The sequence below is a fragment of the Chenopodium quinoa genome, unplaced genomic scaffold (genome assembly GCF_001683475.1).
Source record: "Chenopodium quinoa cultivar QQ74 unplaced genomic scaffold, ASM168347v1, whole genome shotgun sequence".
Lineage (NCBI taxonomy): Eukaryota > Viridiplantae > Streptophyta > Magnoliopsida > Caryophyllales > Amaranthaceae > Chenopodium > Chenopodium quinoa.
This window is the reverse complement of record NW_018742204.1, coordinates 13876212-13948300: the sequence shown is the minus strand read 5'-3', so window position 1 is coordinate 13948300 and position 72089 is coordinate 13876212. Positions and strand designations below refer to the sequence as shown.

Below are 72089 nucleotides of genomic sequence, written 5' to 3'. Positions count from 1 at the left end.
TGCTTCGTTTTTGCAAACGGGGAACAATGCCTCTCCATGTGAAATTGAGCAGTAATTTGTGAAGAGGAGTGAGTATGTTATGATGTGAAGTCTTGCTTTTTAGGTTTCCACCTATAAATTTGATTATTATATTCTCATCATAATGCCCAATTTGCACAATTTGTTTGTGTTTTAGGTACGAACTATAGCCAGAGGTGGGGACTTGAAACAAGTTCCCTAAATATGCAACATCAAAATGAATGTAAGTATCTTTGACTGTAGCAGTGCATACACCATTGTTGTGTTTGAAGGTATTTTTAAATTCAAACAGAAGCTTAGGTAAATTGGATAGTGAGAACAATTTTGGAACAAATGCACCCATTCTTGATAATCAATTAAGGAGGTGAATTCGGAGAACTTACTTGCCGTACACCAGTCATAATTGATGTGATAGCCGTGAGTGTAGTTCCAAGATGGAAACTTTTGAGAGCTGCGCCTCTTCTTGTCGCCTCCTTTCACGGTTGTAGCCTTTCTCTTTGGTGGAGCTTGTGGGTGAACGACGACAATTGGGACTGGTTCAGGGGAGCCGTCAGCAGAGGAAGGTTTGGGAGGAGGTATTCGGGTTTTTGGTGGTTTCGGTGTTGAGTTTAGGTTGGTTTTCATGGTTATGAAGGTGAGTGGAAAGGAAGGAGAAGATGAATAGTGTGAATAGGAAGGAAAGAGAGTGAGGCCGGTTTTTATGAGGGTGTATGGAGAAGTTAATTTGATGTGATTGGTGAGGGTGGAGTGTTAAAGAAAAAGAGTTTAATTGGGAAGGGTGAGAAAAAGTGACGGTTTATGGTGAGGTAGTAGAGTAGTTTTAGAGGTAGTAGGAATTTAATAGGGTGGATTAATTGCAATTTTCAAACTTAACACAATAAAAGATAAACTTTTAAAAGATAAGAAATATACGGAAAGTAAGGAGTAGTGAATATACTAGCTCCTTATCTTCTGAAAAAAATCTTTTTGTATTTTTGAATTATATGAGGAATAGAAAAAGAATTGAACATAGAAAAAAAAAATAAGGAAGGAAAAAGATAAGAAAAAAATAAGGAAGGAAAAAAAAGATAATAACAAGAAGGAAAACAGATAAAAAAAATTTAAAAAGATAGATAAGTGCAAATTGATCGTAAATTATGATGATAATTTATGTGATCATAATACAGAGAATAAAGAATGATGAAAAGGGAACTTGGAACAACATGGCTCAATATTTTTAACATATTAAAAGTATGTATAAGTGACTTTTCAATACTTCACAAATCTTTCCCCTGGGTAATTTCAGCTGTGTTGTGCACACAAGATTGAGCATAGCATTGTTAGTTACATCCGATTTTACCTTAGGGGTTCCAAACAAAAATCACTTTAGCCGTAGCATCCCCAATTCCACACGCATCTTTTCAAACTTGTCTCTGCTTAAAGGCTTAGTTAATATATCAGCAATTTGACATTCAGTAGAAATAAAATCTAGCTTAATTAAGCCCTTTTCAACATTATCTTTCAAAAAGTGATGCCTTACATGTATATGCTTAACTTTAGAGTGTTGTACTGGATCTTTAGAGATGCAAATGGCACTTGTGTTATCACAATGAATAGGAAAGCACTCTAAAATAATGCCATAGTCACGCAACTGTTGTTTTATCCATAGCAATTGAGAGCAACATGCAGCAGCAGCCACATATTCTGCTTCGACAGTGGATAGAGCAACAGTGTTTTGTTTCTTGGAACTCCAAGAAACCATGCAAGAGCCTAAGAATTGGACCATACCTGACGTGCTTTTACGATTTACTAAATCTCCTGCATAGTCAGCATCAGCATATCCTCTTAGGTCAAACGAGTCACTTTTTGGATAGAACAGACACAAGTCTTCCGTCCCTTTTAAGTATCGTAGAATCCTTTTGACGGCTGTTAGATGCGATTCCTTTGGATCCGATTGAAATCTTGCACAAAGACCTACACTAAACGAAATGTCAGGTCTGCTAGCAGTTAAATATGACAAGGAACCAATCATACCTCTGTATTTTTTTTGGTCCACACGAGTTCCCTTGGGGTCTTGGTCCAACCTTGTGGTTGTTCCCATGGGAGTGTGGTTTATCTTTGTGCTTTCCATACTGTATTTTTTCAATAACTCCTTCACATATTTCTGCTGATGGATCATTATTCCTTCGTTAGTTTGCTTAATTTGGAGCCCAAGGAAGAAGTTGAGTTCCCCCATCATGCTCATCTCAAACTCACTGCTCATTAAATCGGCAAAGTACTTGCACAAGGATTCATTAGTTGCACCGAAAATAATATCATCAACATAAATTTGTACAACTAATAAATGAGTTCCTTTTGATTTTAAGAACAAAGTTTTATCAACTTTTCCTCTTTTGAAATCATTTTGTAAAAGGAATTTAGAAAGTCTTTCATACCATGCTCTTGGAGCTTGTTTTAATCCATACAGTGCTTTATCAAGCTTAAAAACATGGTTAGGAAAGTTTGAATCCTCAAATCCAGGTGGTTGTTCAACATAGACGTCTTCCTTTAAAAAACCATTTAAAAAAGCACATTTGACGTCCATTTGATAAAGTTTAAAACCCATAAATGCAGCAAATGCAATTAAAATACGAATTGCTTCTAATCTAGCTACAGGAGCGAAAGTCTCCTCAAAATCGATACCTTCCTGCTGATTGTAGCCTTTAACAACCAATCTTGCCTTGTTCCTTAAAATTGTGCCATGTTCATCTAGCTTATTCCTGTATACCCATTTGAGACCAATAACCTTTTGATTCTTTGGTTTAGGTTCAAGGTGCCACACTTTGTTTCTTTCGAATTCATTTAGTTCCTCTTGCATGGAAACAATCCAATCAGCATCTTCCAAGGCTTCTTTGTGATTTCGAGGTTCCAGTGTTGATAGGAAGGCGTTGAATGCACAAAAGTTTCTCAGTTGGGATCTCGTCTGAGTTCCCTTGCTTAGGTCACTTATAATTTTATCCAGGGGGTGTGACCTTTGATGTTTCCATGGCTTTGGTTGGAATGATTGAGCTGGTATAAAGGTGTTATTTTGAGTTGCTCTTTCTTCCATTTCTTCATGGTGTTCTGCTTCTGCATTTGCTTCGCCTTCTGTGTTTTCTGTTTCTTCTGTATTTTGAACAGAGGCTTCAGTATTATTTGGAACTTCAGTAGGTTCCTTATCAGTATTTTCAGTAATTCGAACAGGCTGCTTTCTAGGAATTAATTCTTCATCTTGGTCTGTTGAACGAGTGAGACCAATTTCAAAATCTCCATCTTTATATTCCTGTATACAATCATAATTATTAGTTTCATCAAAAATCACATGTATACTTTCTTCTACACACATAGTCCTCTTATTGTAAACTCTATAAGCTTTACTATTAGATGCATATCCTAAAAAGACTGCTTCATCACTCCTTTCATCAAATTTTCCAAGATTTCTTTTATCATTATTGTGAACAAAGCATTTGCATCCAAAGGCTCTTAAATGAGCAATATTAGGTTTTCTCCCTTTTAACAGTTCATAAGGTGTCTTGTCCAACATTGGTCTGAGCATGGCTCGGTTGATGATATAGCATGCTGTGTTGACGGCTTCTGCCCAAAAATTCCTTGGAAGCCCACTTGCTATTAGCATTGTTCTTTCCATGTCTTCCAATGTTCGGTTCTTCCTCTCAACCACACCATTTTGTTGTGGTGTTCTTCGCGCTGAGAAATTGTAACTTATTCCCTGTTCCCTGCAAAATTCATCAAACTTGGAATTTTCGAATTCCGTACCATGGTTAGTTCTCATATGAATAAGTTGATTACCTATTGATTTTTGTGTCTTTTTCAAGAAAGTCATAAACATATCAAAAGTTTCATCTTTACTATGTAAGAATATGACCCATGTAAATCTAGAATAATCATCCACAAGAACTAAGACATATCTTTTTCCACTTCTACTTTGAATTCTAACGGGGCCACACAGATCCATATGAATGAGCTCCAATGGTTTTGTGGTGCTTACCATTTTCTTTGATTTAAACGATGATCGAACATGCTTTCCTTTGATGCAGGCTTCACAAATTTTGTCATTTAAGAACTTGATAGAAGGTAGTCCGATTACCAAGTCCTTTGACCTTAATTTTTCAAGCAATGAAAGACTAGCATGTCCAAAACGTTTATGCCATAGAAGTGGATCATCCTCAATAACACTTAAACAAGATAGATTGTATTTTGGAACTTTGTTAAGGTCCACGGTATACGTGTTCCCTTTACGAGTTCCTTCCAAAACGATCTTTCCAGTGTTATTGTTGATGATTTTGCATTTTTCAGAAGAAAAGCTTACAGAGTTTCCTTTATCACAAAACTGAGAAATACTGAGTAGATTATGCTTCAAACCCTCGACTAAAAATACATTGTCAATTGCATGGGAACTTGACCTTCCTACTTTGCCAACAACAACAATGTTGCCTTTCTTATTGTCTCCAAAGGTCACTGTTCCCCCTGTATAGGCCGTCAGTGAGAGAAATCTAGATTCATCTCCTGTCATGTGCTTAGAACAACCGCTATCGAGGTACCACTGGTTGTTCCCCCTCACTGCGACCTGCAAAAGAAATTAAGGGTTAGTAGCAGGAACCCTTTCATTCATGGGTTCCTGTGTTGACACATTTGAATCAGATTTCTTCTGCCAAACATAGTTCACATTCTTATTGTACTGTTTTGCTTTCTTAGTACATTCTTCACTGCGATGTTCTTGTTTACCACAAAATGAACAAACAGTCTCACTAGGAAAATCCACATACTTCTTTTTCTTTCCAGTAGACTTCTTCTTATGAACATAGCCTAGACCTTCTGTTCTTTTTGTCTGAGCTTCCTTTACCCACTTAGAAACACCCGTGCTTGCTGTATTTTTACTTTTTCTTGCAATTTCTAGGTCCTTTTCTAGTTTCTCATTTTTATCATTAGTATCCTTTATGTCTTTCTTAACATGCTCTAGTTCATTATTAAACATGATTAAAGGAACTTCAGTAGACCTGCAAGAATCAATGTTAGTACACAACATTTTATATTGAGTCAATTCAATATTCAGCATGATATTCTCACTCTTGACTCTTTCAAGGGATTCTTTTAGCATAATATTTTTATCTAACAATTCAAAGAATCTGCCTTGAACATCATTTCTTAAGCTATTCAGATACTTAACATGATCTCTACAAATTCCAGTTGCCTTTTCGGCTTGCCTTAGTTTTGCACATAATTCTTTATATTCATCTAAGGTTTCTAACAATAAAGAGATTAACTTATCCTTTGAGAGAGATTTCAAATAACTAGGTTGAATGACTACCTCATCATCATGCTTTGCCATTAGACAGAGATTGGCTACTTCATCGTCTGTGTGTTCCTGTTCCTCTTCTTCGGAACTTGATTCTCCCCACGTGGAAATCATTGCTTTCCTGAAATTTGTTTTAGAAAAGTTAGGCTTGGAGTTTCTGTTTTGATCAGCTTCTTTTGCCTTGCCTTTCTCAGATTCCCATAATGGACACTCTTTGATGAAGTGGTTGGTGCTTCCACATTTGTGACAAGAAGACTTGGCTTTGGATTCCTGATTTCTTTTACTGTATCCTTTCTTCTTGTCTAAAAACTTGTTGTTACGGTAGAATTTTTTCAGCCTTCTCACCAACATTGCAGCTTCTTCTTCATCAATGTCAGACTTCTCTTCGGATTCTTCATTAGCTCTTAGTGCTAGCCCTTGACTTTTGACAGTCTCCTGAGTCCGATTGTTCGACTGGATCTCGTGGGTAATGAGGGAACCCGCAAGCTGTTCCAGATTGAACTTGGTGAAGTCTTTTGATTCCTGCACAGCTGCAACCTTTGCTCTCCATCTGTCATTGTCTGGAAGACTTCTTAAGACCTTTCTGACCTGCTCATCTATAGGAATTATCTTACTAAGACACGTTAGTTCGTTAGTAATACTTTTAAATCGAGTAAACATGTCTTTAATGGATTCTTTGTTTCCCATTTCAAAGCGCTCATACTGAGACAAAAGAATGTCTATTTTGGAACGTTTAACATCTGACGTTCCTTCATGTGTAACTTCCAGAAGATCCCAAATTTCCTTTGCGGATTTGCACCCTTTGACACGAGTATGTTCATCGGGTCCAAGTCCCTAAATTAGAAACTTTTTGGCAGTAGCATTCATTTCTAGTTTTTCGAAATCAGTTTTTTCATATTCATCCATAGGTTTAGGGATTACCTCATTGTTAGCATTCGTTTTCGTAATTTCGTAATCTCCTACTTGTATAATCCGCCATACCTGATAGTTCTCTGCTTGGATAAAGATTTCCATCTTATCCTTCCAATAAGGATAATATTTGCCGTTGAAGTATGGAGGCCTTTGAATGGATGTACTCCCGAATTCCTTTTCCTCTGCGTAAGCCATTTTCCCAGGAACTTACTCAACAGGGTTGCCTGCGTGCTCTGAGTTCCTGCTCTGATACCAACTGAAAGTCTAACTGGCTAATACAAGAGGGGGGGTGAGTTGTATTTGAGATGAAATCTAAAAACTTTTGCGGAATTTAACTAAATGAAATAATGACGAGAGAAGATATAGGCTTTTCTAAATTTCCACTATGTAATCAAACTCTTTACAAGTGAAGATTCAAACCCGTTAACAAGTTCCACAAATTAGGAACTTGTTCCCAACTCTCACAGAAGCCTTCAGCAGCGAAGCTTCCTTGACCTCACCTTACACAAACTCACAATCCCAAACCCCAAAGTGCTTCAATACAATCTGTAATTACAAATACCTGTTACACTCAAGAATATATGAAGGAAAATAACTCTCTTTATGTTATTAGGTTGCTACTGGAATTTTTATGCTCAAGAGTTGTGTTTTGCTGAGATAGTTTGCATGAGTATTTATAGAGAAGGCTTAGTCATTAACCTCCACTATAATCACGTCCACATGCCAACATCCCACTAACAACTTGTGGAGGTATCTTGACAAATGGTGATCATGAAGGAGGTTTCCTAGCCTTATCTCACTAATACACTATCTCAACAACTTGATAAACATTAGCTTTGATAAAACCGTATAATCAGAGATTTTCACAACAAAGAAACTGCTTGTTAACTTTATCAAAAGTTTGTTTAAAAAGATTTTATTTTAAAAAGGATTTTATTTGAAAAGATAAATTAATTATTTATATTAAAACAACTAGATAATTATCTTAGATAATTATCTTTATTCGAAAATAGATGACTAGATAAAACTTTTATAAATTATCTTTTTCCTTAAGAAATTATCTTTTAAAACTAACTTTTATTCCAGTAGTCTTTTTAATAACATAAGTCATTGAGTTCCTTTCCGACTTTATATTATTGAGTGCTCACAATTAAAACTAGAACTTGAGATTTGCACGAGGCTTTTTAGAGAATGCTACTCCGCATCCAAGTTCCTACTCCGGAACGAACTTTGCTTGAACCCTTTATTCACCAAAAACTCAAAACATTCGTTAGTCGAGTTTGTCAATTTGTCCATCAAAACCAAAAGGCTCAACAAACTTTACATGTTATCATGCATTTTCACAATACATTATCTTTTGATTACTCAAATAAAATGTTAAGTTGATGGTTAGAGTAGTCCAATACTAACTTCCTATTATATCATTATTATTAACATACAAAATTCTCCTACTATCCGCGCATCTCCAATTATTTCACATCATGAATATCCTCCAATATAATCCTTCCCGCTCCATTGACACATCTTTTTCTTACATGGAACCCCACTCTCTCAAATGCACAAAAAGTACTTGTTTGAGTGGTATTCAGAGCTTTAAGCTGAAGTTTTTATGTTTTTCATTAACAAGTGTTACATTTCATGAATCAGAAGTGGGTTTGGATTGTTGCATGACAATGATGTTGAAAATGGCGATTTTTATGTAAAAAATACTTTGATGTTAGTCTTAAGTATAGGACGATATATAGATGAAGGTGAGGGTACACTATCACACCTGCATGTGTGCGTAATAAATTCTGAAAGCATGCGCAACCAACCATATATTATCACAAAAATCACTTACATATAAAATTAACGTATGAAATGTTTTTATATTTGCAGGGTTGAACAATTCATTGGTTTAAACAATAGTAGCCTGTTTAGGAAAGTAGGGTACATGTTATGTTTCTTTGGCACTTTTCCTTTTAGACTTATACTTGTTTCATCCACTTTTATTTCCCCTGAACTTATTCATAATCGAGGGGGGAAGAAACTTCCATTCATAATACATCATTTTTTTGAATGCATGGTTAGTTGTTGATGCTAGCTCTATGTGTTTTTTGCTCAATTTTCGAGGTTTATGTATGTATGACTTATGTATTAGGTGGTCCATGCAATTTTATTTGGTAGTGTTCCTTAACGATGTTGAAGATCAAATAAAGTTCAAATTACAGTCATTAATGATTAGGGTGGTGTGGTTACTCTTACACGTATATACGCCTTTGAACATCAAAATATTGAATTATGATAGTGAATTCTACTTTGTATTCTCAAATATTCTACTCAAGTACTCATAGATATCGAATATATTTTAATTTACTTAATTAGTACAACTATTATCTTATTTTGATAGATTTTTTAACACGGTAAGTTCTATTGTATAGTGTAATTCGTATAAATAATACTCCGCATTAATCAATGGAAAACATTATGATAAAGGAGTTTTACACAAAATACATTAAATATAATAGCTACGTAGTTTTAAGAATATGATTATAGAACAGAGGATCTAGTGACTAATTAAGAAGCCTCGTTTGTGCTCTTTTGGATTGATATATGTATACAAATGCACAAAGTTTCATATGTGGCTGGCCACACCGTGTGGCCAGCCACAATTTTTTTTAATTCTTTTTCTCTCTCCTCTTTTCTTCTTCTCCAAGCTTAGAAAAAAAGGCATCTTGATTTTCTCTCTCCTCAAACAATTTTCACACTCCTATCATCTTCTCTCTCAAAACCATCAATTTTTCTCTAAAATCCATTGTAACTGCTCCAAAATTCAAGCAATTTTGTTCTACTTTTTCTCAAATTCAACAAATTTTAGTCAAACTTACATATAAACAAGTTGAAGTGACCAATTTGATTAGATTTTTTGCAACTACGAACCCTATTATGACAAAAGAACAAATTGAAGAAATTTTGAATGGAATGAGGTAAAGAACAAAAACTCGTACAGAAATTTGTTCTCAAATGCAAAGGTAAGTTATACTCCAAAAATTTTGAAGAATTTGATGATTTTTTTGTGCGATTTTTGATTAATTTTTTTTTAACAATTTTAATGGTTGTTGGTGGTACGGGAGTTGGTGGTGGTGTGGTGGAGTTTAAGGTTTTGAGGACGGCGGTTGAGAAAGGTTGGTGTTGGTGGTGGTTACGGTGGGTTTGGGTGTGGCTTAATGGTTACTAGGTCGGGGGCTACTAGGGGTTACTAGGTTGGTCAGGGGTTACTAGGTCGGTTAGGTGTTACTAGGTAGGGGGGTACTAAGGGTTACTAAGTCGGTTAGGGGTTACTTGGGGTTACTAGGTTAGGGGTTAATAGGTCGGTTAGGGGTTACTAGGTAGGGGGGTACTAAGGGTTACTCAGTCGGTTAGGGGTTACTAGGTTAGGGGTACTAGGTCGGTTAGGGGTTACTTGTGGTTGGGGTTACTAGGTCGGTTAGGGGTTACTTGTTGTTACTAAGGGTTACTAGGTCAGTTAGGGGTTATTAGGTTAGGGGTTACTAGGTCAGTTAGGGGTTATTAGGTTAGGGGTTACTAGGTCGGTCAGGGGTTACTAGGTCGGTCAGCGGTTACTAGGTCAGTCGGGGGTTACTTGGTCAATGGTTACTAGGGGTTACTAGGTTAGGGGTTACCAGGTCAGTTAGGGGTTACTTGGTCAGGGGTTATTTAAGTGGGGTTATTTGAGGGGTTACTAAAAGGGTTACTGATATGACACCTTGCCACACCGTGCGACCAACTGCACCAGAAACGCGCTGATACAAATGATGCAAAATTTAGAAATTTAATTATAAAATTTATTCTTTGTTTTCACTTATAAATATTTTATTTTTACGAGAGTTATAAATATCTTAGTATGTACTTGTAATTCATTAGTATGAGGGTTTGTAATAATTAATTACCGCCTATTTTTAAATAAATAAAATGTTTTTCTTGTGCATGTAATCAATGCAATTCTTTTTTTTTTTTTGATAATATTTTAATTATCAATAAGTAAAAACTATAACATTTGAATGTTAATAAACTATTAATTTGGGACAATTCTAACAAGTACTTACACCACTATATTTATTCTTAGATCTAAATGAAAAACATTAGTCAAAGTAAATTAGATAAATAGTGCAAAAAGTAAAAAATATTTCATTTATTTAATTATTTAAATGCGGAGAAAGTATTAAAATTAAGAAAATATCAGATATTCAGATTACATGGAAGCCAAAAAAAAATAGTATATAAATCCTAAGGCCTCTCCTCAAAAAAAAAAATAAAAAAAAAAAATAAAAATAAAAATCCTAAGGCCTAAATTATCGACTTATCGTTGCTTGGTTTTGTAATAAAATGTATAATTTTATAGTGTAAGGTTTTGTCACTTTCACAATTATCTGGCCCAAATATATACATTTGTTGACTGATTCAAAAAGAGAACTATTCAAGTGGAGTTTAGTAGGTGTTTTCGTATTCATTTCTATTGATGAAAGATGTGATCACTTTCCCACCAAGTCATTGCTTAGGACCATATCTTACTAATATAAAGGTTATTTTACCTGAATTTTCCTTATTCTCTTAATCTCTTATCCTATTGGATCTATGTTATATGGACTTATCCTAAACTTATTACATTTGAATATATTTATCATAATTTTTTGAATCTAAATTTTTGAAGATTAGTGGGAGAGAATAGAGCCTTGAAATAATATGAATTTTATTATTAGCAATGAGTAACCTTCCTGACAAAAAATTATTTTAACTTATGCTCCCTAATTATCTTAACCATCTATCTTATCTAACCTATCTAAACTTAGTAGAGTTAAACTAACTAATTTAGAACATAAGCATGCTTGTAAGGTACAAAAAGTTCCCTCAAAAAGTTTAAAAAACTAGTTTAAGTCGATACAAACTCTGAGTTTACATGAAGGACTTAAAGTTTTTGGTAAGGACCTCTTATTTTTTTTCACCTTTAATGACCTCATCATTGGTCAAAAGTTAACTACACTAGTTAGATTAGTGAGTTCTTTAGTTTAAAAAATAATTATAAGAAAGAACAAAAGGTAAACTTCTATAATTTTTAGTTATAAGGAGTTAACCATTTAAGTTTTATAGTACATCGATTTCTTGGATGAATAAACTAAAGGGGTCGGTATTTTTTGAATTAAAAAAGATACGAAATAATTGTCGAGAGTTCTTTTGTTATTATGGGCGTTGTTCGAAGTACGCTTACGTTAAATCATGTTGTGAATATGCTTGACACTCATAGGAAGTGAAAATTGACATTACGATTAGGGACAACGATTAGGGACAAAGCAAAGTAGGGAGCCGCCAACAAGTTTTTAAGGAACTTGTAAACCGTTCACGGATCATAAAAAGGAAACCACGATAAGGGACAACGATAGGCAACAACGATTGACCCGTGAAGGTTACACCCCATTCATAATCCATGAGATTACTAACTCCATATGGTTCGGAACCACGAAAGGAGGATCGGGGATGATGGTACGAAGTGAGTCATGGAGTCACATTCGCCCGTATTGACCTCTACTCGATTCTTATTGTGAAAAGTGATTCCTGCGATCTCAAAGACATACAAACAAAATATTCAATTTGCTCCAAACTATTATTAAGTTAAATTGGTTTAATATTAATGCAACATATAATTCTAAATATTGTGATCACTTGAATTAATAACAAAATTAAAAAGGATCTGTCGTCCAAATTATCTTATTAGGCGTGATTTTCAATTACATATTCCCTTTAAACATGCAATATAGTGATCATAATAACAATAGAATACACATTAATATTGGAAGCAATTTAACAATAATAGTTTTAGTCAAATAAAATACTACCTCCGTTACATATTATTTGCAATGATTTGACATAAAGTAGAGAGGAAAAATGTCTAATCGTTGCAAATAATATGTAACGGAGGTAGTAATAAACCTAATCATGATACTAGCAACAAGAATAAAATAAGTAATTAAATTAATTAATTACTCACATTCCTCGCGTTCACATCATGAATAAATTGTTAGTAACTTCAATAAAAATATAAATCAAATGAAAATTAAATTATATAAAAAGTAGATTTGATTTGGTCCAAACCCTCAGTTATTTATACCTTTCACGCCTTGGTTTAAGTATAAAAATTTTGGGTATTGTATGGACTCCTTGTAGTGCTTAGGGGAAGTATTATGGAAGAATAGGGAGGCTAGTGTTTAGGCTAAAGAGGGAGAAGAGAACTATTTGATGATCAAGCTTGTTGATGATTGAAAAAGGGAAGATATGACCTCTATTTATAAGGAAAAAGAGGATTGAAGAATCAAGAAAAGATAAGAATTCGAATCGGATAAAACTCTTGCGATAGACAACAGTTTTTGCGGTTTTTGTTTTTATCATATCTTTTGATTCAGAAATTGGAATAAAATGAATAAGATATCGTTGGAGATTTATTGAAGTCTACTTTCTAACCCAATTAAAATCAGATTAAAATATTTTGTACAATAAAAAATATGGCCGAAATAGTGAGACGGTGTCAGTTTTGGATAGAGTTTGACATTTTATTCATATCTTTTCCGTTATAGCTCGGAATTGATATTATAATATATCATTGGAAATATAATTTCAAGGGCTATCCAAACATATAAAATTTGGATAAAAACTATGAGGCACGAAAATAATATCTGTCTATCTTTGAACGTCTTTCAATTCGGATAGAAATAGGACTTTCAAAAAGAAAAGTTTTATTCAATTTCAAACTCTTTAATCTTATCTTTTCAAAAAGGATAATTAGGATCTTTTAGAAACTTATAGAAGTATCTATTTAATTCTAATTGGTTTAGGAATGGGATTAAATAATTTGGACCCTCCACATGATCATTGGGTCGTAGGCAATGTGGGCTTAGGTTCGGTTTGGGCTCAAATTAATATTTTGGTCATAACTTATTCGTTATAACTCGGATTTGGGCTTATAATATGTCGTTGGAAAGCTCTTTTAAATCCCCATCCAACTATTCAATCATTGAACCCAGGTAATGGACCAAAATAAACTAGACTAAACTTTTTTATAAAAAGGATACGAAATGAATTATTTTGGGTTTAAAGGCACGAAAAGAGGAAAATAAGTTATGGTTTGAGGAAATGGGCTAGAAGTTGGGTTGGTTTATGAAATGGAAATATGGATTTAAGCACCCCAAGATTAAATACTCAACCCGACCAATAATGGTGGTGAAAGGTTGTTCATCATCGGGTTTGGTTTTGGGGAGACATTTTTAGGTGTCTACAGTTATTACTTCATACACTTTGGATAAAAGCAAAAAAATTTCATGGAGATATATAACTTGCTATTAATTAAGGGACTGTTCTCATAGGCTGAATTAGCTTAATAGAACTGAACTGAGCTGAATTGAACTGAACTAAACTGAACTGAAATGAACTAAAATGAATATTTTATAAGAGAAGGAAATTAGGAGCTAAAACTGAAAATAAACGTATGAGAACAGGCCCTAAGTGTTGAGTATTCGTACAAATGTTGATTTTTAATTTATAAGACTCCATTTTAACATTGATACAAGTGTTAGGTTGGTTTTAAAATTCTATGCTAAAATATATTTTTATCATTCTAAAAAAAAAAACCCTTCCTCTAACTTTCTTTATTGAAATAGTGAGTTTAAATTAATTACTACCTCCGTTAACCAACTATTATGTGCAACAAAGAGATATTATTTGTGAGACATAAAATATTCCTTTGTTGCACATAATAATTAACAGAGGTAGTATTAATCGACGTAATTATATAATTACAGAAGTTTTAAAATTTTATTATATATCCTTCAATAAATAAGTCAAATTATTTAACTAGAAATATATTTAATTACCAATAAATCAAGAGGGGCTCCTTATCAGAATAAGATAATAGTTTGTCAAAAAAAAAATTGCAAGAGATGGAGTACATTTGTAGGTAATTTATATATATTTTTTTTCTATTAAGTAAAATAGCTAAATTATTAATATTATAATAGCTTAAAATTATACTTCAATGCAATATTTACTTTTGACTAATGTGTTTTTTTCCTTTTCTTAATAAAAAAAATATACAAAAAATATTTCTATACATTGACATTTGAAAAGTCAACCCATGGTTAAAGGTGAGTTAAGTGACCAAAAACCTTAACTCGGGTCCTTAAAGGTGAAAAAAAAAAGACATAAGGTCCTTAAAGGTGAAAAATGCAAAAGTTTAGGTCCTTTTTATTAGCTTAACTCTACAAACTCTCACAGTTTCACTTTCATGAAATTTTGAGCTTTAAATCCAATTCTAAATTGCTTAATGTTCATACACTCCGTACTTTACTAACGGCTAACGCTATGTTTGGTTCATTTAATTTTATCTAAATTATAACTTAGGGCTTGTTCACATTTACTGAACTGAGCTGAACTGAACTGAACTGATTAGAGCTGAACTGAACTGAACTGATTGGAGCTTAACTGAACTGAGCTGAAATGAATATTTTATGAGAGAGGGAAATTAAGAGCTGAACTGAACTGAACTGAAATTAAGTAAATGTGAACAGACCCTTAGTGTTTGTTCTCTTCAATTTAATTTCAGTTCAGTTCATCTCCAATCAATTTAATTAAGTTCGGTTCCTAATTTTCTTAACTCATAAAATATTCAATTTAGTTCAGTTCAGCTCCTATCAGTTCAGTTCAGCTTAGTAAATCAGAACATGCCCTAATTTTTATATTAGCTTAATTGTATTTTGTCAAAACATAGTTTATTTGAATTTTTAGAACTTATTATGTTTGTATTAATTTTTTAACTTATTTGTAAATTGAATATCATATGAATTTAACATGATTTGAGATGGGGAAGGTAAGGGTAATCCCATAAACCCCAAGCAAAAGTAGATAGTAGAACTCAAACTTACGACCTCAAAGTTAAAAAGTGAGTTCTCCACCAAGCTTGTTTGTTATGTAAAATTTAAGGAAGCTTATTTAAAGAATGAAATACATATGATCTTCTCTACATTGTCCTGCACTGAAGAAGCAAGCTCGCTGATACTAAACTATGAGAACTTTCAATTACAACTACAATTAACTGCACAACAAATTTATCCTGTAAATCCAAGAAGTCAATATTCATGAACTAGAGATTTGCAACTAAATACATAAGCCTTGAGCAACCATGCAAAAGAGAATAAATCAGACAGCAACCTTCACACCAGAAAAGACAGACCATTCACATGTGCAGCTCTAGAGAGTGGCTCACTAGTTGCAACAAGACACAAAAATACAATAGAGCTCGATATAAATATATACACTCATTCAAGATTTCCCTTCTTCTACCCTCAATGCTCCAAAATTAACATTCACCAATTGTGCAGCTGCTCTGGCTGCAGCTGAAGCACGATCTGCTGAGGTAATGGCCACTCTGGCTTTCTCAAAGATGTCAGAAGAATTTAATCCTGTATCCTTATTACTGTCACTAACAGAACTTTCCCCTGTGCTATTTTGGTTTGATGCTTTTGTCCCGTTGGAGTTCAATACAACCCGGTTGCCATTATGACTAGACATTTGGGGAGCTCGTATACTTGGTTTGTCAGTTGAAACTGGAGGCGTAACAGGCTGTGCTACATTAGAAGGCGAAGAATTACGATGCAGCGCCTGGATAGGAGGTGCAGAAAGTGAAGGATCTACAGGTATTGTCCTCCGACCATCCTGTACAAGTTGAAGAAAACTGTGTAGTTAGATAGAAATAAAAAACATAACAGAGTTTACTTTAAAAGGTAATGAGTGCATTCATTTTTAGACAACCGATAGAAAATAAGTGTGCAAGATAATACAGGACAAAAAGATTGTCATATAGTACTTATTAGTGTTCACACAACTAGCATATCATGTTGGTTGCTGGTTCAGTGATTACAAGAGCATACACAAAGGAGAGAACTTGACAATCCAAACTTACCCCCCCCCCCCCACCCCCACCCCCACAAAAAAAAAAAAAAAAAAAAAAAAAAAAAAAAAAAAAAAAAAATTATTTGGGGAAGAGGGTGGCCGACAAACAGAAGAAAAGGGTCAGAGGGAAAAGGATACTCCACCTACAGGTATTACTGCTCTAATCACCAACTCACCTCCCTAAGCACCTCATTAACAAATATTATTTGTACGAAAGTATCAGATTATAAAAGAGACCATACTTTTTCCTTTATAGTAAGAGAAGCATATAATTGATGGATGGGTCTTTCATAGCACCATCAAGGCATTAATGCTTCTGTACCATCAATATGACAATATCCACAAATTCAAAACAGTTGACAAGAAAAATAATAAAGGAGGCTGTTCTTTTTCTTGTTTGCATTGACAATGGCCAAAACAAGTTCATTGCCTTAAAAAACCCAGGGAGTATATTCCAAAAGAGCTGAATGCTATAAGTAGAAGATGAAATATTCGAGTCATTCCATAATAACTTGATTTCCTTGCATTTAAATGTTCAGTATTGTTGATTCTTACAACAAACTGAACAAAGTAACCGAAGCAATAAAGAGCTCATGGATTTGACTCTCTTCTCTTAAGGTCTCATCACCTTCATGCTCTGAAATTTTGCAGTTTCCTTGGGAGTTTGATGATGGCAAGAAGGGAGCATTTCTCCAGAAGATGAAGTAAGAATGGAAGTAAATGGAGCTTTCTTAAACCATGTTTGTGTTTATATATTTTCAAGGAGATCCTAGATGAAGAATAAGATGCAGGTCATTAGCACCCCAACTACTGGTTATAAAGCTTGACTTTATTTTGTATTGAAACAGATGGATTAATTGTGTAACGGCAGAAGACCAATCTTTAAACAGCAGCCGCACTTCAGAGCTTGAAGAATAACAGACAACAATAGCCAACGTTAGCCTGTTAGGAACCGCTGTACAAGAGGTTCAGTTTCCAGGTTGCAACAAGTTCCAGAGCACCCTATATAAAAGTATCACTTAAACCTATATCTTTCATCAATTTAAGCCCAATTTTTAAAACTAGAAAATAAATATATTGGTCATACAAAAAAAGTATTAAATTTGCTAAACAACTATATTTGGTTTGTAGCATTTGCAAGTTGTAAGAGTTGTAAATTTATGAACCTCTTTTTTTTTTTTTTGAAATAATTTTGCAAAAAAGTACGAAAAGTATTAACAGATAGGGTACCATATATCGGAACCAAAACGTTCTCATTTTCTAGGTACCTGTTCAACATCAGGTTCCTGTTCTCATTTTGTGGAACCTATTGCAACAAGTTTCGATTCTGATTCCAGAAATTGTAGCAGGGTATCCTGCTATGCTCACCCCTAGTCAATAAGAGAGCAGGAACTAATTATTAGTGTTCTTGCAACTGATTCTTATGGGCATAATGATGGGGAAAACCGCAAAAGTTCATTGTGTTAGGTCATCAGAGGGAAGATGGAGGTTGAATTATTGATCATTGAGTTTTAAGGATGTGGCTCTTGTAGAATGAAAGAGTATGCAGTGTTGGTGGTCATAAGCAAAGAGCAATTCTATAAAGGCAAACACAAGAGACGATGAGAAATCAAGTGCAATGGGGATCATCACGAGAGGCGATTATCATAGGGTTCATGTAAAGCTGCACTTGGTAGCAATGCAGCAAAATTATACAACAAAATTATACAGGAGGAAGCATGTAAAAGTCAGATTTGGAGCGTGTAGACATAAGAGAGACCTTGTCAAGATGGATTGTTTTGTGAAACATTGTACAAGTACAATCAGAAAAATTATAAAAGGTTTTTACACAATGTGAGAAAAGGAGAAAAATGTGAAAATGTTATTTGCCATTTTTCTATTTTGAAAGCAGCAAAAGTAGGAAACATTTGTGAATGAAACAATACACATAATTGGTTTGGAAAAACTGCCTAGAATAATTTGACCTTTGCCTCACACACCCAAGATAATCCCACCTTTCAATTATTTTTTAATAATCTCACCTTTAATGTCAATCAGCGAAAAATGGTCCATGGCGGCCTGTTATTGGTAAAAAATAATAATAATAATAATAAAATAATAATAAATTTTTTTAAAAAGTTAATATTTTTAAAGAAAATAAAAATAAAAAATTAATGTTTACAAAACCACCCCACCAGCTGCCAAGCCACCAACAAGTTACCTCCCTGCGGCTCCGGCCACCAAGACCCTCAATCCCTTTGACGCCATGACCGACACCCCCTCCCTTCCCCATACCCTGATTTTGGCCCCCATCCCCTTCCCACACCTCAATTTTGGCTCCTCTCCCCTTCCCACACCTTGATTTCGGTTGATTTAATGGCGACACAACGGGTAGGAGGACCTGGGTTTGGTCGAGGCTGGTGGTTCTAGGCCTCGCCTGGGCCGGGGCAAGGAGGTGGCTGGGGCCTAGTTTTAATTTTTAGTTTTTTTTTTTTTTTTTTTTTTTTAAAGTTAAAAATAGTTAATTACTAATCATCATTTCTTAAAACAAATTTAAAATTAAACTTATTTTTTAACCAATCATGTGGAGACATTGTGACACGTGTAAATTAAACTTAATAAAAACAATTTACCTACTCAACCGGTCACTTGAGACCATTTGGAAGCGGATTGACCTTAAAAAAAAAGGTGGGATTATTTTGGGCGGATGAGGCAAAGTTCAGATTATTCCGAACAATTTTTCCAATTGGTTTTAGATTAGGGGTAAATATTTATTGTTCTTTATTTAGCATGTAATTAATTATATAAATGCCTTACGGTAAAATTTGCAATCAATTCATAAATTCACATTAATGATCGGATATAATTTAAGAAAAATTTGTTTTCTGATATAATTTATTTATTTACTTCATAGTAGTTGTACGTTTAATTCCAAAATGTTATATTATTTGTGAATTATCAATACATTTTATCTAGTAGAAGTCGCATTTCTGTTGCGAGCTTTAATAATTTTTTAAGAGTTCTCACAGCGGAAATATGGCTTCTACTCGTACTAGATAAAATGAAAACAATACCTCACAAATAATAATATTTTGGGATAAACAAACAACCCCTATGAAGGAAATAATAAATGTAAGAAAGTAAGCTTTCTTAAACTAAACCTTTTATGACATGAATAATGTTTGAGTTATTTATCAACATTACAACCTAAGCATTATATATAATAACAAGAATGACTGAAACTATTTAACTAAACAAACAACGTAACATGTTTGCAAAATATACTCGTTTCATTTTGATATCATACCCATTTTCCTCTCCTAGAATATCTCTCAATTTTTAGAGAAACAAATTATATGGTCTATTATAGCCAATATAGTCATATGCTCCCAGAATTCTCCACCTCATTCAAAATAATTTTAAAAACATTCAAATTTTGGACAAACGAATTTTAGATATTTGTATCCGGTTGCACCATTTTGATAATGATGGCCTACGTAGCCTTGGCCTAAATCAAACCAAACATAGTTCCACTTATTTTACTATGTTAATACCTAACATGAGACAGACTTGCTTCCTGACACAACTTTTGTTAACATGTCTGCAAGGGTTCTCATTTGTATGCACTTTCACAAGAGAAATACTTCCTTTCTCTATGAAATTTCGTACAAAATGATACCTTACATCTAAATGTTTGGTACAAACATGATGAACCTAGTTCTTTGCCAAGTGAATAGCCCATTGGCTATCACAATTTAGATTCACACTATATTGTTTCAACCCCAAATAATCTATAAGTCCCCACAATTTTCAACTCCTTCTGTACTCAACTTTTTTCGTAAATAGAGCCACTATAGCCCGTAACATTGATCACAACTAACTAGAGCACCATTTATTTTAAACACATAACTAGTAACAAATCTTCTATATAAATCACCAGCGTAGTCCAAGTCAACAAAGCCGCTTATTTGACATGTATCTCCGCCAAAGCATAAACATGTGTCAAATTGTCAATGGTACCTTTTATGTACTGTAAAATCCATTTCAATGCTTTCCAATGTGCTTTACCTAGGTTCTCCATGAGCGTAATGGTAACACTCACAGCTCGTGGCTGGACATGTACACACCACAGCGTACATTAAACTACCAGCAACACCAGTATAAGGTATGTTGAGATATAAGCCTTTATTTAGCATGCTAAAAATGTGAAAGGTTGAGGATAAAGGAGTATTAATTTAGTGTTACTAAATTAAATTAATGGTTCATGCATTTGCTATATAATAGGTGGGTAGCATTGTTTCTGTAAGCCTTTATACATTAATGTTTTGTTTTTCATTTAAAATCATCCCAAAAGAAAACATACAAGAGAACGAGAAGCTTTAAGAGAATTTTTAGAGAAAGTTCTCGAGTTGGGTATGGTTGTGAGTTGTAATAAGTGTTCTGAACACTTGTGTATTATTTATTTTTTTTTTAAAAGTTTTGCAGTATAATTAGAGATACAAATATTGTTCATTTATTTGAATTATATATATATTTTTTCCCCACTAATTTAATTGTAAAGGAAATTTGCATAATATTTCTTAACAACTTAGTTGATATTCTGTTGACATTCAGATAAAAATCGGTGAGAAACGATCCTAAGAAGTTGGATTTGAGTGGGAGCAATGGCTGCAGACGAAGGAAAGGTAAGACTCGAAAAATTCAATGGTGCAGATTTCGAGTTTTGGAAAATGCAGATCGAAGATTATTTATACCGTAAAAAACTTTATGAACCTCTCGGGAAAAAAAGCCAGAGGATATGAAATATGAAGATTGGAATCTTCTACATAGACAAGCCCTTGGAGTTATTCGGCTAACGTTATCACGTAATGTAGCTTTTAATATAGCAAAGGAAACGACCACGGCAGGTTTAACGAAAGTTCTCTCTAGTATGTATAATGTTCATTTAATGAGGCGGTTATTCAATTTGCGGATACAGTAGCCAATTGAGTTCAATCAAAATTGATTTTGAAGATGGAGTTTCGAGCATTGATACTTTTGTCTTCAATGTACCTGGAATGCTACAATCACAGTTGTGAGTAGCTCGTCAGGAAGCAATAAGTTGAAATTTGACGATGTTCATGACCTGGTTCTCAGCGAAGAGATTCGACGGAGAGAGTCGGGTTAATCATCAACCTCTTCAGTTTTACATACTGAGTGAAGAGGATGAAATTCAACCAAATGAAACGAACGTGGAAGATCAAGCTATCGAGGTAAATCCAGAGATAGGAGATCAAAATCAAGGACTTCTAATAATTCCAAGAACGCGAAGTTTATTGAGTGTTGGAATTGTAGGAAGACGGGGCATTATAAAAATCAGTGCAAAAGTGCATCGAAAAACCAAGAAGCAAAGGCAGAGGCAAATGTTACTTCTACTATAGAAGGAGATGATGCATTGATATGCTCTTTAGAGAGCAAGGAAGAATCTTACGCGTTAGATTCTGGAGCATCGCTACTTTGAAGAAAGAATTTTTTGAGAAGTATGTCCCTGGAAAACTTAGAAAAGTATACCTAGGCAATGACCAACCTTGTGATATTGTTGGTAAAGGTGTAGTGAAAATTAAGTTAAATGGGTTAGTTTGGGAGCTGAGAATGTTAGGCATATTCCCGAACTAAGAAAGAACTTGATAGTTGGCCACCGAAGGCTACACTACAAATTTCCAAGATAAAAATTGGAAGATTTCAAAGGGAGCAATGACAATTGCTCATGGTAAAAAGAGTGGTACTCTTTACAAGACAGCAGGGGCATGTTGTTCAATTTCAATTGCAGTAGGAAATGAAAATTCCAAGTTGTGGCACCAAAGACTTGGCCACATGAGTGAAAAAGGGATGAAACAAATGCATTCTAAATAGAAATTACCAAGTCTTGAATCAGTTGATATGGACGTGTAAAGAATGCATACTTGGAAAGCAGAAGAGTGTAAGCTTTCAAACTAATGGTAGAACCCGAAGGAAAAGTTAGAGCTTCTACACTCCAATGTTTGGGGGCCAACAACTACTTCATCCATAGATGGAATACACTACTTTTTATTGATGATCACTCCACGAAGGTATGGGTTTACTTTCTAAAACAAAAATCCAAAGTGTCTGAAACTTTCAAGCGATGGAAAGCTATGTTGGAAAATGGTGGTGAATATAAAGACACCACATTTAAGAAGTTTTGTTATGAGCATGGGATCAAGATGGAAAGAACGGTGCCGGGTACACCTACTACTTCATTTATAGGTGGAATACACTACTTTGTCACTTTTATTGATGATCACTCCACAAAGGTATGGGATTACATTCTAAAACAAAAATCCGAAGTGTTTGAAACTATCAAGCGATGGAAAGCTATGTTGGAAAATGGTGGTGAATATAAAGACACCACATTTAAGAAGTTTTGTTATGGGCATGGGATCAAGATGGAAAGAACGGTGTCGGGTACACCTCAACATAATGGTGTAGGGTGTAGTTGAGCGTATGAACCGAACATTGACAGAAAGAGCCACAAGCATTCGTATACAATCAGGTTTTGGCAGAAGCAGTCAACACACAGCTCATCGACTCCATTAGACTGCAAAATACCAGAGGAGGTATGGACTAGAAAAGATATAAATTTGTCTCACTTAAAGGTTTTTGGCTGTGTAATATATGTGCATATTAGTGATCAAGGCAGGAATAAGCTTGATCCTAAATCTAAGAAATGTACTTTTATTGGCTATAGCGAGGATGAGTTTGGATACCGCATATGGGATGATGAAAATAAAAGGGTAATCCGTACTAGAGTTGTGATTTTCAATGAAAGAGTCATGTATAAGGATAGACCAGCGACTCAGTACAAAGTAGGCCGATGTTTGTAGATGAAGATTATATCCCCAACAGTACGGTGAAAGACTCACCTATAAGAGAACTTCAACAAGAAGAATTTGTAGGATAGGCCCGTACACTACAGTCTAACATGCCACAACCTTCTAGTCCAGCACCAGTATTGAGAATGACTACTCATGAACCTGAATGCTATAATGAAGCATGTCAGATAAGTGATGCTAGAAGGTGGGAGCTTGCAATGAAAGATGAGATGAAATCTCTGATTTCAAACCTGACATGGGAATTAACCGAGTTACCCATGGGTAAAAAGGCACTTCGCAACAAATGGGTTCATCGAGTGAAAAAGGAGCATGATGGTTCTAAGAGATACAAAGCTCGATTAGTAGTAAAAGGATTCCAACAGAAAGAAGGAGTTGACTACAATGATATTTTCGCACCAATTGTGAAACATAATACCATTAGAACAGTGTTAAGTATTGTTGCCATTGAAAATCTTCATCTCGAACAATTAGATGTGAAGACTGCATTTTTTCATGGAGATTTAGATGAGGAGATATACATGCATGAACCACAAGGTTTCTTAGAAAATGGAAAAGAAAATACGGTGCGCAAATTTAAGAAAAGTTTATATGGTCTAAAACAAGCCCCGAGACAATGGTACAAAAAGTTTGATAAATTTATGCACAAGGAAGATTTCCAAAAGTGCAATGCTGATCATTGTTGTTACATCAAGAGATATCAATCCAGTTATATCATTCTACTACTTTATGTCGATGATATGTTAGTAGGTTCATATATGGATGATATAAGAAGGCTAAAAAAGCAATTGTCAAAGGAATTTGACATGAAGGACTTGGGTCCAGCAAAGAAAATTCTTGGAATGCAAAATACAAGGGATAAGCATGAAGGTACATTGCAATTATCTCAATCAGAATACATTAAACGTGTTTTACAGAGATTTAGCATGAGTGATGCCAGTTAGTACACCCTAGGCGAGTCACTTTCGATTATCGACGAAGGAAGATAGAGACTATATGGCTAAGGTTCCATATGCCTCGGCTAGTTTAATGTATGCAATGGTTTATACAAGACCGGACATTGGACATGCAGTGGTAGTTGTTAGCAAGTTTATATCAAATCCAGGAAAAGTTAATTGGGAAGCAGGGAGATCTACGAGGTACTATAGAGAAGTGTATGTATTTTGGTAAAGGTGAATTAAAAGTACAAGATTATGTTGATGCTGACTTTGGAGGTGAAGTCGATCGCCGTAGAAGCACGTCACTGTGAAAATACAACGGTTAGGCAGAAAAAATTGTTCCTCTATCCACTACAGAGGCTGCGGTAACTGAAGCTAGTAAAGAGATGATATGGCTTTAAGGTTTGTTAGCTAAGTTGGGATTCAAGCAAGAGAATAGTGTTTTGTACATTGATAGTCAAAGTGCGATACACTTGGCAAACAATTCAGCATTTCATTCTAGAAGAAAGCACATTGGACTTTGGTATCATTTTATTCGATCTTTATTAGAAGATGAAGTGCTAACATTGGAGAAAATTCAAGGAACTAAGAATCCGGCATATATGTTAACGACGACAGTGACTATTGACAAGGTAAAGTTAGTGTTTAACTTTGGTGGGCCTACTTGAGTAATATAAGAAAACATCATGTTGCATGGAGTAAGGTGTGAAGACAAAATCTGTCTTCTAGTGGGAGGTAGGAGATTGTTGAGATATAAGCCTTTATTTAGCATGCTAAATATATGAAAGGTTGAGGATTAAGGAGCATTAATTTAGTGTTACTAAATTAAATTAATGGTTCATGCATTTGCTAAATAATAGGTGGGTAGCATTGTTTCCGTAAGCCTATGTATATTAATGTTTTGTTTTTCATTTAAAATCATCCCAAAAACAAAAGAAAACATAAAAGAGAGAGAGAGAAGCTTTAAGATAATTTTTAGAGAAAATTTTCGGGTGTAATCGAGGTGGATATGGTTGTGAGTTATAATAAGTGTTGTGAACACTTGTGTATTACTCCCTCCGTTTTTAAATACTTGCTCCATTTCTATTTTTTGCACTATTCATTTGTCCTAATTTGACTAATGTTTGTGATTTATACATTAGAAAAAATAATCTTCTGGGTACTTGTTGGAATTATCTCAATGAATTGATTATTAATTTTCAATCGTTAGAATTTATACTTATTGATAATTAAAGATATAAGTGATCAAAGATTAGTATCGGCATGCGTGTCCAAGAGAAATGGAGCAAGTATTTAAAAACGGAGGGAGTATTTATCCTTTTTAGTAAAGTTTTGCAGTATAATTAGAGATACAAATATTGTTCATTTTTTTGTATTATTTATATTATTATTTTTTTCCCACAATCCCACTAATCTGATTCTTAGGGAAATATACATAATATTTCCTAACAAGGTACATTATCCATGTATGCCTTATCTTTCGCTATAGTGGGAGATTGTTTATTAGAGAGCCTAAAATGTGGAGCCAATGATTTCACCACTAATTTAGCACCTTTCATCCCAAACCTTCTAATAACCCACTCAATGTAGCCTTTTTAGCTCAAGAACAATTTCCGGATTGATCTCTCTATTCTAATCTCCATACCTAGTATTTTCTTCACAACGCCCAAGCCTTTAGTTTCGAATTCTTCACAAAGTTGAATTTTTAACCTATTTATCTCCACCTTGCTCTACAAAGTTTGCGAATGTATACACAACAATCGTACTTACTTCTAGAAAATCCTTGTTTTAACATACAAGAATCAAATCACTTGTACCACTGTCAAAGAGATTGCTTTAATCCATAAAGTGATTTCCTAAGCGACAAACCTAAGTCTTTTTACCCTCAATCGTAAATCCCTCATGTTTATAAATATAGATTTACTCATCCAAATCACCATTTAAGAAGGTTGTCTTCACATCAAGTTATTCCACCTACTACCCAAACCACCTCCCCCCCCCTCTTATCCCACCGACTCACCAGAGTCACCACCACGACACCACCAATTACCCGGCCACCCTCCTTATCCCACCACCTCACCACCACCAACTATTCGAAACCCCACCAACACCTTCCCAACTACCCAAAACAAAATCAATCCTCCTCGAAATCACCTCACAACCACCTAGAAAAATCCACCATCACAAATTCCTTTCTCATCCACCACAAAAAAATAAATAAATAAAAATGGTAATTATTAGCTTTTTCTCATCATCATTTAGGGCTTTAGTTGGTCGAATTTGACCATGAAAGTTGTAGATCTACAATTTTCATGTTCAAAGTTGAGCTTTAATGATAGTGATGAAACAAAAGAAAGGGAAGAGAGAGAAGGGAGCATTGCTCGGCAAAGAGAGGGTGGGTGGTGGTGGTCATCCATGGAAGAAGAATGAGAGAGAGCGAAATGGAGTTTTGTTGGGGTGGTGAATGGAGCTTCTCTCTCTTTCTTTATCCATGGAAATGGAGTTTTGTTGGGGTGGTGATTGGAGTTTCTCTCTCTTTCTTTATCCATGATAGTGAAGAGAGAGAGAGGAGATTAGTGGTGGTTAAAGTGTGATAGTGGTAAGAGAAGATTGGTGGTGGTTTGAGAAGATGAAGAAATGGAGATGAAATCTTGATGAGAAGTAAATGATGATTCGATGAATCAAAACCTTAATCCCATAAGTGGGGTCGATACATGAACCAAATTTGATTATTCCGAATAGTCATCGACAAAAATATTCCTCATATATCCCTTACGATCCAATGCTTCATCCTCATGCAAATTCATATACTTCATATCCTTCCTAATTACTTCCGACCCTGTCATTTCGGTCTCTCTCTCCCTCATTTAACCTCTCCATGGTCCCACTCTTCCACTCGTCGAACCAGTGCACCCTCGGGTCTCCGTCTTACATATTCAAACCAACACATGAGATTTTCCCTTAGTTAATAATTTAATAACTTGTAATTTAATGCATTAATTGAATTTGGGAAAGATTAAGTAAAGGTATGTTGGTAATTTCATTTAAAAAATTTAACTTAAAAAGGCTTGTAGCTTTCACATTTAGTATATGTTACAACTAAAAAGTAACAGAGGCAGTAAGAAAATATGCTTATTTCACAAAAGATGCATAAAGCATTAGCTAGAAGAGAACAAAAACCCAAGGATATGAAGGATGAGTATTAGGAAGAATAATATCTTCTAAGAGTGTCCACAATCCTATGCCTTATAGGGAAATTGCTTTCTTGTTTAAGAAGCAACGGCTTCTGTGTGGCAAAATTAGAGTCCAATTTCTTGACGAAAACTCAAACAACTCGAATCTAAATAAATTTCAAATCGTACACATGCAAGATGGAGGAAGGCATTGCAATTCGGGACATCACACCATATATGCCCAAATAGGAAATGCTTTATAACTTACCAAAGTTTAAATGGTGGCACTGTTTAATGAGAAACGATATGCTTGTAAGACAATAGGATTATTAGGTACCATCTAAGGGAAGATGCATGATGGAACAATAATAATGTTGAAGGATGTATGAGACATTGCAAGAAAAATCATCTTTATCAACTTATTATTGAAAAATGGATGCAAAATAGTCTTAGCAAACGGCGTTATAAAGATAGTGATGAAAAAGATTCATCACGGTAATTTTTATCCTCTATTGGGGACACTATTACATGTTATTTAGCTGTTGGAATCGGTGGAAATAAAGACCAAACATAAAAGATATTGCACATGCACCTTTAGGCATATGCGAGAAAAGGTTTTATCATTGCTTAGTGGTCATGGTTTGTTATAAAACATGAAGAAGCCACAATATCACAATATGAAATTTTCTACAAGTAAGCACAAAAAAGAGAAATATTAGTGTGTGTATCCGAATGTTGGGGTTAGGCAAAATTTGCTCCTAAGGGAAGTTCAAGATATTTTGTTACTTTTGTTGACAATTATTATAGGTGTGCTAGGATTTATTTTCTTGAACATAAGATCAAGGTACTCAATACTTTTAAGCAATAGAGAGCAATGGTTGAGAGCACTACAAGTCAAAAGATAAAACTTGTATAATTTGATAATAGTACAAAATACACCTAGGGAGCTTTCAAATAATTTTGTGATAAAGGCACTTGTGAGACAATGAACAATCAGAAACACATCTCAATAAAATGGAGTAGCAAAAAGACTAAATCATACATTACTTGAGAAGGCAAGGTGTGTGTGCTCTAATTGAATGGTGGGTACAGTTAATTGCTAGAACTTGTAATATAGCGGATCAATCCCCACATTCTTATTTAGCTGATCAATCCCCATATTCTTATTTAGATGGAGACGCACCTTATTGATGTGGTCAAGGGAACATGCACATGCACCTTAAAGCCTTTAGGTGCTAACTTATTATCATGTCAAGGATAGCAAGCTTGATAAAAGAGCCAAGAAAGCAATATTTATAGGGTATTAAAAAGGGTTCAAGGGATATTGTCACCTTTCTATTACAATTAGATCTGGTTTGATGCACTAATTTAGCAACAAACAGTAACTCATGTAACCCTAAAGAGGGAGTTCCAAACAAAAATATCAGAGACAATAGCAAGTCCACTTTATCCAATGCCTAAGCCCAAGTTCCCTTTCAAAATACTAGATTTTCTCATAAAATTGCATCATTTAGGAATAGAGCCAATAGATGATAAGCAAGAAGTGCAATAAAGCTATAGTGCAGAAGAAACGACAAGAAAGGAAAGAAAACACACCAGGAGATCGTCATGTTTCTTCTGGAATTCTGCTTCAGTTTCTGAAGAGTCCCAGTTGACATTAAACTCTTTTGCAATTTCCTTCAGCAGCTTGAGTTTTAATTGTGCAGATGGAGCATTAACAGAAAGATTCTCAATTATCTACAATGGAAAGCCCAAAAAATCCAAAGGTGAAACATAAGTTCTAGAACAGGAACATTGGGACATCATGCAAACATCTGCCACATAACTATCAAGAAAAACTGTATCGCAAAGACAAGAATTTCTCAACTGTACGGTTAACACTAGTATCAGGCCGGAGTTCAGAGACAGCTGAAATAAATTCCTTTCCATATTTTGAAGTGAACAAGTTTTTAACTTGCAGGAGGTCTGGCAAATCGGAGCACCTGGGAGCTGCAAAAATTACGCTTGCTATAGCCTCCTGCAACTCTGAAGGACATTGCCTACAACCCATATTTGCAATTATAAGTACTTCTAATACTCTTATAGGAAATATTTTATGCTACACAAATCTTTCTAGTTAATGTAAGGATCAGAAGCACATAAAAAGAAAATGTAGAGTTTTCTCAATGATGCTCTTCCAGGAATAAAAGATACACACGGATCTTCAATGATGTAACGTTAAATACCTCAGAAAAGAGGAGAAAAAGGAATCTTTCTCTATAGAAATGTGTTAGACTGAGTGATTCAATTGATGATGAAGAAAGAAAATTCTTAATTCGAATTTCCACTTTAACGACACAAGTACGATTAATCAAATTCAATAGTGATCGTTTATCAAAGAATGACTGATTATCGACTAAATGAACAACCGAGAGCAATGTACTTACGATACTTAGTTGAAATTCATACATAGAAAGCATCTAATGAATTTATGAGTTTGATAGATCTTGTTTAGAAGAAAGACGAGTACTCCTTCTCATTATTGGACAATCATTTATTAACAAACCTCGAATTTCTGGTTGGAACAACTCAGCCGATGTTTTCCAATGTCCTAAGGGTGGGAATTTAACTTATTAAAGAAAGAACGACAAAGGTAGGATGAGTGCTCTCCAATATTTACTTCCCTAGAGTTGCCGATAGCACAAATGAGGCAGCGACTTGTTAAAGCTTAGGGGTGAGCGACAAAAGTTAGAAAGAGAAGGTCACGGCAAAAATAGTTGTTTATCATTATGATAGATATTAACTTCAAGTACAGTGATGTATAGTCAAGCATCCTTTGAGAACAGTCAAGAAACAATTGATAAGATATAGCCTATTTTCATTTGTTAATTCAAAAACTATCCATCGAGCATAAAAAAAATAATAAATAAATAAAATTGATGGGATAATTTAGGTGAATTACCTCTGACTTTCAAGAACGGGCACACGTGCAAGAATAAATTCACATAACATTTCCAAAATCTCATATGCCTCCCATATGTTTTGTTCTCGTATAACATGCTCCACCTTAAGAAAGAAAGGATTTCATTGAGACTATTTTATCTCAAATAGTTTGCATCAATCTAGGAAGAATCTATATATCTATATATTACACTAAAAGACAAGCGCCTCAATGTGAGATTGACAGATGTCTCTTTATGATTCGCTGTTTTTTTTAATTTTTTAAATTTTTTAATATACATTTATGTTTCCATATAAAAAAAATATTCTAAATATTTTATTCTAAATAACTACATAAACTAATATAAAAAAGTCTAGCAATATTATTTTAAAAATAGTGTTAGGATTATATTTTGGGAAATTGCTTTTATAAATAGCATACTAGCACAGAGTGATATTTATTTGCTCGGTGAAATCAGTTACTATAACAGAAGATCATGAAAATGGTCAGAGCATCTATTATAGTAAAGTCCGGGAATATTATTGCGACATGTTGAGCAAAGGAAAGAATTATACAAGTATTTCAGATTACATAATATGAGCATAATGGTCAGAGCATCTATTATAGTAAAGTCTAGACATATTATTTCTCAAATAAAAAAAAAAGTCTACAAATATAATGGTAGCATGATACGGTAAAAATAAAATATTCAAAAAATAAGGTAAAATTAAAATATTTTTAAAATATTCAAATCAAATCATAGTATTCAAATAATAAAAAAAATAAAATATTTTTTTTGTATAATCACCTATATAAATAGTAGCCACAGTTATAACATATACTACCTCCGTTTCTTTTTAGTTGACACATATTTCTTTTTAAGAAATTTTTTTTTAGTTGACACGTTTCTTTTTGGGGTATCTTTTTTACCTTGTATTTACAAGCTACCCCACTTGTTTTTTCATTCTCTCTCACTCTCTCTCATCCCCTTAATATATGTGTCTGAATCAAACGCGTCAACTAAATAGAAACATAGGAAGTATGTCTTTATAATTTTCATTTAAAGGTCATATAATATATATCTATATTATGTAAAGATTAATATGTTGTTATTCAATATGACATTCACTACGATATTTGACCTTACTCCTCTTAAAGAATCATGGTGAATAAATTAAGTTAACTTTGATTTTAAAAATATATATCTAATGTAATTTTAGATTAATATAGAGTCTATGAATTGTTAATATTAGGGGTGAGCAAAAACTGTGGGTACCCAGTATTGGAACCGGTTAGGACCCGGCGGGTCCGGACCCAGACCCAGTTATACCGATTCCAATTTCGGGTCCAAAATCTAGGACCCGGTTATATCCGGTTCCAATTCCAGGTCCTAAAATGTTGGACCCGGTACCCACCGGGTACCCGGTTATACCAATTCCAATATCGGGTACCCGGTCTTGGAACCAGTATAACCGGGTACCCGGTCTTGGAACTAGACATTTTAGGGCTAATTTGTTGTATAGTTCGAATACTTGTTTTTTTTTTTTTACAGCCCAAATTAAAATAAGCCCAACATATTAATGTACTCATATTCTTTCTCACTTCATTAACCCTAAAATCTCACAGCCTCCATTACTTTGAATCACATACTCTCTTAGATCTCACCCCTTCACTAGTCACCCCTCCATCACGGCGGCTCCGTTCAAGTGTTCTCCACTCGGATTCTCCTTTCAAGCAGCCTCGCTCATATTATTAAATGTTCTTCTACTCTCAAGCTCTTTTTGTTATTTTACTTAAAATTTGAGCTTATTTTAGTAATTTATGTATCGTAAATTATCTGAGATTTGTAGTTAGCTTTGCATGTTTATGATAATTGATTAATTGTGCTATTTTTTAGATTAAAAATTTGTGTTTTTTGTAAATTTGTATACCGTAAATCTGCCAATTTGTAGTTAGTTTGCTACTTGCTAGTTTGGGTATGTGGAATATAATGCTATAAAATTGACTAAAGTGTTGCAAGTTGCAGTAAGGAGCAAAATAGAATTAACTTACGAAAATGAACTTGATTAATTATGTATAATGGACAAACTACTTTCTACAACTTACTGATGAAAATAAATTTACTTATGAAAATGAATTTGTACACATTATTACTCTAATACTCTCCTATTTATTTATTTATATATGCTCTCCTTAAGAAGCCAGTGCACCCAAGTAATATTTCAATGTAAATTTTTTTTATTTTATTTCAGATTGGTAATGGATGAACCTATGGATGATGAAAGTGATGCGGGTGTTGGGAATGCAACAAGCGAACCAATCACAGTTGGCGATAAGAGGAAGTCTGAGTTTTGGTCTTTTGGAGCCATTTATCGGACATTAGAGATCCGAAAACCAAAAAAATAATCAAGATTAGATGCAAATATTGTGAGATAATTTTTTGGAACTTTATTATCAGGACATTATTAATTATGTTTAGGGACATTAAACTTGTAATTTTGATGATGTTGTCAGTTTGTTGTAAAGCCTTTTTTCAATTTTTTATTTTTTTTCTAAGTTTGGAGATTATAGGAAGCAAGCTAGACACTAGACAAGACAGGTTCAAATTTTAGTAAATAGTAAGTAAAACAAGGAAAAAGAAACCGGGTACCCGGATTTGGAAATGGTACCCATCGGTTCCAATACCGGGTCCAAAATTTGAGGACCCTGTATAACCAGTTCCAAGTATACAGGACCCGGTACAACCAGTTCCAAGATCGGGTCCGTCAAAATCAACCGGGTACCCGGTTGTGCTCACCCCTAGTTAATATATAAATTATTGAAATTACATTAACTTAGATTAAAAAATATGCGGAGTATATCTAATGTAACTTTTTCCTAAAAAAAAGTTAAACAACATTTTCCTAACAATAATTATGCCAAAAATTTATGCATATATAATAATTAAAGATTCCGTACAACTTACAAATTTATTATTTTTAATTACCATAGATTTGTAATGAAATTTATATGAAGAATATTCTCATTTCTATAACCATTAAATTTTCATATTTCCTTACTAATTTAATGCTAATATTTAAATTTTAAATAATTATAGTATAAGAATACATATCCATAAAAAAATATATAACATACATGATAGGGTAGTTGATGAAATTTGTCTTTTGTTTTTTAAAATCTTAATAAATATCTTTCATTTGTATAAAAATTGACCAATATCCATATCTATATATTTGTGTTGTATATTCTATCAGTTGTTGATTGGTTGTGGATATTATGTACTCCGTAATTGTTTTTGACACAATGTTTTACTTAGGAAAATGTATATAGATGTAGGTCAAATATAAGGTAAGTTATTATTGTGTCTAAAATACGACGAGTAAAGAAAATATTCGATTGTATAATCGCTGAAGTGAATAGTATGGTAAGAAAATTTTAGTTTTTATCTACGGGAGGTAGGAAAGATTTAGTCTATATCTCTTATAGTTATGTGGAGTATTATTCATTATTTTTCAAATAAACAAATAACATTATTCAAAAAAATGAAAGGAAATAAAATAAAATAAAATAAAATAAATCCAAAAATTAATTTGTCAGTGAAAATGAACCCTTTATTACTAATTGAATTATGTTAGTTTTTTTTCCCTACGGGATTAATAATTTTTTTTTCAAAAAATTAATAAGTTGATTTATAAATCGTGCATTCGCACGGGCACTATTCTAGTAGGATACTACAAGCCAAGAGCAATTACCCGGATTCTGGCAATGGCCTCTTGGCCAGTCAGCAAAAACTGGGCTATCTCCTTGCGCATCTGCTTGAGTTGGGCATCTCTTCTATTTTGCAGCAATTTTATACGGGAGATTGCCAAATTTAAGCATGTTTTGCTACAAAATAGATATCAGCATAGTCATTGATCAAACATTTATAAAACTAAAAAACACTCGGTTAAACAAAGTGCAATTATACAATTATTAAGTCTATTATATTGACAGGATGGCAGAAAATACTTCCACAAATCCAAACACTTCCATTTTTAATGCATAGCACACCCCATGGGCACGCAATTTAAGGAAGATATTGGAGGGGGTAAACGGACATATTATTTTAAAACCACAGTACTGATTAGAAAGGATCAGGTCATTAAGGTTTAAATTAGTTCAATTAATATGTACATTTATCCTCTCGATGAATGGAAATAACTGTTCTCCTAATAGTGTGACCAGAATTTGAACCAGCAATTTGCTACTCAAAGTGATGGTGGAAACAAAAGTCACTTCAGAAATCAGAGTCACCTTAACTGCACTTTCTCCTACTCCAATCAAGACACACAACATCTATAAATTTTTCATAAGACATTGTTTTACGACTTCCATTCGCATAGAACCAATGTTTCTGAGGACCCTTATCTACGGTTTTTAAAGGGGTAATGAAACGTCGCCTTGTGCTTGAAATATTCGTCCATCAATACCCAATTGAAAGGCAAATGCCCACATTTCTCAATTGCAACTTCAGTGATCATACCAAAGTGCAGCTTTATGAGTCATTAATATTAAAAATGTCCTCCTTAAAACAGTATGTCCATTTTCATAATAACCATAACTTCATCAAAATATGATTACATTGTTAAACTGAAATTTACAAAACGGCGATCTTCCATGAATAACTGAATAAGTAATCCGATCTTCTAATTAGTAGCAATAACAGTAACCACAGTACAGTTTAAGACAATTATACAGAAATCAAATAATTAATACCCGCAATAAATCAATTCAAATACCAAATTTTTAAGTAAAACCCAAATCAATAAGAACTAATAAAAAGTTATTAAACGATCAAAATTTTATAATCTACCAACAATTGAAATACAAAAGTACAAAAGCATAATTTGGTGAATAAAAGAAGGGCGAGTAATCAACTTACCACCTAGTGCCGAGAACACCCCGATTGAAGAGCTGATTCAAGACTGACATTGAATCGAAATCAGAAATAGACAAATAGTACAAACCCTTTGGAAATTTAGGAAAGATTTGATTTTTGTTAAATTTATCTCAAAATTTGTGCGTCGATCAGTTGAGTTTGATTGAAGAGGTGACTAACAATAATCACCAATTCAATGCCGAGGGATTGGCCGGAGTCGGAGTACCAAATCAATTTTCCAAGTTAATCTCCTAATTAACAAAAAGATTTAAAGAGTAAAAGAGGGGTGTTTATTCCATTTTTGGTTTGGATTTTTGGTTTAATTCAATCCAACCACTGTTAGGCTGGGTATGCTTGGAGTTATTGCATTATTTGCATGATAAATTTTTTTATTAATATTTAATTTTATTGAATGATATATAATATAATAATAGCTTATTGGCTAATACATTGAAGTTTAAACTTGAGGTTGTAGCTTCAAATCTTGTAAAAACCATATTTTAAAAAGTTAATGTGAGAGCATTTTTGTATTTTCTTAGTTTTACCCCCTTTCTCTCTCCTCTACCTACACCTTTGTCACCAATTCACAACCATACGCACCACCCATAGCACGACCACCGGCATCACCTCACGACCATTGTACTTCCATTAACACCATCATGTGACCATATTACTTTGGTCACCACCATCACGCGACCACCGCAAGACCATTAGCACCACCATTACGACTATTAACACCATGACCATTAGCGCCACCACCACGACCATTAACACACTGTTGCACGAGCAAATTCTTTCCCCTAAAGGGTTAGTATGGCCCCAATTTACATGTTTTGCAACTAGGGTGACTTTTATTTAATTGGCCGATCGGTTGGTTAGCTGGCCAGATTATACCTCTAAAGGTGGTCGTGCAATGATGGTTGTGCAATCAAAGGTGTGAGTTCGAAATGCTTTGGGGGGTGGAGAGAGAAGAAATTTCTTTTAGTGGGGGAGGAGAGAGTCATATTAACAAAGTTTGCTAATATGGCATATTAAGTGGGACAACTCTTAATTTATAAGAGATTTTCACACATAAAAATTTACAGAGCTTTTTGGTGCGACCTACTACCAACTCGGCAAAAATAACAGAGTCTGATGTGCATAACAGAGTTTGACACGCACGCACAATTTCAAGCAACCCCTAATTATTGCAAGTAATCCATATTATCAATAACCCATAATTTCAAGTAGTAACCCCTAATTTTAAGTGGTAACCCCTAATTTCAAGCAACCCATATTATAAGTAATTCCTAATTTCAAGAACCCATAATTTCAAGTAACCCCTAGTTTCAAGTAACTCATTTTATAGCATACCCAAAACAGAAAACAAAAACAAATAACTCAAATTCTAAATAACCCCTAATTTCAAGTAACCCCAACTCCAACCCCACCAAATTAACCCAAAACCTAACAAAATGACAAAGGAATGAGATTCATCTTATTCTTCTTCAATGGATCTCTTTCGAAGCTACTCCAATGGCACCGAAGAAGACGACGACAAACAACCCCAACCCAACCAAACCAACCTAGAAAACCAACAAAATGACAAAGAAATGCGTCGATTTGGTCTCTAAATAAACTTGAAAATAGGGTTAAGGTTTGGAATTGAGAAGGGGGATTTGGAATTGAGAAGGGGGATTTGGAATTGAGAATGAGAATTTGGAGAAGAGAAAAGGAGTTGTAGAGGAGAAGAAAAAGGCGATGATGAAGAAAGTGAGGAGTGAGAGGATGATGCTAATAATCGGGGAAGATGAAGAAGAATAGTATAGATGTTTCTACCATTGTTAGAGGGTAAGAGAGAGAGAGAGAGATAGAGAGTGAGAGAGAGAGAGAGGGGAATGTAATGTGATGAGTCTATTTTATATATATTTTTATTCTCAGTCTCACGGCCATATTTGTGCTTATTTGAGCTCTACGGAGCTATTTTTATTACTAATATATGTTTTCTAGTGTTTTCGTAGAGTTGGTGTATTTTTGTAGGAATCTGCAAATTTATGACAATTTCCGAGATTATTAGCCACTACAAAGATATTAGAGTTGAATCGTGTTTTATGACCGTATATTTAAAGCCCAAGACCGAGTTAAACAAACTTAGTTCGGTGATTAAGGGCTCGATTAAGTGGAAAAGGTCCATATTTGCAACAATAAATACGGATCAACAAGTGAAGGAACTTGGACTTAGAAACTCCAAGGCCCAAGTGCAAGAGTTGCTTGATCAAGCGGCTATGAGGCTTTCTAATTGCTATTGGACCTGCGAGCTCCTTAGGCTACTTCGTTGGTTTGCTCCAAATTCCCACATCATTGATTTTGAGTGGGAATTAGAAGAAGTTAACTTGGATTAAAAATCCTATTTCTTTTCTTATTTAAGGAGGTAGGAGTAGTACGTGGGGGACTTGGGGGGGGGGGGGGTGGAGTTTAGTTTTAGTTTGTTTAGCTTTTCCTTAATTAGTTTTTAGATTAGTTTAGTTTTAGTTTTAGTTTTTCTTTTCTTTTCTTTTTTCTCTCTCTAATTTTTCTTTCTCTCTCCTCTTAATTAAACTCTTAGTATTACTTTCTCTCTTGTTTCTCTCTCTACAACTCTTGATTTAATTCCATCCATTATTTAATCTCTTTCCTTGATTATGTCTTGTTTAATTGTTTTGTTTAGTTTATATTTAATTATGTGTGAGTAGTTTTCTCTCTAGGGTTTATGGGAATCCATAAATAATATGAAGGGGTATTTTATTATTGTTAATTATCAATGCTAGATTAATTTCCTATTGATTGATTTAATGCTCTGTAACTAGATTAGGCCTGATATTTTATGCATGAGTTTGACAATATTGATTCGAGATTCGACAGATGAGAATTGATGTTTAGGTCTAGTTTCAATAGGCAGGTTAATTTATAAATGGTTAAGTCGAGATTCGAGAGATGAGATTTAATACCGGTAAATTAATTGTGTGATTGTAATACGTAGCGAAAGCTCTTTATGATCTGATTAATGTATGCATTGATGATTGATTATTATGTTTTACCTTGGAATATTATTTATTGGTGAACCTATGCCCTAAGCCTTTTATTCATTGTTTCTCTTCCTACTTTTATTCTTTCCCACTTTTACTCTTAGTAGTTTAGTTTCCTTTGATTATTGTATTTTGGTTACTTTATAATCTAGATTATACTAATTAATTAGGAATAGGAAGACTCATTTCTCTGTGGATTCGACCCTACTTCCCTATCTACATTAGTTAGAGGATTTAGGAATTACTTTTGATTAGGGGATACGACTTTACCCTATCATAATGACTAGTGAGGACTGAGAAATGGGAAGTGAGAAAACAAAAATAAATAAAAAAATTTGGTCGTGACCAGCCACATATAAAAATTTGCCAAAATATAAAAATTTAGCATATAATCACCTCTTAAATCTTGTTTTTATTTACATAAAACCACCTTTTAAAAATAATGTTGCAAAAGACCACTAATTCAAAAAAATATGTTGCAACTTAGCACTTTAAACATGCATTGCCTCCTCTGCTCACATAGTCACATGTGCACTAAGTTGCAACATAATTTTTTAAATTGGTGGTCTTTTACAATAATTTTTTTTAAAATATGGTTTTTTTGCATAAAAACAAGACTGAAAAGGTAGTTGTATGCAATATTTCCAGAAATAATAAATAACTAAAATTATTCTAAGAATATATTGGAGCAAAACCCGACACACTAGTTTGGTTATATGTCGATTATTGTACCTCAAATACAAACTTGCTCTAAAATAATTCAAATTACCTAATATAAAATACATGTGCAAGTGACTTATTTACGAAAAATAGGTTACATGATATCAGGTACTGAACGAATAGAGGAAAATGTTAATTTTTAATCACAACAACTCATGCACAATACAACACCTAGCAAGGCACAACCAGTTGTACGTCGTAAAATTTGTTCTTTTGGGTAATTGAGCAAAATTTGTATAAGTTAAAAACATAAAAATTTAATTTAAACATAAAAATTTAATATTTGCTCATTTCTAATTAAATTAAATGGGTAAATACTAAAAATATTGTTTGTTTGGAAGTGAAAAACTTTCTATTGGTTGAATCTCTTGAATTATTATTGTTGTTGGGAGATGTAGAAACTTTATTTTTATTTTTATTTTGTTTATTCATCTTCATAGTTTAAAAAGATAAAGAGAAGAGCTTAATTGGATTTATTTGCTCATTTTCTACAAATGTGAAGAAAAAAAATGTGCACTTTTCTTCAATAAATTAGGAAAAAAATAATAGCATTCTACAACTTAAGCATAATTATCAATAATAAAAATCATAAATCTTCACCTCAAATTGTTCATTTTTAGCTATTAAATCTTACAATATTGAATTTTTTTAACAACTAAAAAAATATAAAAGAGAAGAAAATGCGTAAAAATAATCAAAATTCAAACTTAAAATGAAAGATTCACATTATACAACAAATGATGATTGAAATTTAATAGTGAAAAGGAAAAAGAAAATTAACAGAGTCTTATAAATTTAAAGAGTAAAATGATAGAGTTATGAGAAAGATAATGTTGAAAAGATTATTTTTATTACGTGGTTCCATGAGTGTACATAGTACACGAGTAAGCAATAGAATGCAACTAGATGTATATTTGAGCATTTGACCAGATATAGTAGCTAAGTGTTATAGATATCTTTGACTATCAACATACAGGGGTAAGGCCCTTTTCACTTCACCTTAAAAATTATATATTAAGTAAAAATAATTTCAGTTCACTAAAAACAAGTTCAATTCAGTAAAATTAATTCCAGTTCAGTAAAAGTAATTTCAGTTCAGTAAAAATAAGTTCAGATCAGTAAAATTCAGTTTTCTTAAAGAAAAATTATAATAGAAAATCGGTAAAAATAATTTCAGTTCAGCAAAAATAAGGTGAAGTGAACAGGGCCTAAATCAAGGGATTACACAAATTAACACAAACTATAAACAATAATTAATAATGATATAGTCATCATTATGCTTTACACGCCCCCGCAAGAAGGACGTCTGGAACGAAAGACCGACTGTCTTGGATGTAACATCTCAAATCTTGTTCGATGCAGGAATTGAAGTGGTGGTAAGAAGAGTTGCATTGCATTGTGATTCACCAAGAGGTTTTGGAGAGAGTGGAGTATTAGAAGGGTTTTTTTTTTTTTTTTTTTTTTTTTTTTTTTTGTGTTGTTGTAAAGAAGAAAAAGAAGCGTATAAAAGGAAGGATTTTATTTTATTTTTTTTAAAAGAAAAAAGGTAGGAGTTGCTTGAAACGTTATTGGAGTTTTTTTTAAAATTGTGATTGTTTCCATAAGAGAAGAATTACATTTTCATCATTAAAAGAGAGGAGTTGAGTTTGAGTTTCTCCATAAAAGTGTGAAGATATGATTTTATATTTGGCAACACTCAGTAGATGGACTATGGGGGCCAAAAAAAGGGGATTGGTTCTCCATAAATTAGAGTTTTTGTTGATTTTTTTCACATTAAATAATAAATATTCATTCATTAGTAACCCGATCGATTGTCACCCGATCAACGCGTTTACGATTGGACGTATACGATTGATGAGTGAAGTGGATGACGGGTAGATGCAGATGAAGTGATTAGGATGATGAATGGATGCAGGTGAAAGCTCGATCCGATTTGAATCCAAATGCAAATCAAATACATTGACATCTCTACCCATGTTAATACTTGCCTACACACAATAGACGTATCAACTTTCCTCTTTCAAAGTTAAGAAAATCTAATAGTGCGTAGTCGTACTATGTATCTATTGAGATATTTGAGAGAGATGATAATATTGTGAAAGATAGCATAGAATATTTTGTGACTTATCTTAGGAATTATCTTAGGAATATTTGGTCTTGCCCTCCAAGTTTCCTAGTCTATATATTTGTATATGGTCGTGATAGTTGAATGAGATTTACATAACATATTATTCAGTATATTTTAGCATGGTATCAAGGGCCTGAGTGCGATCTGATTTTTTTCGATTGTTGTTTTTCATAATCAATGATCAGTGAGAGATTGGTTGTAAGAGTTCACAAACCAAATATTTTTTAAAAATTTGTGTGTGAGATTAAGAGATGACTGGCGGTGATGGAGGAAATAAGCAGAAGGTCGATTTGACCTATCACCAAGGTTCCTACGATGGGCCAAGTAACATCATGACTCCGATTCAACTCCGGGGAGAAAACTGTGATGAATGGGCGAGGGCCGTGAGGACGGCTTTGAAAGCAAAGAGAAAATTTGGTTTTATTGATGGTCCGGTCTCAAAGCCGAGTGATGCTAAAAAGCTTGAGGATTGGGTGGTCGTGCACTCGATGTTGGTGTCCCAGTTGACGAATACCTTAGATCTGATTCTGAGGATTGAGGTCTACCCTTGGTGACTATGACGATGCTTGTTTGTTGTGGAACAATCCCAAGAATCGTTTTTGTGTTGTGAGCGGAACTCGTGTGTGCCAATTGAAGAGAACCCTAGGTAACTGCAAACAGGGTTCAAGTGAGACGATAGTTTGTTGCATATTTTGGACGTTTTTCCAAGATTTAGGATAAATTAATTGCATATGTCAGGTACCAAATTGCTCTTGTGGTCAATGAAATGTAATATTGTTGCTCAAGTTGAGAAAATCAGGGAAGATGATTATGTGCATCACTTCCTCATTGGCTTGGAAGATGCATATGCATCGTTTTGTGGTCAACTTCTTGCGCAAGACCCTCTTCCAGGCGTTGATAGGGCTTACCAGCAGCTTGTTCAAGCCGAGAAGCTGCGTGGGGGAGACCATAATTCTGTGACTATTTGTGACAACACAATGGCCTTCAAAGTTCAGTTTGACTCGAGGGCTAAGACTAAAGACGACTCGGATAAATTCTGTAACCACTGTAACCGTGAGTAGGGGTGTAAATGAGCTGAGCCGAGCCGAGTATTACCTTGTTCATGTTCAATTCATTTAACTTAGGCGAGTTCAAGCATAATCCCGAGCTTTCAAATGAGCTCAAAAATCTGTTCAAGCTCGGCTCATTTAATTCAATATATGTTCATGAACGGTTCATGAACAGCTCGTTTACTTAACCAATTGATAAACGAGTGTTTAAACGAGCGTTTCGTGAACGAGCTTAAAAATAAACGAGCTTTTATAATAAACGAGCGTTTCCTTTGTACGATATTTGAAAATTTCAAATGTAGCATATATAATAATTAAGTTAATTCTAAACTTAAGAATTAAATTAACAAATGTGAATAAATCAATAACTCATGAACATATATAAGCGAGTAGTTCGTGAACATAAATAAACGAGTTGTTCATGAACTTATCTGAATGAGCATATCTATGTTCGTGTTCAATCTCATTTTTTAAACGAACTTCCAAATTTGTTCAAGCTCGACTCGTTTATTAAATAAACGAATATGAATGAGCTTCAACCGAGCTCAAACCCCGAGTAGTTTATTGATCTACTTGGTTCATTACACCCCTAATCGTGAGGGACATGATGAGTCCACTTGTTTCCAGGTTCACGGTTTTCCCAAGTGGTGGAGTAACATGCCTCGAGAAGGCCGTGGCCCTAGGCGCAGTGGTTCAGCATCAGCTCGTGGGGGCGGACGAGGAGGAGGCCGTGGCAGGGGATCAAATTCGACCCAGTGCGCGCCAATAAGATGAGTGGACAGGCTGCCTCACAGCCAAGCAACAACACTACTCTAACAACTAGCAACGTTGCAACCCTTGCAGGGGTCACTTCGACCCAAATCCAACAGCTCCTCGGTCATTTGAAGTCTATGAAACCCAAACTTCATGGTAAGAATGATTCGGGTTGGATAATCGACACCGGTGCTTCGAATCACGTGACTTGTGATCTTTCTAGTTTGACAAATGTGAAAAATGTGAGCCATTCTGGTGGGATTGCCGGATGGGAAGTATGCAAGTGCTTCCAAAATCGGAACAGTGAGGGGGCTTGATTATTGATGACGTTCTTTATGTGCCTCAATTAAATTGCAACTTGATTTTTGCTACTCAATTAAGTGATACATCGAATTGTATTTTGCAATTTACTAACAAAATTTATGTTATACAGGACCTAACGACGATGAAGGTGATTGGAGTGGGTGAACATGTAAATGGACTTTAATATTTCCGAGGTGTGCCTACGGTGAAGACTTTGAAGATATATGGGGATCGTTCGATAGTGTTGTGGCATCAACGTTTGGGGCATCCTTCGGGAAAGGTTCTTCAACAACTTCCGTTTGTGAGTCATAGTAGTAATAAATTCAAATTATGTGATATATGCCCTCCTCGGCAAAACAACATAGGAGTAGTTTTCCTTTGAGTCAAAATAAAGCTAATCGGATTTTTGAATCAATGCATTTGGATTTATGGGGGTCTTACAAGACATCATCGTCTGGTGGAGCTCACTATTTTTTAACCATCCATTCTAGAGGTGTGTGGACTTATTTATCAAGCAATAAAACGGAAGTTCGGTATATGTTTCTTAACTTTGTTGCTTTAGTTAAACGACAATTTAAGATATTAAAGTGGTTAGAAGTGATAATTAATGGAACCGATTTTAACTCATCAAAAGACTTTTTTTTTTTTTTCAAATGGGATGTATTTTGAGACCTTGTGTGTGGGTAACCTCAACAAAATGGGCGTGTTGAGATAAAACATCAACATATATTGAATGTTGCTAGAGCTTTGAGATTCCAAGAAAATTTGCCTCTAAAGTTTTGGAGAGAGTGTATGCAAGGTGCTTGTCATTTAATAAATAGAACCCCTTGTCCTTTGCTTCCATAATTCATTATATTTCTTTTTGGCAATATGTAGTTCATTAATTAGCGATTATGTTTTCTTATTAGCCTTTCATTTTCAAGTACTGGACCAACAATTGTGGAAGTTCAGTGGATGTTATTGTCAATGATTTTCACTTTAATTTCTTGGTATTTAATGTGCAAAGTTGCTGTTTAAATTTAAGGACCACTCAAAATATAAATTAATAATTTAACACACTTTGTATATGTCTTTTTCTTTGGATCATCTACTTGTCTTCATCTTTTTGGTTACTAGGTTCATATACGTACGTACGAGACTATACGGTGTTAATGTATTCATGTATGTCGTTACTACTGCTCTTTTTTTCCTTTTTTTTTAAGTCCCTTTTCTTCATTTTGGCTTAGATTATGGTGTGACAGTAGATAACAGTCATAACACCTTCCTATTTCCTTATCCAAGAGTTCAGGGATCGAAATCGTGGCATACCCTATGGCAAATAAGGGAGCATCTGTGCATCACTGCATCAGTGTATAATGTTAATCGTTAGCTACGTAGCCAAAGGCAACACTTATTAACACAATATGGTTACCTTCAGACTACGATGTCACCAGACCATTTATTTTTTGCATTATGAGGGACTAATACCCAAAAAAAAGTTATTGTACATCCATTCACTTCTTTGAATGAGAATGCATGTTAATTTTACAATGGGAAAACAATATGAATGACAGGGCTACTGCTACACTAGATTTTACCCCGAACACTTGCAGCATTTCAGCAACAAAAGGAAAAAAAATTCAATCAAGCAGTGCATCTTGCGTCGAGCCATTTGATAATGTCATCAAAAACTGTGAAAATTACTTCATCAGGTTCACCTTCAAGAATGGAATGGTAGCCTCCTTCATAGAGTTTCAAGGTTTTATCTTTGCTAGAAGCATTCTCATACAGAAATTTGCTCACATTTGGATCTGTGACTTTATCTCCTGCTCCATGAATGACCAACAATGGAGAACGGACCTGCAGTTTGATGCCCGTGCAATGTTAATATGAATTTATTGAAGATCTGATAAAAATTTACAAATAGTCCAACCGACCTTGTTAACATTCAACTCGATTTCCTTTGTGACCTTCAAAATCTCCATAGCAGTCTTCAATCGCACACGATCAGAGTAACAGATCATGTTGTAGTAAGCCTAACAAATGCAGAATAGAAAAAGGACTAAGTATACTTATAGCTATATTTGTATGGTCTACTTAAATGGACAGTGAATCAGTTGGAATCATAATTTTAAATAGAGTTATGTTAGACTCTGCAAATTGCTAAGACCAAATGATTTTAAAGGCGAGTTCAGAGACAAACCAATTTCCTATACTTCTCATTTCTAAATGCAAGCTCTGCTAGGTCTTGGGTTGGAAAGAATTTGACTTCTGGAATTACATTCGAGAGGAGATTCGCTGCTTTCAAAAGCAAAGCAGGAGGCATCACTTCCTCTGAAACCTTAAGATTAAATAAAAGGGTCAGAGACATCTTCAATACAGAAATTAGAACATGCCATATTCATAAAAACATCATCAATTCATCATGAAAACAAGTCAGCTAATAAATTTTTAACAAAGGGTCATGCAGTTTGTTACAAGCCCACATAAAGGGAACTTTTGACAATTATTTGGTACAAACCAAATTCAGAATTCCTTACCATTCTTTTGGACAGAACGACAGAGAGATACAGTGACTTAATCGTATGGTTATACATTGAAATTTCGGACGCCATTAAGACCATGAACCTTAGACCAATAACAGAATCAAAGAACAGTAAGCCTCCAGATATAAGACATTATTGAAAAAATATGGTTACTTCTACAATAACTTGACAAAAAAAAAAATTAGTTCTCTGCAAATATCCTGTTTGCATTCATAAGAGACTCATTCCAATTCACAAGGACAGTCATATATAGTATATATCTAAACAAAGCTTTGGAGCTGAAGGATTATGGCCATAAAATCGCCAATTTATGAAGGTTCAGACTTCAGAGACTTCACACATGCAAAATACTCGTAGTATGCATGTTTAGACCAACAAAAAGTTAGCATTCTTGAGAACATGGAAAATGCAGCTTGAAACATAAACAGGTTTATGTCAGGATCAATCATGCCATTCAATCAAGCGCAAATTGGTTAAAGCATCAAGTTTCAGAGTTCAGTTGACAACTATAACGGTATTGAGGTGCGAATTGAGGTTAGCTTACCCTACACATAGGAGCAACAAGAATCATTCCATCCCATTGGTCAGGCTCTTTGAGATGGGTTTTCAATGCAACCGCACCACCCATTGACTGCCCAAATATGAAACGAGGCAGACCTTGCAACTCCGGCCTTCCTATCATATTAAAACTGAATTCAATCAGCTTATCTATTCAAACAAACAGTTGGGAGAAAATATACAATAATCCTCATAAAACAAGCCACACTAATATAGCTAAACAGACCTTTAATTTTAGCATATTGTTCAATCACATTATCAATTAAATCTCCGAAATTTGCAATGTAACCATGTAATCCATCAGAAAGACCAAAACCAGGATGGTCCACAGCATATAATGCATACCCAGATCCTGCAATTCTTCTCGCGATACCTAAAAACACAAATTTCGTCTTACTAAACCTTAATTATACCAAAAATTTATTAAAAATCATTCGATAATTAGTCATATATAGCTCAACATTCATAATACCTTCAAAGAGAAAAGTGCAGGTATCACCATATCCATGACAAAAGCAAACAACACCTTTGATTTGATCTCCTTCTTTTGGCAACCAACTCCTACAAAAGATCTCCTGTCCTTTCGAATTTAATTCGTACCACTACATCATTAAATAAACAACATTCTCATCAATACAACCCGTATAATCAAACAAGTACGTTTTACATTATTTTCTACTCTTAAATTAATTCATTTTCAAAATTTGTGTCTAAACGGGTATATTGTGTACAACAAGTTACGGGTATTATAACAAATTTAATCGCCCCAAATCACATAAAAGTTGTTTTCACAAATGGTTGATTTGTATGTAATTTGAAGTGACTGAACCTAAACAAAAACAAACACCTACATTTGTTTAAAATTGAAGCATTTTGTTTTCACCTGAATTAATAAAACTTCAACAAAAGAAATCATGCAAGATTAGCAAAATTACCTCCTCTGTTCTGATCCCAGGAGGAGCAAGCTAACCAAAGTAAAGCAATAGTCAAACGTCAGTCAAAGTCAATGAACTTTTAAAAAAGCATTTAAAATTGGCAATAATAGTAAGAAATTAATGGGTATAAAACTTAGCTAAATATAGAAAAAAAAATTACCTTAAATAAAACATGATCAATATTTTGATGAAAATCAATGAAAGCAGATCGAACTTGTCTACGAGCAGGAGCTTGATCAAGATTAAAGGAAGCAAATTGATAGAGTTGATCACTTAAATCTTCAAGCCCTTTTTTCCTGTTTTTTTTACCCATTGATTTTAGATTAGGCCAATTTTGTTTCTGAGTTTTTGATTGTTGACATTTTATTAAAGGAAGTGAATGTTTAGGAGTGAAATGGGTATTGAAGAATGGTGAAGGAGATGGTCGAAATGTTGAGGAGAGAGAAAGTTTCATACTTGATTAATGGGGTTGGTGAAGAAAAGTCAGCTGAATATTTCCAGATTTGCAGGTGTAAAAACTATTGTTTTTTTTGGTTTATTTTGGTTTCTGGTACTTTAAGAGCAAGTGAATCAGTGATTTGAAATTGAATGTGTTTTGAGACTTTTGACACTGCATAAGTGGGACGTTTTCCCAAAGTAAGCTTAAGTAGCAAAATATATACGTAAATGGTTGCGTGGCAAAAGTATTTATCAAACTAAGCTTTTAGGGTAAAACGCTGTCTCGTACAGCGTTTTATGCCCTGTTTTTTTTTTTTTATAAAAAATTCAACTTAAAAACGCTGTCTCAGACAGCGTTTTACATGTTGACTTTTGTTTTTTTAAAAAAAAAAATTTACACTAAAACGCTCGGTTTTAGTATATAATTTTTTATTTATTTTTTTTTATTTTTTTTTATTTTTAATTTCTAGTTTAAAAACAAAAAAAGAAAAAAAAAATATTATACACCATTGCGTTATTATGATAATGATTGTATTCTTTGGGGTGGATAATTATCAATATGTGATAATGATTGTATTATTTGGGTGGATAATTATCAATATGTGATAATTATCGTATCGTATTCGAGTATTGCGGTTGGGGTTGGGATACGATTGTTGCTTCCTATCTTCTTCTCCTCTTTGTATTTAAGTCCATATTCACATGATTGCAATATACTGAAAATACATATGCTTTGATTGCTGTCATTGTTTTGTGTTTAACAAAATCAATTCATGAGCAAATTCTACATACCATCCAAAACGAAGGTGTGTTGCTCAAGTAAAGCCACAACAAATGACAGAAAAGGTTAAAGGTAGGAGTATAGTGAAAGTGAAGGAGAAAAGAACAGTAGAAACTTTGATTAAAGGAGTGAAAACAGGAAGAGGGTCAAATAATTGGTAAAAACCAAATACAAAAAATCCTAGAAGGAGACACTAATCTATAGTGCATGAACATTACGTGTAGAACAAAGAAGAAAAAAGGTTAATTAAGCTTGGAAAATGGGGCAGCTCAAGAACACAACAGCTTTAATATTTTTTTTTCTTTTTTTTTTAAACTAGAAATTAAAAAAAAAAAAAAAAATTATACACTAAAACCGCTGCCTGAGGCAGCGTTTTAGTGTAATTTTTTTTTTAATATAAAAAATTACGAAATTTAAAAAACAAAAGTCAACATGTAAAACGCTGTCTGAGACAACGTTTTTAAGTTGAATTTTTTATAAAAAAAACTAGGGCATAAAACGCTGTCCTGTCCGAGACAGCGTTTTACCCTAAAAGCTTAGTTTGGTAAATACTTTTGCCACGCAACCATTTACGTATATATTTTGCTACTTAAGCTTACTTTGGGAAAACGTCCGCATAAGTGGTTCTTGTAATCGGTAGATTTTACTATTGTGGGTTCGTTTCTTTTACAATTTTTATTTTTTGGGACAACTTGATGTATTGTTTAATGGACAGTTTTAATTATTAAATACATTTAACACACGAGTTGGTCAACTTGGTATGAGCACTGAGCACAAATCTATTTGAAACACCGTGGTAAAGGTTTACCATGTACAAGTAACATAATTTTGTTTTTTTTTTTTTTTTGTTTTTTTAGGGTTATAAGTATCAACTAAAATTTGAAAATTTTTATTAGTAAAAATAAACAAAATATATATGAATTTTAAACATTTTAAACTCATAACTTATATTGTAAACCAAGTATCCTCAAATATTTCATTATCAGTAAGTAAACTTAACAGAAGCTAATATTTTAAGATCTATACATTGAGAATTTGAGATGCAGTTAACAGAATGTTACATGACTAGCTATAACTTCCCCTAGTTACTTCATTTTTCCTTGTTTGTTTGTTTGTTGCATTACACAATAGTGAGTCAAACATAACTTTGAATCATATATTGAGAACTGTATAGAATATTACAAATCTATAAGAAATAATATAATCACTTAAAATCTCGTTGGATTTATTTTAATGCATACTTGTAGAATATTACAATCTTATAAATTTTGCTTAAATAAAGTATAACATACTTATGTTTTAAATTATATACCAATAATTGTAAAAAGACAAATAGGACAAACAAATAGAGACAAATGGAGATATTCCGCATATCACTAAGTATTTGATGCTCTATGATTCATCAATATTGGTTTCTCTTCATAGTGGGTCTATTCCTCAACTTCTTATAGGGTGGTGCAAGTATGGGTCCATAGGTTGAGGGTATCCACTTGTGAAGACCATAAAAAAGCTCCAATAGAAACCTAAGCTATAAGCCTTGAAGTCAGTATATGACTGTGAAAACAATAAGCTACATAGTGCTATGAATGTTCCATTGCCATCCATTTAGTCGTGGCAACATGTATGGAACACCACCTAGTCGCCTAGCATTGAAATTACAAGTCTTTTTTTTTTTTTTTTTTGACGAGAAGCAAAAGAGTAGTATTAAGTTTGACAAGAGTTCACCTTGTCAGCTAGTACAAGGGGAAGAACAGAGAACTCACAGTCCTCCATCCAAATTCTCTCCTCAATATAAGATAGAGAGAGTTTTGCAATGGAGTCAGCAACCTTATTACAACATCTAGGAAAGAAAGAAAAAACATGAGAATCAAGCTTGCTAATAACATCAAGAGTGTCAAAAACGATCATCTGCACGGGGGATCTTTCCTGTGATTGTGATTCAAGGAGCTTTAATAAGGGAAGACAATCTGTCGTAATTTCCAGCTTTCTGAAACCTGCATCATACGCATAGCTTACCCCAAACAGAGCAGCTTCAGCTTCGGCCTCAATAACACTACATTGCCTTGCTAGGGGCTTGCTGCCTGACATTAGAACATCACCCCACTGATCACGTACAACCATACCAAGAGCCACCTTTCCATCTTTGCTCACAGCCGCGTCAATATTTAGCTTGAAGATACCTGGAACAGGTGGTATCCAAGACTGTTCAGAGGGAGCATCACTTGCTGTTAAAGGGCCACTTTCTCTGGTTTGAGCTGCTTCAAATTCGCCTAATAGGCTGAGAGTTTTGGAGCAAGCTATCATCAAATCAGCTCTCACACCTTCAAAAGTCCACAAATTCCTTATGCTCCAGATTTTCCATATGAACATGAGAAATAATTCCCACCAATGTTGAACATTGCAATGTTTGGTCATAACGGTACACCGTTCAACAAAATTCATGTCCTCCCACTGACCCACCTCAAGTCTTAACGGAGAAAGACGCCACAGACTTTTAAACAAACTTATCACATATTTTAACTTCAATGTTCCCTTCATTTTACCAATGTGAAAAGAGTCCATCCTAAAAAATAACTCATTTTCTTATATTAGTAAAACTCTTTTGCCTGTTTAATAGTACGAATTCTTGGACATATTAGTATGCTTTTTTACCGATAATTTTTTTTCCGTATGCATTCTCTCCATCAATCCTTTCTTATGTCCTCTAGTATGATCAAATGTAGCCACTAAAAGCCTCATTCATATTGTACTATGATCTATGCTATATTGCTATCATATTTGAGATTGTGGGGGTACAAAATGCTCTCGTCTATTTCTAATAATTAAAGCACTGCCTTGCAACTGCAATGATTGAAGAAAAGAGCTACATATTTGCCTTGAAGTAAATTTTTCGTTTCCAATTAGCAACCACCTTCCTAAAACCCCTTTCTATTATGAACTACGGGAGTATATATTGAAGATCGAAACTAAAAATTTATTTGCAAAGGGATTGTTGGAGTGGCAGAGGATGAGTTAGGATGGTTTGGAGGTCTCCATCGTTTAGGGTGAACTGCGGTACAAAGAGGAGTTTGAGGCGTTAAATCATCCAGGAAGCATGGTTTGAAGAGAGGTGTGGGAAAGAAGAGACCGGAAAGGGACTATCACAAAGACACAAAGTGATGATGGCCTGGAGAAGGGAGGTTCTTTAGCTTCATGAAGCGATAGGTTATAGGTATGTTGAATAGATTATGTTTGGTAAATTTTCACAACAAAAAAGTCAGAGAATAGCAAAGACGCATCTAGATAAAAAATAGCAAAGAAGTTAGCATCTGACCATTGATTTATACTGAGAAATTGTAGTTCGAATTACAGTAGATGCTCAGCATTCCTGGAGCAGAATTTTCCAAGTTTAATATGTTACATTGTTACATGCCTTTGCTTCAAAATACGTAGTACTCCGTATGTAGTAGTTAAGACCAATATGCAATCAGTGTACATCAAAGTTGCTATATGCTTAGCACCAGATTTGATAATTGGGCACTGTATCAGATTTTTTTTTTCTTGACCAGGATGCAGTTATAAGAATAACGATAAACACTTTACCATCATCAATGTCAATGATCGATCATGTATACATTATGCCATGCACCCATGCTCATATGAAAAATACTGTATTCTGAAATCTCCTCGAGAATGTTTTAAAAAAGAGTTATGAAGTTGAGCTTGGAAAACTAGCTAATATGTGGCAGACTCAATCAAACTCCTTTTCCCCGTCTATCATAACATGCCCAGTTAAATCAAGCCTTCCTAATCAAGGTTCAAATCTTCAGGTCGGAATCCTAGTGACTGTATAATCTTAGATAAATTTCTCAAGCATACATATATTTGTGCCATCTCGGGATGCCTGTGATCTGATGAATAGAATTCGACTGCTTTGTCATGAATCTCTATCATGCTATAACCTGGCTTTTTCTGAAATCTAGTATCCCTCATAGCAACTTTAAGCTCCGACACATTATCCCATTTCCCAGCATCTCCATAAATGTTTGATGATGTAAGGTAGTTTAACGGATTCCCTGGTTCAAGCTCAATCAGATGTTTGAGAGCCAGCTTAGCCATCTCCATATTTTTGTAAACCCTAGAGGCCCCTAGCAAACAGGACCATATGACAGAATCTGCCTTCAAGGGCATCATTTTTACTAAATTAAGAGCCTCGGCCAGATGACCTGATCGGGCATATAAATCAACCAGACAACCATAGTGCTCAATCTGAGGGCTTATGGAATAATCAGACATGCTCTGAAAATAAGCCAGACCCTCATCAATATAACCAATATGAGTACAGGCACAAAGAACACCCACAAAGGTGACTCCGTCAGGTTGTACCCCAGCATTTTTCATCTCATCAAATAAAGCTAAGGCATCTGAGGCATGACCATGCATTGCTAAACCACCAATAATGGTATTCCAAGATACCAAATCTCTTTTAACCAAGCCATTGAACACATCTTTAGCAATTTCTATTCGTCCACATTTTGCATACATGTCCATCAAAGCATTTTCGACAGAAATATGTCCTTTATATCCTATGCGCTGGGCATAAACATGCACCCACATTCCTAAATCAAGTGCACCCGATCGTGCACAAGCAGCCAATATGGTAGCCAAGGTTACATGATTCGGAAGCACCTCAGCTTCAGACAGCATTCGATTGAAAGTAGTCAAAACTTCAACGAAACAACCATGATTTGCATAAACACCAATCAATCCATTCCAAGAAAAAACATTTCTCTTTGGCATCACTTCAAACAACTCCTCACAAGCATCGGCATTCCCACTGTTCGCATTCCCATTCAACATAGTATTCCACATCATCGTATCCTTATGTGGCATCACATCAAAGAGCTTATATGCATTCTCCGTATCCCCAGCATCAATATATCCAGATATTATAGTATTCCATAACACAACATCTCTGTCAACAGCCAAGTCAAAAAGCTCTCTAGCTAATTTCATATCCCCAGATAAAATAAACCCACTGATCATATTAGTGCAACTAACAACATTTCTCAATGGTATTTCCTCAAACACCTTAAACGCTCGTTGAACTTCACCGGAACCCGAGTACATCTCAATCAACGTATTACCCACAAAAGGGTTTCTCTTAAACCCATTTTTCAACACAACAGAATGAACTTGCTCACCCTCACACAAAGCAGACAACTTTCCACAAGACTTCAAAATCATAGGAAAAGTATAACAACTTGGCTTAACACAAGAACCCATCATTTTCCCAAACAAAGAAATAACTTCATTGTGCATCCCATTTTGACAGTACCCTTTAAACATAACATTATAAATCACATCATCTGGTTCAGGCATTTTATCAAACAGCTGGCGTGCATTACTAACATGCTTCAACAACGAACTTCTCGCAATAATTTTGGGGACTACATAGTAACTTTGATCTAATCCATGAACAAAAATTTGAGCTTGAACTTGATAAAGATGATTAATGGTTTTACATGATTGTAATAAAGAGATGAATTTCTGCTCTAAAAGAATGTGCAGTGGCTTTTGAACTACAGCCAGAGCAATTCTTTAAATGAATAAAAATAAAGGAAGAAACTTTTCCGGTGGTGCGAAGAAGTTGACCGGAGGAAGGTGGTAATGGTGGCGGTTTCCGGTGGTGGTGATGGTGGAGAATGGAGATGTGAAGATTCTAAAGGAATTCTGAATTTTGAATATGTTGTGAAAAAATGAATAGTAATGATATTGTTGGTTAGAGAGGCCCAATATAAAAAAGCCCAATATATTGGGCATTCCTGCTATTTGGGTCTGAATTGCAATTTTAATGATATCAATATTCTGAAAATCGACCCCATATTAAATTGGGTCTTGAAAATGGCCCAAATTCCGAAACTGTCTGACTTGAAGAAACAAAAAATAAGTGGGTCAAATCTAGGGTGCAATCTGGCTTGTCCAAAATTTACCAGTTGGGTTGAGTGACTAAATTTTAAAATTTCTCCCAAAATTTTGAATTAGGTCTTCTTCTTTAAAATTTAATTTTTATTATTATTTTTTTTTACAAAAAGAAAAAGGATTTCATCGATAAAAAATAGTCAAGTCAGAGAGAAAAAAATCCTAAGAAATTTAAAATTTCAATACGTGTGCCTAAACTCATACTTATCACATCGTAGTTTCGATCAAAAATTGTCTTGATAAAATAATAAGCAAGTTAGCACTAATCCGGTTTAAAATCCACTCGTGCATAGTCATTTGAGTGAAAATACTCGTGTGGTCATCTAAATACTTATGGAGATTTTGAAACTCTAGATAATCAATCTCGGTCAGACGAACAAATAAAGAAACTAAACAATAAAATTAACTATCATTTAAAGGATGATATCTATTTATTGAAAGCAATTAAACGTTTTTGTGCCTAACTATCGGTAAGAGCATTAATGGAAGGCCCTACAAAGATTTGTAAGTAAAGATGGGCACGACCGTGCCGGCACGCGGGCGACACGGGCCCGACGCGACTTCGGCACGGGGCGTGCCGTGAACACAAATGTTGAAAATTGACACAGCACAGGCACGGTTGTCGGCAAGCCGGCAAGTTATTTTTATAATATATATATATATATATATATAATTAAAAATTTAAAAATCGTGGTGGCCCGCAGCCCGACACGACACGGCCTACTAGACACATGGGTCGTGCTTGCCGTGGGCTAGGGTGTGCCAAAACTTGGCATATATATATATAATTAAAAATTTAAAAATCGTGGTGGCCCGCAGCCCGACACGACACGGCCTGCTAGACACATGGGTCGTGCTTGTCGTGGGCTGGGGTGTGCCAAAACTTGACACGACATGGTACGATGCCCATCTTTATTTGTAAGTGAGACCCAGAAGAAAAGAGAATGAGAAAAAAGGAAGAAGAGTGGAAAATAAAAAAAAGTTAGCAACGAAGGCTAGAAAAACCTTCCAAATGAGAAACCGTATATGGATCCTCTTGTTCTCTTCACGTTATATTTGTTGTACCAGCGTTGTGTTTATTGAAGTGAAATTAATTTTGTAAATCTAAAATCATTTTTGCTAGATTAATATTAAATTTTACTAATTATAACTTATTTTAACTAATTCTTTTTTATATTTTCTCTTTGAAATTACGATTTTTTTTATTATGATAGTGATGGATAGCTCAGGTGATTAGAGCTTTCCTCCCGATTCTAGGAGATCTTGGGATTGATTCTCACCCCCGCTCATGTGGCTCTTTAAACACCAAAAAAATATATTTTTTTTACTGATTTTTATTGCACTGAAACTATTTTTAGTAAATTAAAATTATTTTCAAACTTTAAAAAAAAAAAAATCAAGTATACAACACAAATTCTTAGGTTTACGTCGTCAGTGTTATAAGAGTTACTCCGTCAATATTGAAAGGGTTATTTCGTCGGGTGTTATAAAAGCTACCCGGTCATTGTTGTAGTAAGCTAAATACATGATAACTTTGCATTCCTTCATATCTACGTTTCAACACACAATATACAACCTTAAAATAAAGAGTTTATCCGTGTATAAATGTTATAATTTTGAGATTTTTTGTAAGCTAAAATAGCCATAGATTGCAAATCAACTTGATTAAACCAAAAGTAAACAAAGATCTAAAATTTGATGCGAAACTACATAGAATCATTGGCACTTAATTTGCATGCAGTTCATTACTCATTAGGTAAGTGTTTTTACTCATGCATGATCCTCGTGAATAATACTTTTCATACTTTGAGTTGTGTTATTTGTTACGAGTTAAGTATAACATTGGGGTTTAAGTTTTTAATTTTTTCACATTTTGAGACCTAAGTTTTTTTTTTCCACCGTCTGGGACCTAGAGTCCACTTTCCGGCCAAAAAGTAACTAAGATGAGTTAAAAAAAACATAGTCCTTTAGTTAAAAAAACATAGTCCCCTATTAAAAAACTTAGTCCCCTAAAAAGTAAAAGGTAAATTTGTATTTCCACACTTAACAACACTCCTCCAATTACTCAATTCTCCACCAATTTAAGTGATTATTTTAGGGACATTTGAGCCACATCAATATGGGAAATCTCTTGTACGATGAACTGATTTCATATCCAATAAAATCACAAAGGGTAAATTAGCATTTCCACACCCCAAACCCACATACAAGTGGAAAATACGAGAAAGTGTAATCCTAGCATTGTAATTATTACTACTTTTACTTCCTTAATTTATAAAACGTGAGGGACTAAGTTTATATTTTTATTAACGCTTCCACTTTCATTATTGTCATTATTCAATTTCAATATTTAATGATGTTCATAAGAATATGAAATAACACTGATTATAAAGTTAATCATACCTATGCCAATTTGTTAATTTTAAATCTGGAACAAAAAAAAAAAACTTTTAATTTTTTTTTTTGAATATTTTAAGGAATTAAACTACACAAAACGAGCTCTAATAAACTCTTTTTATATACGCGTATATAATACTCCGTAAAAAAAAAATCAATTTTCTAAGTTGAACACGTACAAATCAAATATTTGTATCATATAATAAATTGAAGAGCATAAAAACATACAAAAAAAATTGCATATATAATCAACCCATCAAGAAAATAAAACCAATCAAATCAAAAGAAAAAAAAAATGAAGTTATCAAGAACATAAATCACTTTAAACCTTAAAACAAAACCTTATGGTGTAAAAATAAAATCCGAGCACGGAGAAAAAATTATAAGAACCTATGTTTTTGGAATTGCCATGTATTAAGTTAAGGGACTAAGGTTTTTTACAAGAAATTTAATAAAAGGTACATAAATTCAATGAAGGGATTAAGTTTTTGCTCCGGTGAGTTAAACTTAGGTTAGTTTGCCGGATTATTAACTAGAGGTCCCAAAAGGTGAAATAAAAAAACTAAGGTCCCAAAAGGAGAAAAAACTAAAAACTTAGTCCCCATTCTTATACTTAACTCTATTTGTTACAAAATCAAGTAGTTTATAGAGAAGTATCTCAGAAAATAAAATTAATATTAATTTATTATTTAAAATCGTTCATTGGAGTACACTAGTCTAATGTATGCTCCGTAATAAATTCAATGTTCACATTGGTAAAATATGATTGAAATAGAATAAAAAGATAGTGATAACGATTGAAAATAGCGAAGTTATTAAATTCCATGCACGCTTGAATTATTAGTAGAAAGTGCAAATGAATTAGCCAAAATCTTTGAATGGACTTGTGCTTTTGAACAATAGCACAATTCTAGTAGAAAGTTTACACGAGTTGATATGACATTTTTGTAAAATGATTGCATCAAGTACAAAAGAAATAACTTAGTCCGAAAGGTATATGATTGCATTCAATATATGATGGCTGGTGGTGGACCTTTCCTTTTCCAAGTGTATAATCATTTTATTACTCGTACTTCATATACCATGGTCAAGACTCAAGATGTATAGTAACATGTCGATTATTGACCAACTAAAAAGAGCATTTGGGTAAATCTTACTTCCTCCGTTCTTTTTTACTTGACCTACTTTGACTTTTATACTATTCACCACTCCTCTTTGATCATCTTTTATGAATAATTTGTAAGGAAAACATGTTCATGTTGGATATTTTTGAATTTGTCTCAAGAAGTTCTATCATAATATATAACTTTTATAATTTTTACTTATGGAGAATTAAAGTTATTAATCATAAAAGTTTTGCATTGGCAAGAGTGATAAAAGAAACAGGTCAAGTAAAAAAGAACAGAGGAAGTATTACATTAGGAAAGCCATAAATAATTTTACTAACTTTGCTTCAAAATAAATATCTCAATTTAATTGCTATGTCAATTTAATGCCAATACATAATTGATCATAATAACTTTAATTATCGATAACTAAAGTTTTTTTTTTTTTTTTTTTTAAGTTGATATTTGAAAATTATACATTAAGAGTTTAAGACAATTTCAATATGTAATTGCATGACTATGTATATGTTTTCTTATGATTAATAATTAATAATAGTCAAAGTAAATTATTTGAATTTTTTGTAAAAAAAAAAAGTAATTATGTGAATAATGCAAAAAGATAAAATAGGGCATTTATTTTAAGGATAATAATATATGTAGCCCTTAGGGCTATGTATAAACAATAAATATACTTCCTGAAATGGAATTAAGTTGTGAATTCATAACAAAATCACCCGCAAATCTGTGTAATTAATGTTAATTTATCTTCAATATTTCCTTATTTAGCTGCTTATACATGTTTATCATTTTCCTTATCAATAACTATCTATAATCTATCTATAACTAATACTAAGTAATTACCGCTAACATTACCATTGTACATGTGTCATCTTCTTATAAAATTTTTTCCCTCCTAAGCTATTTGTGACATATCATTCTCTCTTTTTTTTTCGTTTTTTTTCCTTTTTTCAAAATAAAGCTAATGTTTGAAAATTATTGATTAACTATAAATTTTTCTAAAAGCTTTAATGACTAAATGACGAATTACACAATTTATTAGTGATAGTAGAGTTTGGATTTTATTAATTCTTCAAATTTTCTATAATAATGAATCAAAAACGAATGCTAACATTATCAAAAATTTATTATAACTATGAAGTTAGCTAGAATATTTTTTAGCTTAATTAATCTAACTATAAAGGGATTGATCACGATTTATTATGTTTTTCTTAAAATATTTATATTACACACATACAAGTAAGTTTTTAATCATTTAAACCGTGCATCGTACGAGATTTTAATTTTTTTGTTTTTCTTAAAATAACAACCGCTCATATAATATTTTTTTTTCAAATTGTACACGTGTCAGCTTCTCCTTCAATTTTTTTCCCGCCTAAACTTTTTTTTTTCTCTTCCAATTTTCTTTACTTTTTAATTTTAATTTTTTTGTTAAATTTTAGAAAAGCTAATATTAACTACAAAATACTTTTATACAATACATTAAGTATATTCCCTCTAAAAAAAATTGTTACATATAGATAATCTTAAAGAGAGTAAATATTAACCATGTATTTATGTGATTACTCTTTCTAATTACAAAGTCCACTAAATTTTGTTGTAGACATAAATTTTCTTTTGAAAAATTATTTTAATCTTTGCAGTTTTGTTGATGTTAAAACAAAGATTTTACATATTTTTAGTGATAATATGATTTGAAAATGTAAACAATTATAATTTTTTTTAGGATAATGCTAAGGGCTGCATATAAGAATTTAACATACTTCCTTTTTTGGTATTAAGTTGAGAATTATCGATAAATTGGTGTAATAAATGTCTATTTATTGTTTATTCTTTTCATGTTAGCTTCTTATAAGCAACCCCTAGGGTTGCATGTATCTTTTTCCTTATTTTTATAATATTCGTGCATCGCACAGGTGCTAATCTAGTATATACTAAAAGACACACCAACAGTGACGACACGTGTCATTTTCTAATGTGTCCCTTAGTTTTGTTTTTTTTTTTTTTAAATATCTATGTAGGAAATAAATCTTATACATAAATAAAGATCACAAAAGATTTTCCTTAAAAAAAAATGATTTAAAGATTTAATGTATCCTTCTAAATATATATTGATACCAATAAACTTCTTAACATAATTTATTATGACATATGTAGAGTTACGTACTAATTTAGCACTAATAAAACAAGGATTTTTTTTTTTTACAAAAAAATTTAAGTATTTAATTATGTATGAAAAAGCTTGCTAGGTCTTTCAAAAAAAAAAAAAACAAACAAACAAAAAAATAGTTTGTCAAGAAAAATATGAAAAAAATATTTTAAGTCAGTTGTTTATTGAGAAAAAAAATACAAAGCACATAAGAGGGAATGAATAATAGTGTGCAAAAAAAAAAAAAAACTATTTACGGGTTAAATACATATTGTTAAGATTTTTATTTGGTTAATAAAACGAAACGGTATAAATTGTTGGTGAAATATATATAAATATACATACATACGCATTTTAAAATATCTATTTTGCTAATAATAGAATTTCCATAATAAATTCATTTTACAAATTAATAACTTAGCCATATTTAATTTTTTATAACTAAATATAATGTTAATTAAAGAATAGTTATTGAAAGTTACTGTGCATGGCATAGGACCTAACCTAATTTTAATAAAGAGGGAGGAATATGGAGTTTATAAGCAAATAAAACTCGAGCTAATTACAATTGTAAGCTTGTTAGTTTGGCTAATATTTAAAGCCCTAAAAAAAAGTTAATGTCATTTAGATAAGGCTTTGTTATCTTCACCTTATTTTTGTTGTAATAAAATTATTTTTAATTAACTAAAATTATTTTGCAGAAATTCAAATATTTTAGCTGAACTTTAATTATTATACTAATTATTTATTTTTACTGATTTTCACTAAAATTGTTTATTTATAATACTAAAGTTTGCTAATTAAAAATTAAATTTCCCATACTGAATTGTTTTTTAATTGAATAGTATTTGAATAAGAGAACAAGGCTGAATAATTTTTACACTTGATAAAACAATTTAATTTAATTAAATAACAAATAAAAAAATAGTGTAAAAATATTGCAAAAACTTTTATATACATCCGATGCAGTAATATTATTGTACGTCGAGTTAACTTTTATTGAATTTAGGGTAACTTTTTGTCTAATTGGGTAAGTTTTATCAATAAAGTGTAATATATATATAATGTCAATAGTTGATAGTCAAATGGGTATATATTTTATAACTACTTCCTCCGTTCTTTTTTACTTGACCCGCTTTGACTTTTACACTATTCACCACCCCTCCTTTGACCGTGTTTTGTGAATAATATGTAAGGCAAAACATATCTATGTTGGATCATTTTGAATTCGTCTCAATAAGTACTATCATAATATATAACTTTTATATTTTTTAATTATGGAGAATTAAAGTTATTGACCGTTAAAGTTTTGCATTGACAAGCGTGATAAAAGAAACAGGTCAAGTAAAAAAGAACAGAGGAAGTATTCATTATTTCACTTTTAATACTCAACTAAAATTAGAATTTACATTCCTAAAAAAAAAAAAAATTTCAAGTAAGGGCATAATGTTCTCATTGACTGAACTGAATTGAAGTGAAGTGAAATGAATATTTTATAAGAGAAGAAAATTAGGAGCTGAACTGAACTAAACTTATTAGAGCTAAATTGAACTGAACTGAGCTGAAAATAAGCGTACGAGAACAGGCTTTAAGTCTATTTTTAGGTACCCTAAGATTTATGTATATCATTATATCTTCCCCGTTGTAAGCTATTTTTTATTACACAAAAACTAACTAAAGTCATGTGTCATACACGGTTATCAAAGTTTTTTGTACAAAGGATGAAAGGAATAGTTTTATTTCACAAAAAAAAAAAATTAATCTATTTCAATACAAAAGAAATCAAAGTTACATTTTCCACCTATATATATATCCTTCTAGTTACATTTTTTTGACCAAATCAATTTTTTTCTTTCTTATGATACAAAATCTTAAAGATACAATAAAATTGTTATACATAATATGACTACAAAAATTATATATAAAAAATTGATTAGAGGATTAATCATGGTATGAATGTGTTTCTAATACGGAGTATAATTCTTTAATTATTTAAACTAAAATTTTATATATAATATAGCTTATATACAATATATGGAGGATATGAAAGAATATTTGACTAGATGCATATATATACAAAAATATGGTAGTTGAATATATAGATAAAAATAAAATTACAGTGTTTAAAAAATATTGAATTTTGACAGTAAAGATGTTCACCACAAGATAACATGTTTTATTATTATTATTTTTTTTAATTTTTTTTTTTGACGAAGATAACATGTTTTATTCTTAATTTCACTTTTATTATACTAGTAGATGTATGAAGTATAAATTAATTTATGGTATGGAGTACAAAACTTAAAGCTTAATTATATTATGGGGACATTTTGTTTCATTCAAAATTAAATCAAATCAAGGAAGCTTCGATAACGTTGAATCATGGATCAAAGATATGATTTTTAAGTTTATGTCTCCATCTCTCCGACTCTCCGTGGATCACCATAGATTAATACAATCTCCCAATGATCTTTTTAAATTTTTGATGGAAACGTTCAATCCCTTAATTGGGAAAAAATGCTAGATTTTCAATTTTGGGAAGAATACATAGAATGGCACCAAAAATGGAAAAGTTGACTGTCCTACTCAATAAAATGAAATTTAAAAAGTACTCTGTAATAGAAATAGTTTTTTCCCCTTTTTACTACTTACCTTACATTAATACTCAATACGAAGTATTCCCTCCGTTTCATAATGTTAGTCCCATATACTATTTTGGGCGTTTCAAAAATTTTTACCCATATTGAATATACTTTATTTTTTTTTTTACTTTAATTGATTGTGGATTGATGACATAACTCTAAGTAGGGAAATTTTTACCTTAAATTATGCAATTATGACTTGTGCTTTCCTAATGAAAAATAAAAAAAGTTAAATAAGGTAAACTAATTATGAAATCTGTTGTACTTTAATGTTAGATTCCAAATATATTTGTTTTCTTATTTTATGTGATTGATTCCATATGGGACTAACATTATGAAACGGAGGGAGTACTATTTAATAAAAATAATTTTAATTTATTAACAGTAAAAATAAGTTCAAATTAGCAAAAAATTCAGTTCAATAAAATAATTTTTTGATTAAATAAATAAAAACCAGTAAATTTAAAAAACAAATTAAATTCAAGGAAATATTAATAAAAAAATCATTTAAAATAATTTCAGGTCAATAAAAATACAAAATATTTTCAATTTAATAAAGTTAATTTAAGTTAAGCAAAAATAATTTTATTTTAATAAAAATAAATTTAGTTAAGTAAAAATAATCATTGCCTATCAATTATATATTTTAGTCACTTACATACATAGATTGTCTTAGGGTCTGTTCTCATTAACTGAACTCAGCTGAACTGAACTGAACTGAACTGAACTGAATTGAGCTGAACTGAAGTGAACTGAAATGAATATTTTATAAGAGAAGGAAATTAGGAGCTGAGCTGAGCTGAACTGAACTGAACTGAACTGAACTGAGCTGAGCTAAACTGAATTGAATTGAACTGAACTGAACTGAACTGAATTTCAACGTAAGAGAACATGCCCTTACTCATATAAATATCTTCTATGGTGGAGTTGTTGACCGTCGTTGATGTAGTTGTTTGTTCCTCTTATGGAATTATGTATATGATTATAATTGATTCGTCGATAAAGAATTCTGGATTACAAAGGTTATCAAGTTTTCAAATATATCAATTGAAATTCATTCTCTTGATCACAATGAATCGTTAGAGAGTCTCCCTTAAAAGGCTGAATAATCTAGCTAGTGATATGGGCGAGAGATGTACCAGACCATTGTGCAATATCTATTAAATATAAATTATGTGCGAGAGATGTACTAGGAGATTTTAAATTAATTTTATGTTTATTGAGCTGAATTTATGTTTACCATTTTTTAGGGGAAATATTCATAATATCTTTATTGAGGGTCATAGCCTAACTATCATTAATATTTTCCTTCTTACAATTCCATTCATTTTAAATTTAGAGGCGAAATTGAGTTTTACAGAAAATGAACAAAATATCTACATAGGTCATGTTCAGTTCTCCTTATAAAAATAATATTCAGTAATATTAATTTTAATTCAATAAATATTTCAGTTCAATAAATATTATTATTTCAGTAAAAAATAATCTCAATTGAGTAAAAATTAATAACTTTATAAAAATATATTAGAGAATCGATTAATATAATTTCAGTTCAGCAAATACAATTTCAGTGCAGTAAAATTAATTATAGTTAAGTAAAAATAATTTATGTTCATAAAAAATAACTTCAGTTTAATAAAAATAATTTCATTATTCTGCCAAAAAAAAGGTGAAGTAAATAATGCTACCTTTTTTTTTCAAAGAAAAAGTTTCGTTATCACCATTTATATTTCTTATAAAGTTCATAACAAATTTAGGCCCTATTCACTTCACCTTTTTTTTTTTTTTTTTTTGAGAGAGTGAGGGATTGTTCAAATGGTTAGAACTTCCCTCCTGATTCCATGAGATCCCGAAATCGATTCTCATCATCCCCGCCCTTGAGGCTCTCTAAGAATCACAAAAAAAAAATTACTTTTTTTTATTGAACTGATATTACTATTACGAAACTGAAATTATTTTTACTGAACTAAAGTTATATTCACAAAACTGAAATTATTTTGCTGAACTTAAATTATTTTTATTGATCCTCTAAAATATTTATACTTTAAAGTTACCAATTTTTACTGAACTAAAATTAATCTTATTGAACTGAAATTACATAGTACTAATCTAAAATTATTTTTGTAGAGAAGAATTTTGTATGATGAAATGAACGGAGCCTTACAAATAGATCCTTTTATTACCAATTTACCATTACCATTAACTTTTTATTTATCATCATCATCATCAAGTAACTAAAGTGTTTTAAAATTGTACTAAAAGACCTCGAGGAGTGATAAGTTGATAATCGCAAATTTAACTTCATGCATATCTTGTTTGAATTATTGGCTAGAAAAGACATGTTAATTATGAGCGGCGGAATCATTGAAAGAAGTTCATCTTCTAAAGACTTGCGTCAAATTAAGTGCTTACTTGCTTAGAACTTATAAAGTGGATATGATATGAAAGTGATAAGCTGCTTTTAGCAACTTAGTCCCAATATTCCCAAAGGTACATAATTGCGTTATAAGTTGTAGTACATTTTATGATGATTGATGATGGAATGTGTCACTGTGAGGATTTTACAAATGTTTGAGAAACTTTTTTAACTCCTCCACTTTTAAAATATACTATTTGTCCTAGCCTCCTAGGTTGTTTATGAAAAGTTGTCTTATTAGCAATACTTTCTTATTGGCATTGTTTGGTAATTGGCTGTTGGCTATCGGTTACTTTGATTGGCTAGTTTGACTGACTGTTTATATTGGTTTTTTTGTTGGCTATTTGACCGTTTATTAGTCTAAAAGCATATTTGGTAAACTTGGTTGTTGGATGTTATTAGTAACTTAGGTAGCCAAAAGCAACTCCAAGTAGATTTTTCATTTTGGCTTAAAATCCAGCTTTTCAGCTGGCTGAAAAAGCCATTTACCGAACACAAATTTTGGATGTTTGACCAAATGAAAAAGCCAAGAGTCAATCAAAAAGCTAAGGAAAAACCATTTACCAAACAAGCCCATTATCTTTTATGATTTATATGTTGGAATAATTATACTCCCTCCGTTCCTTAATATAAAGCCTCATTTTCTTTTTGGGTAAATCAAAATACAACGCCTCTTTCTATTTAAATGTTGTAATTTTTGACATTATTACCCTATTTTTATGAGTTGTCATTTTTTTCCTTTACTTTTTTATACTTTTAACATCAATTCCCAACACTTGCTCTCTCTATCTCTTTAATTATTCCCAACTACGTTTTCTTTCTCTCTAACTCACATGCACATATATACTTTTAATAATTAGCTTTACAAAATTTACAACTTTCTTAATTCCCGCGCTAAAATCAAGAGAGGTTTTGTATTAAGCGACGAAGATATTAATAGTTATTTAAGATCTTGTTAGATTTATCTCAAAATGTAATTTTTACCGTTTTACAACTTAAATTAAGATATAAAATGAGCATTAACAAAAGTAAAATCCCTAATGTAGCGATTAAAAAAGAACGAAGAAAGTATACGAGTTTATTTATGGAAGGATATACAAGTTGCGATTAAATTGGCAATGACTTTCAATAAAAGAAAAAAATCGAAACGACGGCAGCGTTACTTCTACTCCATAGTATAGTCTCCTTCCATCCCTTAATACAAACCTTTTTCTAACATTTATTACTCACATAATAAAGAGAAAGAGATTTTTAATTTTTTTTTTCTTGAGGGAAGAGACTTTTAATTTAGGGACGGATAGAATAATATGTATTATGAATGATGGTTGTTATTTTTCCGTTGTGTACATTCACCCTACTCAATTCACTTATATAGTCAAATAAAGACAAATGTAATAACATGCGGATGATTGACGAATGACGAAGCACATAATCGTGTGATATAGTTAAAAACTTACTTTCATCCTTTAATTTAAAAACAAACCTTTCTATTTTTAGCTCTTTTACATTGATATAACGACGCATTTCAGCTAACAATCATTAGATTGAATAATTAGCCTTAAAGACGTTAAAGCTAGGTTAAATGTGGGGACTTTATAAAAGACGAGAATTGATCTATACAGTGGACTATCCTTTACTTCTTCTCTCTTTTTAGGCTGCAACGTCTTATTCTACTATAGTACTATTTATATACACTTCATTTATTTATTTTTATTTATTTTTATCATCTTTTGTTATTTATTCTTAAGAAAAAACATAATAATGAAATCTTGTTGATTTTATATGAGTTTATATATTATTTTTAATTAATAATATGTATTTAAATATTTATAATATTATAAAATGTGAATTAACAAGCATGAAATAATGCTTAATGCTTTAATAAAAAGAGAACGAAGGTTGTATATGCTAGACCAACCAACGATTTAAAGTTAATTTGGCCTCTAAACGATTCCATATGGGGGTATATTCTATATTTACTCGGGATTTGTACATTAATTCTATGTCTTAACATGATCTAATTGTGTAATCTATAACATTCTACTCGTATATCAATAATAAATAAATAAATAATTGTATAGCTTACTCATTGTTAGCAAACTGCGTAGTAATTTTAAGTATGCTCTTTGATGTTTCTTCATTAATCTTTTGTGCATATGTTACAAAATTGTAGATGTTCTGAGTTACTCTGTATATTATTTTCCATAAGTTCTTTCTAAAGCATTTTATTGGTGCCAGTTTCGAAAGCATTTTGTGTTGAATTTGTATGAATTGAACTTTGGTCTTGGATAAAGAGGCAAATATTTCCATACTGAGAGCTTGAAATGACTAATCAAAGATTGTAATCGTTGCTTTGTCATTGATTATCTTTGAGTATGAATATACAAATTACAAGAGATAATCTTGACTAGTGACTAGCTACAAATTAGGCTAGGAAATATACACTAACCAAATACAAAGTCAAACAAGAATATATTGCCATATATTCTAACACTCCCCCGTAGTTGTAGTGAGAGAATCACGGACGCTAAGACTGGTACGAAAGTCGTCCAACAAAACCCGTGGAAGACCCTTTGTAAAAATGTCTGCAATCTGATAACCAGAAGGGACATGTAATACTCGTACTTCGCCCTTAGCGACTTTTTCACGAACAAAATGAATGTATACATCTCAATGTGTTTTGTGCATTCATGTTGCACCAGATTTTCAGAGAGGTAGATGGCACTCACATTGTCACAATAAACAATAGTTGCTGTCCGAATAGGGAAATAGAGCTCAAGCAACAAATTTCGGATCCAACAAGAATCAGAAACCACATTAGCAACCCCACAATATTCGGCCTCGGCACTAGACTTTGATAAAGTGGGCTCCCATTTAGAAGACCAGGAAATCAAATTATCACTTAAAAATACACAGTAAACTGATGTCAATCGCCTGGTGTCGGGGCATCCTCCCCAATCCGCATCAGTATAAGCAACAAGTTTGGTAAGAGAGGACTTATACAAATCCAAACCATAAGACAAAGTACCCTGTAAGTAGCGTATGATACGCTTCAAATCACCCATATGCGCATTACGCGGATCATGCATATGTAGACATCCCTGTTGAACTGCATATGAGATGTCAAGTCTAGTAAAAGTTAGGTACTATAGAGCACCTGTAAGACTCCTATACTTAGTTAGTTGGATCCTCATATGGGGCATCATGAGAGGCAATAAGCTTGGATTTTGTGTCAACAGGTGTAGGACAGGGGGTACAATGGGACATGCCAGCCCTGTCAATAATAGAAGCATTATACTGTTTCTGAGACAAGAACATACCATTAGCATTGCGAGTGACAACAATACCCAAGAAGAAGCTCAACGAACCTGTCATTCATTGCAAATTCGGTACTCAAGAGGGCCATAAAATGTTTCCTTAAACGGTCAAAAGAAGTTGTAAGAATGATATCATCAACATATAGTAAAAGATAAGAAACATCAGAGCCCTGCCTGTAAATAAACAGAGAGTTATCAGATTAATTGTTAGAAAATCCAATAGATGTGACATAATCTACAAATCGCTGATACCAAGCCCGAGAGCCTGTTTGAGGCCATATAGGGATTTCCGCAATAAACACACATGATCAGGGCGACTTTTGTCGCGGAAACCCATAGGTTGATGCATATAAACAGTTTCATTGAGATAACCATGGAGGAAAGCATTCCTGACATCCAACTGATGAATGGGCCTAGAGTGAGATAATGCAATGCTGAGAATAGTACGAATAGTGGCCGGTTTGACAACCGAAATGAAAGTCTCATCACAATCAACACCCTGCTGCTGTGTCTTGCCATCATCTACAAGACGTGCCTTATGACTCTCAAAAGAACCGTCAGCATTTTGCTTATGGCGAAAAATCCACATAGAACGAATAACATTCACGTTACGGGGCCAAGGTACCAAATACCATGTATGATTATCAATAAGAGCATTATATTCATCTAACATTGCAATTTTCCAATTAGGGTCACGAATAACACTAATCGGGTCCTTTGGGATAGGGGAAATGGTGGTAGTGGTGGTCGTGTTTAAGTTGTGAAAGTACTTTGGGTTAGGTTTTACAATGCCATCTTTAGCTCAGGTAGTCATAGGATGGGATGGGGTAGCTTGGTGACTAATGGAGTGGATAGAGTAGGGTGGTGAGGTGGAGGTGGTCGAGGGTGAATGCGGGTTGGTGGAAGCAGTGTTGCTTCCAGGGGATGATGGGGAATGAGTTTAACTAATTGGGTTAGTGAAATGTGGGCTGTCGTTGAGGGGAGGCCCAAGCTTAGGGGTATGATGAGAGGCATGCTGCTGGGAGTTGTCTAAGTGGGCTGTGACAACACCATTGAAGACCGGGCTGGAGGGAGATGAAGGCCCAGTAGTGGGCTGGGGGGTAGGCAACCCATTTGGAGGTGTGGGCTGGGCTGGAGAAGAAGAAGGAGAAGGATGTGGTTGATTTGTGTGCAAATGAGATATGTGATTTAATGGATTAAAATCTAAAAAATCATAATCAGCGAGTGTCGACTTGTGTAACTTTGAAAAGGAAATTCGTTTTCAATGAATTTCACATGCCTGCAAATGATGATTTTTCCATTTGATAAATTATAGCACTTCGAACCACAATGATTTAGAGCCAGGTCAAGATAGACACAAGGAGTGGACCATTCTTGCAATTTTTTAATAGTGGAAGAAGGGAAGAGAGGATAACATAAGCAACCAAAGACTCGTAATTCCGTATAGATTGGCCGGACATAAAACTTGAGTGGGAGATTTGAAACCTAAGACTTTGGTAGGAAGTATGTTAAGGAGATAAGTAGCCATAGCTAGAGCATGATGCCAAAAGGAATGTGGCAAGGAAGCATGAGCAAGAAGTGTCTGAATGATGTTTATTGATTTTATGTAGCGTTCAACTTTTCCATTTTGAGGAGAGGTGTGAGGACAAGAGAGATGATTGAGCATGCTGTAAGGAGGGTGATCCCATCGTAGGGGGTCCTTCCTTAGATGCCCATGGCCATTTAAAAGCCTAGGACTTTATACTTGTTAAGGTTTATTAGGATTTGAATTCATGACTGTTTGGGGGACCTTGAAGTAGAACTGATTCTATCATCACGCTTTTTTGTAAGAAACAAGTAGGAGTCGCCAATGAGTTTTGGGAAAACCCATAAACCTCATTCATGACTTTCTCCCATGTGGATTTCATGGGATGTTTAGCACAAATCATTAGTTTACCCATGCCCAAATTGGTCTACATAAACCAGAAATGAGTTCGGGAGCGAGGGTACTAAAATAACGTTACCTTTAAAACGAGAATCGCTATTCTAGCCATAGTGCAGCCTCTACTAGCTCTTCCTTTTATATAATTTCATCACCAAACAATATATGCAACGTGATACCTAAATCACGTAGGAATTACATTGCAAAGTCGTTATTCTTTATTTAATTCAAATTCGTGAAAGGAGCAAAAGTAAACAAGATTTGCCTTGGCTTAGGTGATCAATCAATCAATTAATTATTCAATTCTAATATTATTTAACACAAGATACTATGTGGAATCGATTAATTAAATGTTCTTTTAAAGTGGTCAAACAACACTATTTTGTTGATTAAAGTTCTTTTAAACAAGAAAAGTAAATGTGATTTATCTAAGTGCTCGGGAATTTACCACTTCTCTTTGCTAGATCTCTGTTAGGAACACTTATGGACTACTTCTTGTTCGGGAACCTCCACCGTAGTAACAAAGATTAAGAAGGGTGAGTGTTTAGGACAAGAGGGTTTGGAAGCACAAGTTCACAAGAGTTTCTGCCATGATTTTAGGTTAATTTCTGTGTGTTTAAGCCTCGTATCAAGCCCCTATTTATAGGGAATTGGTGCAATTAGGGTTTTAAGCATTCTACCACAACAGGTGTTGTGCGCGTCATTCCAGCGCAACTCTTGTGAACTAAAGGCAGCGCAACTGAATGGGCAGCGCAACTTAATATCCTGCGCACGGTTTTATGGTAAGATTCGATTCTATATTTTATAAAATTATGAATCTTTCGCGAGCGCATCTCTAGAAGTTGCGTTGGGTGTTGCGCGCAATTAAATTAGTTGTGCGCACCATACCAGCGCGACTCATTGAGATGCGCGCGGATTTTCCTGCGACATCTTTAATTTTAAGCTAGGCGCCTCTAAATCCATCATTATTGGGTCTCAATCATGAGCTTAAGCCTAATTATGATCGGGTTTAGTTAATTGGACCTTGTTTTGTATTTGTTTATGGTTATGCTAGTCTTTTTGTGTCTTTTGGGTTTAGCCAGTCATCCATAAGCATTCTTCACTTCGATCCAACACAAAGATGGTTTTATTTATCGTCATTGCACTTCCTGTAGGGACAGGAGGCCAAAAGTAGATGTCTACATTTAGCCCCCACTTTGATCGAGTCTAGGATAGACGAGGATCAAAGTAGCCAAGGAAATAAATCTTAGACTTATTTTGCAAAGTTCTCAAAGAATAGAGAATCTTTCAGAAATGTTAAGAATGTCGCAACGATCCTTGATTCGCTAAGTGTTTGAAACAAGTAGCTATTTAGGCTAGAAAAAGTATTTTCTATGTCTTAACGCGCTAAAGAATCTAGATTGATCCTTTGCAATTGTTAATTAGACCAAATGACATAACTATGTAGCAATATGTACCCCAAGGGATGATAAAACATGTCTTTTATTCATTTTTTTCATTAGGATTTGGTTGTAACCTGTGTATCCATCCATAAAGGATAACATCGCATGTTCAGCCGTTTTATCTACCAATATATCAATATGAGGTAGAGGAAAATCGTCTTTAGGGCTAGCCTTGTTAAGGTCCCTAAAGTCGACACACATGCGAGCTCGTCCATCCTTTTTAGGGACTGGGGCGATGTTCGCTACCCATTCTGGGTAATTACATACGTGAATGAAACCCAAGTCTAATTGCTTTTGTACTTCTTCTTTTATTTTCAAAGCGACATCAGGTTTCATTCGTCGAAGTTTTTGTTTTACTGGTTTAGAGGTAGGGTTCAAGGGAATGGTATGTTCCTCAATTTCCCTATTAATTCCAGGCATGTCCTTGTATGACCAAGCGAACACGTCTTCGAATTCTT

General features: G+C 33.3%; 4 protein-coding genes and 1 long non-coding RNA gene across 5 annotated transcripts; 1 reads left to right on the top strand and 4 right to left on the bottom strand.

The window, feature by feature from the left end:
- Positions 1-15297: 15297 nt before the first annotated feature.
- LOC110719135 (IST1-like protein) lies at positions 15298-36933 on the bottom strand. The gene is made up of 6 exons (XM_021898043.1): positions 35032-36933; positions 33863-33995; positions 30132-30235; positions 29058-29229; positions 28787-28927; positions 15298-15976 (listed from the first exon to the last, which is right to left on the bottom strand). Exons 1-6 carry the CDS (start codon positions 35079-35081, stop codon positions 15584-15586), a joined length of 993 nt encoding a protein of 330 aa, XP_021753735.1. The 5' UTR covers positions 35082-36933; the 3' UTR covers positions 15298-15583.
- LOC110719143 lies at positions 31603-32630 on the top strand. Its single transcript, XR_002511042.1, has 2 exons — positions 31603-31868; positions 32363-32630. It is a non-coding gene; the product is annotated as an uncharacterized LOC110719143 (long non-coding RNA).
- A 7499-nt stretch (positions 36934-44432) lies between the features above and the next one.
- On the bottom strand, positions 44433-47698 carry LOC110719127 (caffeoylshikimate esterase-like). The gene is made up of 8 exons (XM_021898035.1): positions 47204-47698; positions 47044-47073; positions 46581-46710; positions 46335-46481; positions 46095-46225; positions 45208-45345; positions 44942-45040; positions 44433-44864 (listed from the first exon to the last, which is right to left on the bottom strand). Exons 1-8 carry the CDS (start codon positions 47495-47497, stop codon positions 44649-44651), a joined length of 1185 nt encoding a protein of 394 aa, XP_021753727.1. The 5' UTR covers positions 47498-47698; the 3' UTR covers positions 44433-44648.
- Positions 47699-49966: 2268 nt separating this feature from the next.
- On the bottom strand, positions 49967-50677 carry LOC110730920. The gene has a single exon (XM_021910792.1). The coding sequence runs from the start codon at positions 50675-50677 to the stop codon at positions 49967-49969; it is 711 nt and encodes a 236-aa protein (XP_021766484.1).
- A 481-nt stretch (positions 50678-51158) lies between these two features.
- On the bottom strand, positions 51159-66475 carry LOC110730831 (pentatricopeptide repeat-containing protein At3g29230-like). The gene is made up of 2 exons (XM_021910693.1): positions 66435-66475; positions 51159-53840 (listed from the first exon to the last, which is right to left on the bottom strand). The coding sequence occupies exons 1-2, from the start codon at positions 66473-66475 to the stop codon at positions 52049-52051; spliced, it is 1833 nt and encodes a 610-aa protein (XP_021766385.1). The 3' UTR covers positions 51159-52048.
- Positions 66476-72089: the final 5614 nt, after the last annotated feature.

Excerpts from the sequence above, each read along its gene's own strand:
- LOC110730920 (XM_021910792.1), bottom strand. The coding sequence starts at position 50,677 with ATGACCAAACATTGCAATGTTCAACATTGGTGGGAATTATTTCTCATG.
- LOC110719135 (XM_021898043.1), bottom strand. The coding sequence starts at position 35,081 with ATGTCAGTCTTGAATCAGCTCTTCAATCGGGGTGTTCTCGGCACTAGG. Across the intron at positions 33,996-35,031 it reads GGTGTTCTCGGCACTAGGTG|CAAAACATGCTTAAATTTGG; the intron begins GTAAGTTGATTA and ends TCTATTTTGTAG. Across the intron at positions 15,977-28,786 it reads AGAAACATGACGATCTCCTG|GATGGTCGGAGGACAATACC; the intron begins GTGTGTTTTCTT and ends CAACTTGTACAG.
- LOC110719127 (XM_021898035.1), bottom strand. The coding sequence starts at position 47,497 with ATGAAACTTTCTCTCTCCTCAACATTTCGACCATCTCCTTCACCATTC. Across the intron at positions 45,346-46,094 it reads TTGTTGCTCCTATGTGTAGG|GTTTCAGAGGAAGTGATGCC; the intron begins GTAAGCTAACCT and ends TTTAATCTTAAG. Across the intron at positions 44,865-44,941 it reads TCGAGTTGAATGTTAACAAG|GTCCGTTCTCCATTGTTGGT; the intron begins GTCGGTTGGACT and ends ATCAAACTGCAG.
- LOC110730831 (XM_021910693.1), bottom strand. The coding sequence starts at position 66,475 with ATGCGTCGTTATATCAATGTAAAAGAGCTAAAAATAGAAAG. Across the intron at positions 53,841-66,434 it reads AAAGAGCTAAAAATAGAAAG|AATTGCTCTGGCTGTAGTTC; the intron begins GTTTGTTTTTAA and ends ATTCATTTAAAG.